The 72089-nt window shown below is 35.0% G+C and overlaps 3 protein-coding genes and 2 non-coding genes across 5 annotated transcripts; 3 read left to right on the top strand and 2 right to left on the bottom strand.

The window, feature by feature from the left end:
• Window positions 1-8782: 8782 nt before the first annotated feature.
• Window positions 8783-11529, bottom strand: LOC141687009 (uncharacterized). Its single transcript, XM_074492142.1, has 2 exons — window positions 11176-11529; window positions 8783-9930 (listed from the first exon to the last, which is right to left on the bottom strand). The coding sequence occupies exons 1-2, from the start codon at window positions 11397-11399 to the stop codon at window positions 9285-9287; spliced, it is 870 nt and encodes a 289-aa protein (XP_074348243.1). The 5' UTR covers window positions 11400-11529; the 3' UTR covers window positions 8783-9284.
• A 2708-nt stretch (window positions 11530-14237) lies between these two features.
• LOC141688409 (small nucleolar RNA R71) lies at window positions 14238-14344 on the bottom strand. The gene has a single exon (XR_012561853.1). It is a non-coding gene; the product is annotated as a small nucleolar RNA R71 (small nucleolar RNA).
• A 30428-nt stretch (window positions 14345-44772) lies between these two features.
• LOC141687724 (small nucleolar RNA R71) lies at window positions 44773-44879 on the top strand. The gene has a single exon (XR_012561210.1). It is a non-coding gene; the product is annotated as a small nucleolar RNA R71 (small nucleolar RNA).
• An 8495-nt stretch (window positions 44880-53374) lies between these two features.
• LOC141685693 (uncharacterized) lies at window positions 53375-54995 on the top strand. Its single transcript, XM_074490783.1, has 2 exons — window positions 53375-54051; window positions 54140-54995. Exons 1-2 carry the CDS (start codon window positions 53375-53377, stop codon window positions 54993-54995), a joined length of 1533 nt encoding a protein of 510 aa, XP_074346884.1.
• A 315-nt stretch (window positions 54996-55310) lies between these two features.
• Window positions 55311-67343, top strand: LOC141685692 (uncharacterized). The gene is made up of 2 exons (XM_074490782.1): window positions 55311-55518; window positions 67087-67343. Exons 1-2 carry the CDS (start codon window positions 55311-55313, stop codon window positions 67341-67343), a joined length of 465 nt encoding a protein of 154 aa, XP_074346883.1.
• The last annotated feature ends 4746 nt before the right edge of the window (window positions 67344-72089 follow it).

Genomic DNA, 72089 nt, shown 5'->3' with positions numbered 1-72089 from the left:
AGCTATCCGACGGATAACTGCTGTTAAGCTTATCCGTCGGGATACAATCACTACCCGATGGATGAGCAATATCCATCGAGAGAGTAGAAATGAATGAGGTGGGAAGAGAAACTATTGTTGACTCTGTGTTGATTGAAGTTATTTGAGGCACAGATGTCACAATAGAATCAGAAAGAATTGGCAAGTGAGCCAACAAATCATCTAAAAGATGATGCTCACTTGCACTAGATTTTGGCTTCCCCAACAGAGTTAAAGAAGGGGAATCAGGAATTGAAGTGTTTATCATGTCCACTTCCAGTGAGTTGGTTGGTGAGTATTGTGTTTCAGTGGCTTCTATCAAGAGAGATTTTGGCTGTGACTCCACATTTATTGGAGCCACATCAATCTGAATTTGAGAAGGTGCAGGGACTGTGTCTTTAGCATCAGTTTGCACTAAGTGTGTGTCCTGTGCATCCCCAGTTGTTTTGGATTTCTTCTTTCTAGTGTAAGTTTGGTGTAGGCTTGTGTCCCTAACCCTCTTGTCCTGTGCTCTTGGATGAGAGCTTTGTTCAATAGCCACATCCTTTTGGGAGGATGCAGCTAGAAATGAGCTTCTGTCCTTTTTAAGCACTGCAGTTTGTTGGGAAACTGCAATGTGGCTAGGCTGGGATTCACTTATCTCTCCAACCTTATTCTTGGGGTTTCTTTGATGTTCACCCCTTCCCTCACCTATCTTACCCTCCTTCACACTCCCCTCTTTGTGTTTGGTAGGATTTTCAACTGGTACCTTTTGGGAGATACCAGAGGGGGTTTTCTTTGATTTGGATTTAAGAATTGCAGTTGTTTTGGCAGCTTTGGTAGGCAACTGTTTGGTCATTGTCACAGTTGCCATAGCTATGCCTGAAGTCAAAGAAATAGAAGGGATTGGAATAGTTGAGAGTGTAGATGAACTTACCTCACTTACCTGAGGTGCCATCATTACAGGAAAATAGAACATTGGCACATCCTTGTGATGGTTGGCTCTGTTCAGATCTGCAATGATTCTTCTCTCTTGAACCCAACAAGCTAATTTGTTGGTTGGGTTCTCAAGTTCAATCTCTTCACAAAGATGGTTAGCCAAAAGCATAAAAAATCTAGCATAGTAAATATTCTTTCCTCTTTTGGCTAAGTCACCTAGTTTATAACCTAACTCATACACAACCAGATCACTTAAGTTGTAATATTTGTCTGTAACTAGCATGTATAGCATGTTAAGCATGGAAATGTTCACAGAATCAAAATTACTGATTTTTCCAGAAAAGACCTTAGTTACTACATCACACAAGTAACTCCATTCCTTCCTAAGACCTAGTCTTCTAATTTCACTTAGTTTTGCAGTAGGAAGTGCATAATGAATGGAATTTAGCATATTGACAATATCAGTGTCAGTGTGTGGTGCAGTAACATTGTCATCAGGAATCTTGAAACATGCTTTTATGACATCACTATTGATACAGAAAACATTACCTTTGATGGTCAGAGTGATGGTTTTGTCAGTAGAGTTGTAGATTGCTGTTGTCCACATCTCCTCAACAACTTCACAATAAATTGTAGGTGATTCCAGCATAGCAAAACTTAACTTGCAGTTCTTCACGAAGTCCATCATCTTATGATAGTCTTCAGATTGCTGAATCCCCTTATTGACCAAGGCAGTGAAGTTGTTCTTCTCATAGATGAACCCAGTTTGTGACATGATCTTTACTACGGGTGCCATTGTTAGGGAAGAAAAGCTTGAAGAGAAAGGGGATTTTTGCTTGAGAGAGAATGAATTAAGACAGTTGAATTTGAGAATGATAAAAGAAAATGATTAGAATGAAATAGGCTTTTATACTTTGCTCAAACTCAACGGATAAAAATAATAAAGAGAAATAAATTACCCAATAGAAACTGCCTAAAATTACCGTTTTAAAATAAACTATAAAAATTCCACCCATCATCCGTCGTGTAATGCTTATAAACTGTAAGTATACTCGATGGATAATGTTCAGGGAATTAACGGTTAAGATTTAGACACTTCGACGGATGAGGATAAAATGTTATCCGTCGAGCTTTAAAATATTCCAGAAAAGTAATTGATCTTTATTTACAATTTGTATATCGACGGATGACTCAACCCGATGGATAATGGTCATCCGTCGAAAGACAAATTTTGACTTAGCCAAAATTTCATCCAAGACTAAAAATCAACTAAATTTCTGGCTTCTTTTCAACTTGCAAGAATAATTCAGATAAATTCAAGAGTAATTAAGCATACCTAACTCACTTACCATCCTAGAAAAGGTGGATTCATCCAGTGGCTTGGTAAAAATATCTGCAAGTTGCTTCTCACTTGGAACAAAATGTAACTCTATAGTACCATTCATTACATGTTCCCTTATGAAATGGTACTTGATGTCTATATGCTTTGTCCTTGAATGTTGCACTGGATTTTCGGTGATGGCAATTGCACTTGTGTTGTCACAGAAAATAGGAATCCTTTCAACTTGCAAACCATAGTCTAGCAATTGATTTTTCATCCATAAAATCTGTGCACAGCAACTGCCAGCGGCAATATATTCAGCTTCAGCTGTAGAAGTAGAAACTGAATTTTGCTTTTTACTGAACCAGGACACAAGCTTGTCTCCTAGAAATTGACAGGTTCCTGTTGTGCTTTTTCTATCAATTCTGCAACCTGCATAATCTGCATCTGAATAACCAGTTAGATCAAAACCAGAATCTCTAGGATACCGAATGCCAAGGTTTGGTGTTCCTTTGAGATATCTGAAAATTCTTTTAATAGCTATCAAATGAGACTCTCTAGGATCAGCCTGAAATCTAGCACACAAACATGTAGCAAACATTATATCTGGCCTACTGGCTGTTAAGTACAGAAGTGAGCCAACCATGCCTCTATAACTTGAAATATCCACAGACTTTTCAGTAGTGTTTAGTTCAAGCTTAGTTGCAGTGGCCATGGGAGTTTTTGCAGATGTGCAATCCATCAGATCAAACTTCTTTAAAAGATCAAAAATATATTTAGTTTGACTAATGAATATTCCATCACTAACTTGCTTAACTTGTAAACCAAGAAAGTAAGTTAGTTCTCCCATCATACTCATTTCATACTTGCTTTGCATCAGTTTGGCAAACTTTTTACAAAGTTTTTCATCTGTAGAGCCAAAAATAATATCATCTACATAAATTTGAACAAGTATGCTAGAGCCATTCACATTTCTGAAAAATAAAGTTTTATCTACAGTACCTCTTGTGAAGTGATTTTCCAAAAGGAACTTTGATAAAGTGTCATACCAGGCTCTAGGTGCTTGCTTCAGTCCATAAAGTGCTTTCAATAGATAGTAGACATACTCTGGGAAATTTGGATCTTCAAAGCCAGGAGGTTGACTTACATACACTTCTTCCTCCAAATCTCCATTCAGAAAGGCACTTTTGATATCCATTTGATAGACCTTGAAATTGGCATGGGCTGCATAGGCTAAGAAGATTCTGATGGCTTCAAATCTTGCAACAGGAGCAAATGTTTCATCAAAATATATCCTTTCTTGTTGACAATAGCCTTTAGCAACCAATCTTGCTTTGTTCCTTACTACTATGCCATTTTCATCCATCTTGTTTCTGAATACCCATTTGGTGTCTATTGGATTCTTTCCTTTAGGCTTGGGTACCAGCTTCCATACTTTATTCCTTTCAAATTGGTTTAGCTCCTCCTGCATAGCTAAAATCCAATCAGGATCTAATAAGGCTTCTTCTACCTTCTTTGGTTCTTCCTTAGACAGGAAGCTGCTGTATAGACATTCTTCTTGAGTTGCTCTCCTGGTTTGAACTCTGGAAGAAACATCACCAATAATCAGTTCAAAGGGGTGATCTTTTGTCCATTTCCTTGGTTGAGGTAGATTAGCCCTAGATGAAGAGACCTCAATGTTGTCTTGATGTGTGATTGAGTTTTGATTGCTAGAAACTCCCCCTGAGTTTGTGGATCTTTGATTTGAAATTGGGGTGCTTTCTATGGGTGATCTGCCTTGACTTCCTGCTCCTTTTGATAACCCGACGGATGGTGAATTTTGAGTACCGATGGATGAGGCAGGTTGTCTTCCGACGGATAATACAGATTGCCTTCTAACGGATGAAGCATTATGTAACTCGACGGATGTTGAGTTTTGTGCTTCATTTGTAGTAAATTTGTCTGCATTATCCTTAGACACTGTTTCTTGATCACTTTCATCATCACTTTCTTCACTGACCATCTCAACATTGTCGAATTTGAGGCTCTCATGGTAATCTCCATCTTTTAGTCCTTCAATCTTTTTATCATCAAACACAACATGTATAGATTCAACAACAATGTTGGTTCTTAGATTGTAGACTCTATATACTTTACCAATAGCATATCCAACAAAAATTCCTTCATCTGCTTTAGCATCAAACTTCCCATTTTGATCAGTTTGATTTCTCAGAATATAGCATTTACAGCCAAAGACATGAAGAAAGTTCAGAGTTGGCTTCTTGTTCTTGAACAATTGATAAGGTGTCTTGCATTTTGCTTGATTAATCAGAGAGATATTCTGAGTGTAGCATGCAGTGTTGACAGCTTCAGCCCAGAAATATGTTGGTAATTTTGATTCTTCAAGCATTGTCCTTGCAGCTTCAATAAGAGATCTATTCTTTCTTTCCACTACTCCATTCTGTTGTGGAGTCCTTGCTGCTGAAAACTCATGCAGGATCCCATTTTCCTCACAGAATGCTCTCATGATATAGTTCTTGAACTCAGTTCCATTGTCACTCCTGATTCTTCTAACTTTGAAATCAGGATGATTGTTAACTTGCCTTATGTGATTGATGATGATTTCACTAGCTTCGTCTTTGGACTTTAGGAAATAGGTCCAAGAGAACTTTGAGAAATCATCTACAATTACTAGGCAAAATCTTTTCTTTGAGATTGACAAAACATTGACTGGTCCAAACAAATCCATGTGAAGCAGTTGCAGAGGTTCTTCAATTGCTGAATCAAGTTTCTTCCTGAATGATGCTTTAATTTGCTTCCCTTTTTGGCAGGCATCACACAGTCCATCCTTTGTAAACTCCACCAGAGGAATGCCTCTAGCTAGCTCTTTCTTTACCAGCTCATTCATGGTCTTGAAGTTCAAATGGGATAGCTTCTTGTGCCATAGCCAACTTTCATCTTGACTTGCTTTACTGAGAAGACAAGTTACAGATTCTGCTTTATTTGAGTTGAAGTCAGCTAGATACACATTTCCTCTTCTCACACCAGTGAGAACCACTTGGTTGTTTTGATTATTAATCACAACACAGGTTTCTTTGTTGAAGGTTACTGAGTTGCCTTTATCACAAAGCTGGCTGATACTCAACAGATTGTGTTTGAGACCATCCACTAAGGCAACCTCTTCAATGATGACATTGTCCTTTGAAATCAAGCCATATCCCACAGTATAACCTTTGCTGTCATCTCCAAAAGTGATACTTGGGCCAGCTCTCTCTTCAAACTCTGTGAGCAGGGTAGAATCACCAGTCATGTGCCTTGAACAACCACTATCCAAGTACCAAAGATTCCTTCTGTTTCCCTGCACACATCAAAATCAAATCAAGTTGATTTTGGTACCCAAGTTTCCTTGGGTCCTGCCTTGTTAGCTTTCTTCTTCTGTTTCTTAGGTTTTAACTCATTTGACTTAGGAATTTCAGATTCTTCCTTAGTCATTTGAGTTGGGCCTTTGAAACCACTAGGTGCTACAGAATTATTATGCATGTTATGGCTAACAGGAAATGGCATGCTTGGTGCAAACATGTTGTTCCAGTAAGGCATGCTAAATGGCATTTGAGGCATATTGTATGCAGCATAATATGGATTAGGTGCAAATGGCATATTAGCAAACTGTGCATTCATGTTCTGTGTAGGCATAGCATTAACAGGCATAGGAGGCATGGCATTCATGTTAGAGAATTGAGGCTGAACAGACATGAGAGTAGGCATGGCAGATTTGCAATTAACAGACAAATGATTTACACTGCCACATTTGACACAGATTTTTCTAGGAGCATTTTGTCAGGTGTGTAGTTGTTATGTTTGTTAATCCCTACTTTACCATTCCTATTGTTTTTCCTTTTAGTTTCTGTTTTTACCTCTATCTTCTCAAGTCTGTCACTCAACTGTTTGACAGTCATGTGACCAACATTAGCCTTCTTCCCTTTCTTGGCTTGACTTGACTCCCCTGAAACAAAGTTCTTGGAAACAGACCCATACTTTTCATTAAGCTTGGTTAATTTGGCTTTACTAATGGGTTTGTTCACAGCCGACGGATGAGGATTTTTATCATTCGACGGATAACACATTTTGTTATCCGACGGATAGTCCTCATCATCCTTCGAGTCTACATCTGTCAGCAATCCATCTACCAAAATAGGTTCTAGTTTCTCCTTATTCTTTTTCCAGGCTTCATCACAAAAGGACTCAATTCCTTGAACCTTGGTGATTTGAGCATGAACATCTCTGGATGTTTTCCATGCTTTAATCACCTCTTGTTCACGATCGAGCTGCTTCTTTAAAATTTCTTCCTTTTTCAAGGACTCAGTTAATTCCTCCTTAGCAATTCTACACTCAATTTTTAGTTTCTCAAACTCAACAAACTGAGACTCAAGCACATTATTCCTCTCACTCAAAAACAAGTTGTTTTCTTTGATTTTAGCATTTTCTTTAGTGAGGGACTTAAGTGTAACACGCAAATGATACAATTCTGTAGAGATGTCATTTATTGCATCATTACACTTAGCTTTAGATAAATGTGCAAGGTTTGTAGTAATTACCTGATTGCTTGAGGAACTTGTCTCTGTTTCATCAGACTTGGCCATAAGGGCTAGATTGACATAGCTGATCTCCTCATCTTCATCCAAACCATCAGCTTCCCGGTCATTCTCTTGTGTAATAAAAGCCCTTTCCTTCTCTTTGAGTAGATCAAAGTATTTTTGCTTATAATCCACGGACTCAAATCTCTTCTTACTAGAATCTGACTTTCTACACTCATTTGCAAAATGCCCTGCCAAGCCACATTTGAAACACTTGAATTTTGACTTATCCACCATGTTTCTATTTGGCTTGGCAGCTCCAAAGTTCTTCTTGAACTTGAGCTTGGAAAATCTTCTTGAAAGGAATGCTAGGTGCTCATCAATGTCCTCCATGTCATCTTGGGTTCAATAATAATTTCTAAGCTTTTTGAATTTTGTTGGTTTGTTGGGGTTACAACTCTATCAGCTCCCGTATTTCCTCATATCCCTATATTCCCGTACGTTCCTGGGGTTATCTCCAACTGTCAATCTTTTCATAACCAAAACTCGTCTATTGAAGGACCATGGGCATCATTCCATAATTCGCTTAACGTCTACCTCGTGATAGAACTGAAAGAGATATAGATTTATCTCCAGCTAGGGGTGAGTAAAACCGAACCGAAACCGAAAAACCGAACCGAACCGTATAATTTCGGTTTGGTTTGAATTTTTTCAAAAATTTCGGTTAATTCGGTTTTTCGGTTTTAACCGAAATAATATTGGTTCGGTTCGGTTAATCTAAAAATTAATTCGGTTTAACCGAAATAACCAAAATTTAAATATATATATATATTTGAATTATATTTTATTTATATATATAATACAATATAGTAAATATAAATAAAAAAACATACGGTATGTATCTTCAATTGGTGAATGTATGCATTTTCAATTTTTTACATATATAATATAATATAATATGTATTCTTTTAACATTTCAAATAATTTTTTGTTTTCATTTTAAATTATTTTGACAAAATTTCAAATATTTCGGTTTTCAGAAACCGAACCGAATTAACCAAAATAATTCGGTTCGGTTTTCGGTTCGGTTTGTGCATAAGTTTGGTTCGGTTCGGTTAGGAAAAAATTATCATTTTGGTTTTCGGTTAATTCGGTTCGGTTCAGTTTCTGACCGAACCGACCAAATGCTCAGCCCTATCTCCAGCTCCTTAATGTACACACCCCTTCCTGGTTTCCATAATGCTGCTAAAGTCTGCTGCAACGCCTGGAAATCTACCCTTCCTTCTGTCAAAAACCTCCCTACAACACATAGATTTGCATCGAAACTAACAACATCCTTTTGCGATTCCAGATGATCCTCCGTTGTTACCACTATACCACCTTGCTCTTCCTCCTTTCAACGATATGTCATTTAAAGCCTGTACAAGAGAGCTTTCTGTATCCATTGTAAGATCTTGAAAAAATATTGAAGAAAATAAAGAGTTAAAACGATTACGACATTAATACCAGCAAACCATGTCAATAGACAAGACAATCATCATTTTTTTATGATACAAATAGAGTGACTGCTTTAGTAGTAAATTACGTTCTTTTATCATATATTTAATATTACCTACAATATAATCCCGTGCACTTTGGCACATCACCCTCCCCTAACGTTGATTTTTCTTATTTCTTTTAGATGTAAATTATTAATCTACCCACAACGACTAAACCAACCACCAAAACTCCCCTACTCCAATTATATATAGGATATAATTTAAATATTGATCGGTCCTATCATTTTATCCATTTCTTCTATTTTTTTTCATAAAATTATAATTTTTCTTAGCCCCATGTCCAAACCAAATGTTAGAATTTAACTGAACGGAATGAGCAAGGAGCAGTTCTTTAGATTCACAACAATCGAGGGGTTAGTGATTTTATTAAGCATTGAGCTTTTGTCAACTGTTATAGAAAAGTAAACAAAGTATCAAGTAAAACATTAATACTGAGTATTGAACCAGAGGTACAAAAATCAGTGAACTTACATGGTGAACTTTCTACTATCCCTCCTACCATTTCTACCCAGACGAATGACTATATACAGGAAGCAAATATTCCTGAAAAACCTCGGAATTTTAGAATTTTACACTGGGCAACATGTACTTCTGGCATAAACACCTCTAACTAGTCTTGGTTTGGAGACGATGCATATGGCGAACAACGATATGCGCTGATCTCAGTTAATTAAATGGAAGACAGCAGCATCAACCACCTGAACTAGTACTGGACCAGAGGTATTGCTTCTGCTCAAATATGCTGCAGCAGCAGCAGCTACTCCATTTCGAAATCTCTATACATTGATTTGGAATGTAGCGGCAATTACTTGACCAACTAGTTAAAATTATTTGCATAAGGCATGAATTACCTCTCCAGATTATGTGGCTCAATCCCTCGTTTATTTAAGAAACCTGTCTACCATATTTACAGAATCACACGTACACTACTCTACCGTCAGGGTTAAAAGCATGAAACCATGGATATTCTTTAATCCGACCATTTTGTCCAAAAATAGCCACATTGAAAAACATCTCCCCCAGAGCATTAAATACAAGAAAATCACCTTCACAAAGCTTATGATCCTTGACAAATTTATTCCACCCGCTCTTGATGACTCGACCGTCTACTTCTACTTCCCATTCATTTTCTCCATTCCTAAGTCTCATCCAACCATTTCCGATACTGTTGTACTGTTGTAAATACATTGCTGGTACATTTAAGCTATCTTTGAACTCGCCTATTAAGACTTTAAAGAAACTGTTGCCTTCCTTTGCATACTGAACTTCTTGCACAACTTGTGTGTTAGGTAGTGTTATCAAGGAGGATAACCAATCCACAACTTCCCTCTTTGTACTCCACTTGAGGGATTGTCGAGGAGATAGATGAGAAGCATATTTTCTAGCAAAGGATCCATAAACATCGTAAGACATTTGGCCTACAATGCTTTGTTTTCCGATGACAGCCAAGGTACATTTTCCGGAACCAATGTTCTTCAAAAAGAATCCGACTTTTCGCTCACGTTTCTTAGCCGAGATAATTCTTTCCTCCCAAGAAGAGAACTGGAAATCTATACAGTTACTGAGGAAAAAAAATTCAAGGATTAATAACAATTAAACTAATATCAGGCATTGTTAGGAAAAAAGAATTAATGTAGGACTAAATACATTGTTGAATATATAATTAAAGCAGGAATTATTTTAAGTAACCCCCGTCAGTTATACTTATCCTAAAACCACCATATTAGTTAACCAGTTGACAATCTGACAAATTTATAATTCTCGTGTGCTTATTATATGCTTTTCACTTGTCACTTTGTCTAAAAATGAACAGCATCATTTAGCCTGCAGATCTATTTTAATTGGTCAGTGTGAATAATTGAGATTATGAATTATTTCAACATCTATCTCAAAATTGTCAATTGTACATAAAACTATTAAAATGTTATGAAAAGACTTAAAAGAAAATGTTTGCGGTTCATATAATTAAATCATTATGACTTTGTTAAGGTGACAACAGCTATGACTCAGAGTAGCAACTTGGTTCAAAATAAATATCTCGAAACGGTCACAAGAGCTGTACGAATATCTGAAAAGCCGGAGATCTTAAAAAACGGTTTCTCAGGACCCTACGGCCGGCCGGCCAGCCCTCCCCGAGATATACTGTAAGAATGAATGACTAGAAGGCCAACTAAAGTGCTTATTACGTGTCCTTTGTCACGTAATAGAAAAACCGAATTATATTAGATTTATTTAGAGCTACAGTTTTCGAATATGTTAGAGGACTAATCCAAGGCTATGGTAATTTACTACTTACAGTTACTAGCTTACCCTGTCATTTAAAAAAAAGATGTAATCATGTCTACTTTGATGCAAATATGTCTATTTTGACGCCCTGTCTAAAGCCATGTTCGGCAAAAATGTAAGCAGAAATTGTCTGGACACAATTATAAAAAATTAATTTTCACTGGAATCATTTTATTATAACATGTTTATGCCCACATCACTTATATCTAAAAACACCAACCTTTTGATCTATATATATAATAAAATAAATATCAGATCTTCAACTGAGAAAGTAAAATTAATAGATTTCTGTTTTCAATTCCAGGTCATTCAAAGAAAATAGTGTCAATTTGGGTTCCCAGAATAAAGTCATAAATAATGAAACCCCATGAAATACTTTCAAGTTGATATAAATTTATAAACCAGTGATCACTTGGTGTAGAAGAAGATAAAATGTGCAGGTGAGTGTTGAATAAAGAAAAATTGGAACAAACTTGAAGTTAAAATAAACAGTAAAAATCAATGAAAAGATTGGTGGTACCTGTTAACACCGTGAGAGCAACATGAAGCAGAATGAACATGAAGAAGAAGAAATTTGACAAGGGAACAAATTGTGAAAGCTATTTCACCTAAAGAAAAACAAGAAGAAGAAGACCAATATCTTTGATTGGCCTGCTTGAAATATCCATATATGGTAGCAAACCCACCTACAAGTACGGTAAAAACCAACCATCCTAGTATTCCCAGATCATATTGAGATTCCATTTTCAATGTGTATATTATGTAAGGAAGAAAATATAGGCTGCGTTTAATGGTTTTTCTTGAAGAGCTTGTAAGTGTTTAAGCCGTTAATGTTTGTTAATGTATTGAACATGAGGGTAAGAGAAGTGGCTTTTTATATAGCTGTATGAAAGCCATCGATATCTGTATAAAAAGGCTCATTAATACGGGAGGATGGATAAGTAAATTTGATTTATTTAATTATTTAAGAGATAGGATTAGTTTTCTTTCTTCCTTTTCTGCTAAGCCCACTTCTTGTTCATTTGTGCGCAAAATTAACAGATGGTGTCTCCTTATTGCCTATCGAAAATGCTAGATATCCTAAATTGGAACCTAAAATATTATTAAATGCTTACATGGTTATGGTTGATAAATTTTTTAAAAATAAGATATGATTTTGGAGGAAAATTATATGAATATCACTATTTCATTTGAGACATTCGAGATCGTATGTTTTATAATTAAAATATTATCAAATATATTATTTTGTGATGTATATTTTACGAATTTTATTAATTCATTAAAATGGTTGAAAATCGTTTAAATGTAATAACTTCAATGTGCATGTTCTGCAAGTTGAACATATATCTTATAAACTAAATATATTATGTATAATAAAATATTTTGTAATGTTCAACATGCAATACATATATGTTATTCAAGATAAAATAACGATCTTTGTAGAGAATGATCGCAAAATAATATATTTTATAATATTTTTATGTTATATTTTACATACAGAATCTCCATATAACTTAACTCTATAATCCTGTATACAATGTGCATATATATGTATATGATAAGTGGATTTTATATCCACTTGGAACGCTTCATTACAAGTTTAAATTGGTGTTTTGGACTCAAATTGTTGGTATTTTGATGTGTTTTTGTGTTATTGCATTTCAGATATCAATTAAATGAAGAAAGGAGCTTTTAAAGGAAATATGATGAAAAGTGATCAGATTTGGAAGCCAAGGCCATTGTCAAGTTGTAGAGAATCTCGTTAGTTTCGCGTGGACAGTTGAATCGCCTAATTCTGACGAGTAGAACTCAAGTTATGGGCAAAATAAGATTCATCAGAATTTTTAAGAAAGGGTGCACGCGGCCGCGTCAGAAGTGCACGCGACCGCCTGCTGACACGCGGCCGCCTCCGACCCGCACGCGGCCGCGTGCTGATGCGCGGCTTACTTCGCTGATTTCGCTGGAAAAGCCTTTTTTGAGTGGAATTTGACGATTTTAAGGGTCCAGGTCCAATATGGGCTTATATATACTTAAAAAAGGGTTTTCATCATCCGGGAAGATTGGGAGACCAAGGAGAAGACCTAGAAGCACAAAACAACTCTGAAAAAGAAGATCTTGTTTTCAACTTGTGATTCTTTGAATTAGTTGTAACTTTGGATGCTCGTTTTCGTTCTTGTTGAACCTAGATCTCGTTTATTCGTACTTTCATTATTATTCAGTTATTAAGACCTTGTTTATACCCTGCTTTCATTGGAACCCATGGTGACGATGAGTTCGATTATGAACTAATCGTTGTCATGGGATTCTAGCGGATTTACTTATGGATTTCAATAATTAATTATTTTGATATCTTGGTGTGTGGTGATTGTATGATATCCTAGTATTGGTTGTGCTTATTCGTCTTATGTGCGTAACTAACATATAAGATGGTTTGTTAATCTCTTTTGAAGCGACAGTGAATCTTGAGATTAAGAACTTTCCATGCTAGCATAGGTTCATGTATTTGTTATGCATGATTCGTAGGTAATTTTAACCATCTTACTTGCCCTATATAATCACGATAGATAACTTGCGCATTAAACCGTTATGTTTTCAATTCTTATAGACATATAAGAACTAAGAATAATTGGTGTCTATTCAACTTCTATCTCTTTTGTGGATGCTTGGTAGTATGGTATTCGTACAAGGAAAGTTGGTGTTTATCAGTTTCGTGTTATCTGATTAGTGTCATCACCATCACATGCTAGGGTTAAAGACATAAACTTTGAATGAAGTATTTAATGAAGTTAGAATCTCATGTTTGTCTTATATAATTTATTCAATATTTTATTCTCGTAGCTAATTGCATGTTAGTTAATATCTTAGTTAATCAAAACCCTTATTTGATAATTGTCTTAGCAGTGAAGGATAATCATACATTGATGCATAGGTGCACATTCTGAATTTAACTTAATAGAGTCTCTGTGGGAATGAACTAGAAGATATTCTATATTACTTGTGATCGCGTATACTTTCGTGTATTTTAGCGCGTGTTTTCGCCCTAACAAGTTTTTGGCGCCGCTGCCGGGGTCTCGGTGTTAATTTTTAGTTTATGTGCTTGTCATCAGTGGTCGTTAAAGTTCACTGACTCGGATTTTTTTTTTACTTTCAAGGTTTACTTGTTGTGTTTCAAGTACTCATTACAATGGGAGATCCAGCAGCACGAACGAGAACCTTGATGGATTTTTCTCAACCCAAAATCAATGACATTCAATCTAGCATTGTCAGGCCAGCTAATCAGCTATCACAGCTAATACCTTTGAGATCAAGCCTGGCATAATTCAATGGGTACAAAATTCAGTCCAGTTTGGGGGTTCTCCAACGGAAGATCCCAATACGCACATTAGGGATTTCATAGAGATCTGCGACACCTTCAGGTTCAATGGTATTTCTGAAGATGCTATTAAGCTGAGACTTTTCCCATTCTCTCTGAGGGACAAGGCTAAGAGCTTGTTACACTCTCTACCAACTGGTTCGATTGCTACTTGGGAAGATCTTGCTCAAAAGTTTCTCACTAAATTCTTCCCTATGGCAAAGACAGCTGCATTCAGAAACGCTATTACTCAATTTGCGCAGCAAATGGGAGAATCTTTGTGTGAAGCTTGGGAGCGCTACAAAGAGATGCTTAGGAAGTGTCCTCATCATGGAATGCCTGATTGGATGATCATCAATTGTTTTTACAATGGGTTGGGAGCACAGTCCAGACCCATGCTCGATGCAGCATCAGGCGGAGCATTATGGGCAAAGAGCTATGAGAAAGCTTATGATCTAATTGAACTGATGGCTGCTAATGAATATCAGTATCCAACCCAGAGATGTCCACAGGGCAAGGTAGCAGGAGTTCTTGAAGTGAATACAGCTACGACTATCACTGCTCAACTAAAGGCGTTGTCTATAAAGATTGATTCTCTGGTTAACTATGGTGTTAAGCAGATAATTAGTGTTTGTGAGCTGTGTGCAGGTCCGCATGTGACAGAGCAATGCGCTATATCTAGTGACTCAGCTCAGTTTGTGAGCAACTTTCAGAGATCGCAACAACCAGTTCCAGACACTTATCATCCTAACAACTGGAATCATCCTAACTTCAGCTGGAGCAACAATCAGAATGTGATGCAACAGCCGTTCCAGCAGTTTGGAAATAAGCTATTCAACCCTCCTGGTTTTCAGTAACAAATTACACCAAAACAACAAACTCCTGGTGCATGTCTATCTTCAAATGAAAAATCTGAATTGGAGAAGTTGCGGCTTATGTGCAAAAACCAGGCTCTTATATGTCAAAGCCAGGTTGTTTCTATCAAGACTCTGGAGAACAAAATAGGGCAAATTGCTAATGCCTTATTGAATCGACCACCAGGAACGCTTTCTAGTGATACAAAAATAAATCCAGGCAAGAGGGAAGTTGAAGAACAGGTGAACGCCATCACCTTAAGGTCTGGAAAGGTCGCAAACCCCCAAATTTAGCAAGACAAAGAGCCTGAAAAATTTCAAGTTTCAGAAAATGCAGTTGTGGATGAAGAAGAAGTGTAGAAGGAAGCAGAGATGGAACCAAGGAAGACTACTGTGGAACACACTCCTCCTGAGGGTAATATAGGGGAGAAACAGATATATCTTCCACCTCATTTTCCTAAGAGGCTGCAGAAGAAGAAGGTGGATAAGCAGTTTGAGAAGTTTTTAGAGGTGTTCAAGAAACTTCATATCAACATACCTTTCGCTGAAGCTCTTGAACAGATGTCTAGCTATGCGAGGTTTATGAAAGGTATTCTCTCTCGGAAAGTGAAGCTCGATGACTTAGAGACCGTTGCTCTAACGGATGAATGCAGTGTTGTGCTGCAACAATAGTTGCTTCTAAAGCTTAAAGATCCCGGAAGCTTCACTATTCCTTGCACCATCAGAAACTTGTCGTTCGACAAGTGTTTATGTGATTTAGGAGCTAGCATCAATCTGATGCCCTTATCTATCTTCAAGAAGCTTGGTATGCCTGATCCAAAACCAAAATACATGTCATTGCAACTAGCTGACCGTTTCATCGCTTATCCACGAGGTATAGTGGAGGATGTCTTGGTCAAGGTGGATAAACTCTTCTTCCCTGCTGACTTTGTAATTCTTGACTTTGAGGAGGATAAGAAGATTCCTGTTATCTTGGGGAGACCATTCTTAGCTATTGGCCGAACTATGATTGATGTACAAAAAGGAGAGCTTACGATGAAGGTTCATGATCAGAAGGTCACTTTTAATGTGTTCAAGGCAATAAAGTTACCCACAGCTAAAGAGGAGTGCTTTAAAGTAGAGTGGGTAGACTCTGTCGCGAATTCGGAATCAGTTATTGAAGATGAAGAAGGAGCAGAGCGCCTGCAGGTTTTGGATGCACTTCCGTGAAAGAGGAAGTTGTATATGCCATTTGATTCTCTTGGGTTAGTAGAGCTGAAAATTTCTCAGGAGCATCTCGAGCCGTCTATTGAAGATGTTTCCACACTTGAGCTTCACCCACTACCAGATCACTTGAGTTATACATTCTTAGGTGCACCACATGATAAGGGCTTGGGATATATCTTTGATGATGTAGAGGGTAGATGAATGGATCCTCCAGTGCCTATAGAGGGTTCTTCTCATGTGCAACAGGTAGTTGATAGGACTGATGTTGGTGATGAGCAGTACAGGCGAGTAACTAGGCGTATGGAGGCCATGCACGACATTCACCATCATTTTGCTGCAGATTTGACACAGGCTTTGAGAACTATTTTCTGAGCCACTGGTGTCGAGGTTGATTGGCCACCTGATCCTCCACCCGAGGAGGGTGATCTTTCCGACGACTAGGTATGCCTGAAATCCTTATTATTACCTTCAACGAGGACATTGAAAATTTTAAGTTTGGGGGTGATAATGTAAGGATTAGTAGTGTGTGTGTCCATATAGATTCATATAGATTCATATTGCATGTTTTGTTGTAGTTCATTCATATTTTTGCATGATTGTTCATTTAGGACATAATTGTTTATTTTTATGTGATTTCATATAATTACATTTGCATGCATATTTAGCATGATCCCTTAAGATGAACTATGATATTTGATAAGTTGATGTTGATTTGAGTGTGGTGATGATGAATATAGGGATGTTTAAGTCCTAATGAATTGATTTGCATGACAGAAACAAATATTTTCACAAAGTCTTATAGGGTTGCTTTGGATCTAGATCATGATCATACTTGTTTGTTATTGAGATTTAATCACTTGGTTATATTTCGAATTTGTGATATTCTCATAATGACGTAAAAATACTGATTTTTTTATCTGGAAAAAAACTTGGATTTCATTGCTAGTTGTTGTAAGGCTAGGTGTCAAATGGCTAGTAGCCGGCTCATATTTTTATGAGTAGTCTAGGATTGTATGAGATGGAGCGAAACACACTCATTCAGAAAATAAAAAAAAAAGAAGAAAAAAAGAAAAAAGAGAAAAAAAAGTATGTGTTTATGCATAATTGATCAAAAGTGAGCTCTTTAATACTCGAGTTACTAAGTTCTAGGGGACTTTGTGCCTAGTGACCTAAGACTTTTATAGTCTGGGATCCGCTAACCTAACGCTCGCTACATGGGTATTATTGCATAAGTCTTTTAGGACCTCATTCATTACACGGTCAAATAAGCATCTTTGTTATGTGTTTAATAATAGTGTGAATTCTTGTATAACTCTAGTAGAAAGGAGGTGTTGTGAGTCATAATGCATTTATTGCTATTCTTTTTATAAACTTTTGATTGTTTCGATGATAGATAAGTTATGGTTATTGATCTAGTATCGAGAGATATCTGTTAAGCATTCCACACACGCACGTTTCTGGTTTGTGAGTTGGTTTGTGGGATTTATTCGATCTCTATTTAAAGTCATTGCATTCTTAGAGGCATTGGCTTATTCATTTGGTTATGGTTATTCTGAGGGGATCGATTGCATTATCATTTAGTTGCATTCACGTAGTTGCATTCATGCATTAGGTTTGTTTTGTAGTTTTGAGTCTGTTTATGCTTGAGGACAAGCATCGATTCAAGTTTGGGGGTGTGATAAGTGGATTTTATATCCACTTGGAAGGCTTCATTACAAGCTTAAATTGGTGTTTTGGACTCAAATTGTTGGTATTTTGATGTGTTTTTGTGTTATTGCATTTCAGGTATCAGTTTAATAAAGAAAAGAGCTTTTAAAGGAAATATGATGAAAAGTGATCAGATTTTGAAGCCAAGGCCGTTGTCAAGTTGTACAGAATCTCGTTAGCTTCACGTGGACAGTTGAATCGCCTAATTCTGACAAGTAGAACTCAAGTTATGGGCAAAATAAGATTCATCAGAATTTTCCAGAAAGGCTACACGCGGCCGCGTCAGAAGTGCACGCGACCGCCTGCTGACACGCGGCCGCCTCCAACCCGCACGCGGCCGCGTGCTGATGCGCGGCTTACTTCGCTGATTTCGCTGAAAAAACCTTTTTTGAGTGAAATTTGACAATTTTAAGGGTCCAGGTCCAATATGGGCTTATATATACTTAAAAAAAAGGGTTTTCATCATCCGGGAAGATTGGGAGACCAAGGAGAAGACCTAGAAGCACAAAACAACTCCGAAAAAGAAGATCTTGTTTTCAACTTGTGATTCTTTGAATTAGTTGTAACTTTGGATGCTCATTTTCGTTCTTGTTGTACCTAGATCTCGTTTATTCGTACTTTAATTATTATTCAGTTTATTAAGACCTTGTTTATATCATGCTTTCATTGGAACCCATGGTGACGATGAGTTTGATTATGAACTAATCGTTGTCTGGGATTCTAGAGGATTTACTTATGGATTTCAATAGTTAATTATTTTGATATCTTGATGTGTGGTGATTGTATGATATCCTAGTATTGGTTGTGCTTATTCGTCTTATGTGCGTAGCTAACATATAAGATAGTTTGTTAATCTCTTTTGAAGCGACAGTGAATCTTGAGATTTAGAACTTGCCATGCTAGCATAGGTTCATGTATTTGTTATGCATGATTCGTAGGTAATTTTAACCATCTTACTTGCCCTATGTAATCACGATAGATAACTTACGCATTAAACCATTATGTTTTCAATTCTTATAGACATATAAGGACTAAGCATAATTGGTGTCTATTCAACTTCTATCTCTTTTGTGGATGCTTGGTAGTATGGTATTCGTACAACGAAAGTTGGCGTTTATCAGTTTCGTGTTATCTGATTAGTGTCATCACCATCACATGCTAGGGTTAAAGACATAAACTTTGAATGAAGTATTTAATGAAGTTAGAATCCCATATTTGTCTTATATAATTTATTTAATCTTTTATTCTCGTAGTTAATTGCATGTTAGTTAATATCTTAGTTAATCAAAACCTTTATTTGATAATTGTCTTAGCAGTGTAGGATAATCATACATTGATGCATAGGTGCACATTCTGAATATAACTTAATAGAGTCTCTGTGGGAACGAACTAGAAGATATTCTATATTACTTGTGATCGCGTATACTTGCGTGTATTTTAGCGCGTATTTTCACCCTAACAGTATACACGAATTAAAATACATTAAATGTCGTGTCGCATCATTCCAAAAAAGTTTTGAAAACTAATTTGGAATATCTAGCACTACTCATCAATTAAATTCATATTCCCTTGTCTTGCAACCGCTTATAAGTTTTGTAAACTCAATTTATAAGTCGAATGTTAGTAACAATCTATTTTTTTTAATTTTTTTTTAATTTTTCGCTTTTTAACTTTATTTTAAAATATATATTTTTACATATATATATATAAATTTATAATTTATGAATTAAGATAATTATATTTAAAAATTATTTAGTTTAGTTCATATAAATAAAAAATTCTGATCTATAAATAAAATTATCCAAATACTTATATAACTTTAAAGTATTCATCTATTTCTCTCACTTATTCATTTTAAGTAAAAAGTAATTTATTTTAAGATTTTTTAAACGAACACGTCATTTCATGTAAAGAAACAAATTTCAAAGTGGAAACATAAATAAGTTAATTAGTTGTTAATATATTTAAAGGTTCAAAACAAATGCTAGAAATTGAAATCCATACTATTATATTAAAAATAAAATAATGAAAGTTTTAATAGTAGTTGGTCTGGTCACATGTAACTATATTTAAAGTAGAAAATAGTCTAATAAATAGATTAATATTCACAATAAAATTATATAAATACAAATAAAAATATAATCTGTCTAATGGTCTGGATTTAAATATTTTAATATATCTTATTCACCCAGACTAAACAAAATTATACGATTGACCCAAACTTAATAGAAAAAAGTAAACTAAATATAACTATTTGGATTTGCTACTTCACGCTAAAATAAAATATTTAAAACAACTGATCCGACCAAAAATATACTATTGAAGCGGGTTAAAACAAAATAAAATTTTAAAAATTATTTTGTTGGTCAATATAATGTTATCAGGTTAAAACAAAATAATATATATTATTCATTCGATCTAAGAATAAATAAAATTCACCATGACTAAAAAACATATAAACAAACTAAATATAGTTCGCCGGATCTCGTGAATGCAACGAGCATGACACTAAAATAAAATAATATATATTATTGAACTTCTCTAAAATCAAAATTAAAAATCAAACTGAAGATAATTTTTATATTATTAATTCGTGCTAAGATAGAATTAAAGTCTGCCTAAATGGTTATTAGATATAATGTAGGCTTAAACGATGAATGGGATAATGTGATTCGCCCTAATAGCTGAAATATTAAAAGTTTGATAGTCGATTTTTTCTTTGTAATGTTTTGGTTTATATAATTACAGGGGTTTTTTAAATTATGTAGTATTCATGCTATTTTATTAAAACAAAAATAGTTATAATTCGTTAATCATGATAATAACGTCGGGTTAAAATAAATTAATATATACTATTTATCTGGGCTAACAAAATTTAAACAACTAATCCGGCACAAAGCAAAACTAAAATCAGAAAATCATTAGATTAACTAAAACTTAATACTATGTACTTTTATATGTGTTAACATGAAAATTTTATCATTGATCCGGATTTAAACAAATTAATCTGAAATATATCTGAATATAATTAGTAGAATTTTGTATGTATAATAAGCGTTGGGCTAATAAAAAGTAATGTATACAATTGAACCAGACTAAAACACGACTATAGTTAAACTAAAATCAAGCATATAATAATCATATAAGATAAAATTTATCTTTTAAATAAAACATATTTATTTTTTGTAAACACCTTCACAAATATCAATAAAACCATGTATTATAATCATTGATATTATTTTTTAAATACCACTGAATTAAAAAATATCACTAAGTTATACATTTGTATGTGTATTTATGAATATTATCAAATCATTTATATTTAAAATTTTAAATAAACAATATTAATATCTTTAAATTTTAACTTCAAACTATATTCAAAGAATTATATATTATTAAAAATAATGTGTGTATATCACGAGTTTTAACCTAGTACATTTCTTATTTTCGTTAGCGGCTCTGACGCGGTGCAAGACGTATGACAACACTACGTCCACCAAAATTAGAGGCTCAAAAATATTATGACATTCTTTTTTTTATATACAAGTATCGTATAGGTATGCTTAAGATATTAAGGCATTTATATCCTCACAAATTTAACATTTCTCCATTTTCGTTCTTAATAATTATGTGTGTAATATATTAGTGATGATGTCAAAGATCACTGGAGATAATAATATCATTAGTGTCTCTGATCAAAGTATGAAGCAAGCCAGATGGACATCTGATCTAAGGAGGAGATTAATGAACTGTTATTTTTTGGTAATCAGTTAAACTTGGGGTCAACCCTAAGTAGGTTGTATTGTTATCTTAATTTGTATTTTGTACTTGTAACACTTAAAGTCTGTAAAAATGCAAATGAGCAGACTAGAGTCTTTTTCCTAAAACAGTATCAAACCTAAGGATTCTATCTGAAAGAAGATCAAGAAGATCATGTCTCAGAAGAATTTTGAAGAAGTTTGGAATTGAATAAATCTGTTTGGAGAAAAATACTCCAAGTCAAGACCTCTATAAGTCACAGATTTAATGTTATAGAGAAGTCATTCGAGAACTCCAGAATGACTTATCGAGAAGTCAGGATAGCTACTAGAGAACTCAGGAAGATATCGACAAGCCAAATTGAAAAACTGAAGATTGGAGATATCGACATGTCATTCCTTCACTAGAGAACTCAGAGTTATCGACAAGTCTACATTCAGTAGAGAACTCTGAGTTATTGATAAGTAAAGTTCCACTAGAGAACTCAGAGATATCGATAAGTCAAAATTCACTAGAGAACTCTGAGATATCGACAAGGTGAATTTGACTAAAGAACTCTGAGATATCGACAAGTCAAGAAGCCACTAGAGAACTAAGAGTTATCGATAAGTCAAAGTGAAGATGTGAAGACTAGAGATCTCGACAAGCCTAAAATCTCTTATAGAGAACTGAAGACCTCTACAACACAAACTAAACATAGAATACTGGAGAGCTCGATAAGTCAATATACTTATCGAGATGTCAAGTGTTTTATAAACCTAAACTGGAGATCTCGAGGTACAATCTCAAAGTACAAAATTGTAGATCAGTTGAATATCCAAGATAAACAATCAACAAATAATCCAACAGCTGGATTGACAAGTCTACAAAAAATAGCTTAAAGAATATGCAAGATCAATGGCAAAGATTAACTGCAGTGGAAGATTAAAGTGAACACGGGATGCTAAAGATATGCTAAGCCATAAATGGAAGATCTGCTTTTCTATAAATAGAATTGACAAGTGACAGTTTAGAAATTCTAATAGCATGTTTTATTATCCACTGTGTAAACCAGCAGGTAACTGAGTTATAAAGTTAACACTGGTCTTTTAGTCAGTTGTAACAATTTAGATCAGATTTCTTGTAACAATCTCAAGTAGAAGCTAAGCTCTTTATCAACAAAGAGCCTAGAAATTTTATAGAAAAATAGTCTTAATTTTAATATAAAATTAAGTGAGTTTTGAAGATTTGTGTTCTTTATTTTTCTGCAAGTTTAAATTCTGCATGAACATATTTCACTACAAGAATCAATTTACTTTGTTCAACCATAAACATTCAAGAAAAGCTCAAAAACAGTAAAACACATTCACCCCCCCTGTGTTATTTATTTCCTAAAAAGTGGTATCAGAGCTAAATCTGAAAGTAAACAGATTTAAGATCTTGAAAGAATGAATATACAGAAAATCAGTAGTATTAAAATTCCTACCTTTGACAAAGCTAACTACACTCTTTGGAAAAAGAAAATGACGATGTTCATCAAGATGGCCAATCCACTCTACATTCAGATCCTCAAGGATGGACCTTTCATTTCTACGTTTAGAATTGAGGAATCCATAGATGGAGACAGGATTATCCCAGCTCTTTATGCTCCAAAAGATCCTGCTGAGTATATTGATCCTGAAAAAGAGAAAGTATCCCTAGATAGTAGCTTGCAATTAATATTGATTGAGTCACTTGACAATGTGATGTATAATAACATTTTCAACTGTGACACTGCCAAGCAAATATGGGAAAAGATTGAGATACTCTATGAAGGAACTGAAGAATTTAGGTGAAACCAAAGAAGGATACTGATTTCATAGTATGAGGGTTTCATGGCTAAGCCAAAGGAAAGCATTACTGATGTGTTTGAAAGATTCAATAAGCTGATAAATGACTTGCAACTTCATGATAAATACTATGAAGCTGAAGAAGTGAATCTAAAGTTCCTGCTTACTCACCCTGATCATTTGGAACAGAAAATCTCAGCAATCAGGGAAGGGAGAGACTTAAGCAGAATAACACTGGAAGTTCTATATGGAATTCTCAAAACATATGAACTAGAGATGATTCAAAGACAATCACCGAGATCTGGTCAAGGACATGTTGTGGATGACTCAAGTGCTTTAATTGTAAATGAAAGTCAAACATCCAATGATGAACCAAGATCTCAATCTCCAGTTGCCTCAGCAAGAGAGCAAAGAACAAATGATTCACAGGAACAAGTTATTCTAGAATTGGAAAAAGATGAGTTATATTCTCTTGAAGAACTGGATGAGCTAGATCAGTCAATGGCTTATTTGGCTAGGAAATTCTCTAATATTAGAGTAAAGAAGCCAAGATACTTGAAGAATAAAGGACAGTCTTTCAACAAAGACAGCAGCTGGAAGGAAAAAGGGAAGTACAATTCTGATAGCAAGAATGGCTACAAAACTGGATCTGTTGACAAATTTAAGATAAGGTGCTTCAATTGTGATGAACTGTGCCACTTTGCTACAGAATGCAGGAAACCCAAGAAGGTAACAAAAGATAAAGCTTATCTTGAACTTGAAGCAAGTATGAAGCTCTTCTGAAGAAACAGCAAAGCAAAACTTATATTGTAGAAGGTAAAAGTTGGGATGACTATGAAATTGATGAAGATGAAGAACTTGGAAACTATGCACTCATGGCTTTGGAGCAAGGAGAATCATTCTCATCTAAATGACAGGTACCAACTCTTACCACCACTGATTTAAATATGAATCAATATAAGGAAACTGTTGAGAAGATGATCACATAAATGTTTCACATCCACAAAAGCATGGTTGCTGCTAATGAAGAAGTTAGCAGATTAACTAAGTTGAATGGGAAGCTTGAGAATGAAAAACAAGGAACTAAATTATTGACAATGGAGCTTGAAGCTTTGAAACAAGAAAATGGTTATTTGAAGAACAAGCTCAAGTGTGCAAATGAGATTGAGGCTGTGCTAAGGGAAAAACTGGAGAAAAATGAAGTAAAGTTGAAGTCTTTCAATAATGTATCTGAATTGGTTGGTCAGTACCATGAGAAAATCAAACCATGTGCAAATATTACTATTGGTCTTGATTATGATTCTTTGAACAACAAAAAGAAGAGCATAAGGGACAAAGAGAAAGTAACAGAGAATGAAAATGTTCCAGCAATGCTGAAAAAGATTGGGTCAACTATGTTCAAGGCTTGTGAAGTAGACTTCAGTGAAGAAGAATTGATTATCAAGCAAGAAATTGTAGATGAGGATAATGGAAAGAAAAATGCAAACTCAACTCAATCTTCTAGGCTAAAAAAATCTCATGGACAATCAAAGCACCAAGAATCCCGTCAAAGGAACAAAGATTAAAGATGCAGGATAGAAGAAGAAAAATAGAAATGGGAAAATAGGGATAAACAAAATCAATGATCTAGCTTATGTTGCAGATGCTCCTGGAAAGAAGTGTAAAAAATGTGGCTCTGCAAATCATCTAACTCACCTTTGTAAAAAGGCTGTTAGTAAGCCAACTGAAGGAGCTTGTAAATACAATGAAGCAGATTTAAATGAACCCTGCTCATTCTGTGATAAGTTTGACTGCATCCCTTGCAACTTGAAAGTGATGAAGATTTGACACAAACTGAGAGTAGACCTTAAAGAAATAAAAATTGGGTCTATATCAGAAAAGAACAATGCACAAGAATCATTGAACTCTATTTTATCTGAAACAACACAATCTACTTCTGCTAAATCAGTAAACAAGAAGAAAGTACCCAACACTGCTTGGGTCACTAAACATACCTGAATCTTATTGTGTGCAGGGCAAAGTGAAGAAAGTCATATGGATCATTGACAGTGGATGCTTCAGACATATGACAGGTGATAAGGCCCTGCTATCACAGTTTGAGGAGAAAGATGGCCCATTGGTGACCTTTGGAGACAACAACAAAGGATTCATAATGGGATATGATAAGAGTGTTTCTGAAAATATTGTCATTGATGATGTAGCACTAGTAGCTGGTCTTGAAGTGAATCTTCTCAGTGTTAGCTAATTTGCAGACAAAGGATTTGAAGTTTTATTCAACAAAGAATAATACACTTTTATCAGCAAGAAAACTGGTAAAGTTGCTCTGAAAGGAGCAAGGAAAGGAAGCTTGTTTGTTGTAGACTTGGACTCAACAAATAAGGATGGTATTTGCTGCTTCTAAACCAAGACATCAGAAGAACAAAGCAAGCTATGACATAAGAAGCTGTCTCACTTGAATTTCAAGGCAATTAACAACTTAGTCAAAAAGGAGTTAGTGAGACACATGCCCAAATTGGAATTTGCTCAAGTTGAAGTTTGTGTAGCCTGTTAGAAAGGAAAGATGAAAAGATCTATTCACAAGTCAAAAATTGTGAATTCTATAAGTGCACCCTTGTAACTTATTCACATGGACTTATTTGGGCCAGTGAATATCTTATCAATTTCAAGGAACAGATATGTACTTGATGGTCGATGATTTCTCAAGACATACTTGGGTAGAATTCATGTGCTCTAAAGATGAAACTCCACACATCACAATTGAGCACATCAAGAAGATAGAAAAGCAGGCTGAAGATTATAATTATGTGAAAAGACTAAGAAGTGACAATGTAACAAAATTCAGAAATGTTACATTAAGTGAATTCTGTAAAGGCAAAGGCATTGTTCAAGAATTCTCAGCTGTCAGGACACCTCAACAAAATGGAGTAGTTGAGAGAAAGAATAGAATACTGGTTGAAGTTGCCAGAACAATGCTATAAGATGTCAAGTTGCCAACAAGATTCTGGGAAGAGGATGTTAACACTGCTTGTTATACTCAGAACATATATCTCATTAGCAAGGCACATGACTAGTCACCTTACTCACTCATGTCTAAGAGGAAGCCAACTGTAAAGCATCTTCATGTGTTTGGAAGCAATTGTTATATTTTGAAAGACAGCTCTGAATTTTGAAGCAATTTTTCTAGGATATTTACTGGAAAGAACAGCCTACAAAGTCTATGTGACTGATCAAAAGAAGATTATGGAGAGCACATATGTGATCTTTGATGATGACAAATGTCCAGGCTTGAAATGCCTTGATAATAATGAAGCTGAAGCCCTGGCATTTGAAAACCTCAACATTGATAGTGACTCTGATGGAGAAGTTGAAGTTGATGTACATCAGACATTAAAAGAAGAGACTACTCAACAGGAAAATCATGAAAATGGAAACTCATCTCAAACACCTGAATTTGAGAGCACAAACTCAGGGGGGGAAAGAGAAGAAGGATCCAGCAGTCATACCAACAATGAAGAAAATAATGAAAGCACCAGTCAACAAACTCATACAAGGAAGTGGGATATGAGTCACACTAGAGATGCAATTATTAGTGATCCTACTGCTGGTGTGAGAATCAGGAGTGCAACTGCTAATGAGTGCCTACATGCATGTTTTCTATCTCAAATAAAACCTAAAAAAATTGATGAAGCTCTTCTGGATCCTGACTGGATATCTGCCATGCAGGAAGAACTGAATCAGTGTGAAAGAAGCAAAGTCTAGAAATTAGTTCCTGCACCAAAGGATAGAAGCATCATTGGAACAAAATGGGTGTTCAGGAACAAGATGGATGAAAATGGTATAGTTACTAGAAACAAAGCAAGGTTAGTTGCAAAAGGCTACTCACAAGAATGAGGAATTGATTATGATGAAACTTTTGCTCCAGTTGCAAGACTTGTAGCTATAAGAATTTTCCTAGAATTTGCTGCATATTCAAACTTCAAAGTGTATCAAATGGATGTAAAAAGTGCATTTCTGAATGGTGAGCTAGAAGAAGAAGTTTATGTGCAACAGGCACCTGGATTTGAAGATCCAAAATTTCCAAATTTTGTGTACAAATTACTCAAGGCTCTATATAGATTAAAACAGGCACCTAGATCTTGGTATGACACACTGTCAGATTTCCTACTGAAGCATGGTTTTAATAGGGGAACCATAGGCAAGACTCTCTTTTACAAGAAACATGGTGAAGATATGATCATAGTTCAGATTTATGTGGATGATATCATCTTTAGTTCTACTAATGAGAAGCTTTGCCAAAGATTCTCCAAGCTTATGCAAAGTGAATATGAAATGAGTATGATGGGGGAACTGAGTTACTTCCTTGGACTTCAAGTCAATCAAAGAAGTGATGGTATCTTCATCAGCCAAAATAAATATGTCAAGGATCTATTGAAAAAGTTTGGAATGGTTGATTGTTCACCTGCATCTACACCTATGTCTACTACTACTAATTTGGATGAAGATAAGAATGACAAGAGTGTAGCTATCTCAAGCTATAGAGGGATGATTGGATCATTACTTTATTTAACAGCAAGTAGACCAGACATCATGTTTGCAACATGTTTATGTACAAGATTTCAAGCCAATCCAAAAGAATCACATTTGATGGTTGTAAAGAGGATTTTCAGATACTTGAAGGGAACTCCAAACTTGGGATTATGGTATCCTAAGGGAACTTGTTTTGCAGATGTTGGTTACACAGATGCAGATTTTGTTGGATGCAGGGTTGACAAAAAAAGTACCAGTGGAAGCTGTCAATTTTTTGGACAAAGACTTGTATCCTGGTATAGCAAGAAACAACAATCAGTATCAACTTCTACAGCTGAAGCTGAATACATAGCCGCAGGAAGTTGTTGTGCTCAAGTGCTTTGGATTAGAAATCAGCTAATGGATTATGGCCTAGTGTTACACAAGATTCCTATTATATGTGACAATACTAGTGCTATATCTATAGTAGCTAATCCAGTTAATCATTCCAGGACAAAGCACATTGATGTTAGGTACCATTTTATTAGAGAATATGCTACAAATGGTACCATTGAGCTCATTTTTGTACCAACAGAAAAACAATTGGCTGACATTTTTACTAAACCTTTGGATGAAGCAACTTTCACTAGACTCGTAGGTGAAATTGGAATGCTTAACTCTTCATCCTAAGGCAAGAACTTAGCTAATGTTTTGTAGCAGATTAATCTCCAGTAAATCAATAGTAATTTGATTTTATTGGAATTTAACTGAAATATGAATTATAAATATTTCAGAAATTTTTACATATTTTTATTTAAATTTCAAATTCAACTTGGAATTTTTCATATTCTATGTAAACTGCTAAGTTGTTAATTTACATTCTTAATATGTAAAATTAACACAAGGCAGGATTACATAAACCATAAGTATTTAGAGAACTGAGTTCTCGATAAGTATAAATTGACTTCTCGACAAGTCATTTTAGGACTTCTCGAGTGAGTTCTTGATAAGTCAATTTACTGACTTCTCGAGTGACTTCTCGAAAGGCTTAAAAATGATTTATCGATAAGTCCTTGTAGAGTTCTCTAGTAATGTTTATTCACAGAGTTCTCTACAAGTACAGTTTTTGACTTATCAATAACTCAGAACTGAGATAATTTAAATTAATAAATTATTTTGGTAAAATACTTTTGAAAATTTATTCTAATTTTATTTTGAATTTATTCAAATAAAAGTTAGAATTAGTTCAGTCCACTTCTTGGACAAACTGGGTATTTATTTGACATCTCAATAAGTCAAGGTTGAGTTCTCCAAAAGAGTAATTTACAATGACTTCTCGATAGACTAACTCAAAATTTCTATTTTTGAGTTCTCGACAAGTCATTTACTTTTACTATAAATACCCAGACTTCTCGAATACATATTTTAACTTGGAATTTCTCAAAATTCTAAGCAAATTGAATATTTATTAATTCATATTCTAAATATATGAAGTTCATAAATAACAGTTCAAAAGAAGCAAAAAGTATGAAAAACTGAAATAATTTAATTCATAAATTATGTTCAGTAAAATACTTTTGACATACTTTGTCTATATTTACTCAGACTTATTGACACATTTACTTGCTTATTTTTTTGTGGAATATGTTAGTCTAATGTAAGTAGACTAATGCATTATATGTGATGTTTTGAGAATGCTGATAATATTTAAATTTATTTAACTATATGCTAATTATGTGTTTTGAATAATTCCTTATCAGTATTTATTTTGATGAGTTAGCTAGTGTAATATTTTGCTGATAGGAGGGGTCACTTTTTGTGTAGGGAGTACTTGTTTATTTGCATGGGAAATAGTTATCCTAGAAAGTAAACTAAGATTCTTGAGTACTTGCATGGGGAATAGTAACTAGTCATTTCTAATTGTCCAGTTTCACGTAAAATATGCTTGTGTGATTATTACACTTATTAACCGGGCAATTCAAGAGTCTCTTGGTTTCTCTCTTTTTCTCCCTCTATAAAATCAAACCTTTCACTCTTTATTATTCTTTACTACTTTCTTTCTCATCAAACACCCTAATCTCAAAACTCACTTCTTGTTCACCTCTCTCTCTCTCTCTCTCTCTCTCTCTCTCTCTCTCTCTCTCTCTCTCTCCAATGGATGCCCCAGTCTTTTACAAGCTTTTCAATGGAGTTTATCAACCCGTTCATCACTTGGCTGACAACCAAGTTTACTTTGACCCTATTGGACTTCGTGTCCGTATCAAGGGGGTTGTTTGCAGCCCCTTTGATGTTCCACTTGATGTCTTTGACGAACTCTCGTGGGACGATCAGATAAACTTCCTTTTCTTTGAGGGAGAAGCGTCTCTGGAGCAGGAGAGACGTGTCATGGTGGATGAGTATCAACACCTTGCTGCTCTGGATTTGCAGGAGAGGATCATCTCTCTTGCACACTCCATGTCCAAAGCTTACCAGCGCCGGGCAAGGAGGATAGAGGCCAAGAAGAAGAAGCCAAAACTAGAGTAGTTAGGATTAGGATTTACTTTGTGTAATCTATATCTTAATGTACTCTGTTTTTTATTATTAATGAAAATTCTCTTCTTCTCTATCATTTTGTTTTTGTTGTTTGTTGATTATGTCATGATTGCATTGTGTTTACAACTCCATTGATTATTATCCTTCCTATCATAGTGCTTGCAACTATATATCTCAATACATATGTCTGATTAAATCTCCAATAAGATAAATATGTTCAATGCATTACAGGTCCAACACAATCTATTCAGATAATAACAGGAAATACAGATAATCAATCAACAGGTATTTGTGCGAAACTGTAGCTAAAACATTTAAAAACCAAACTGCAGTTCACCCAGGCACATCAACACAAACACGAACTCAAACACAATCCCTCTCAGGTGACTCTCAAAAGAAACCTATTTTACAAAAGGACAGAATCCTCAAAATGTTCTTCAGTTATTTTGTTGTTTGAGAAAAGAAACCACCACAAACATGGAAAATTCATCAGTTTTTCCATGAATATCACTAATGCACCTTCATGTGCAAAACAGTCTTCACAGACTGAAAGGTTTGAGGATAGTACTCATGTGGGAGAGCTATCTAAATCCTCTCCAATTTAATTAGAGGTTCCTAAAAAAAGAACAACTCCCCTCATAACTCTAGCAAAAGGTGCCTTAACAGTCAAAGATAGAAGTACAATTGCCTGTGATAATGTCATGAGAAAGGCAAGTATAGCACATATAAGTGCCAGTATGTTGCAAGACACACAAGGGTTTGAGGCTAGTGCACATGGCAGTAACCCAGTCAAATCCACTCCAAATCAATTGGAGGTTCCCACTGTAAGTGGAGGATAACACACTGTCAAAACCACAGAGCAGCCTGTGAGCTAAACTGTGACCCTGGTCATAGGTGTTTCTGATGATTGATTCACCTCACAATCTCAAACTGGTATTCACGCTTCTGATGAAATGAGTATAATTAGACCTATATGGATTACCCCTAATCATATGATCACAGATAACTCTTCTCAGCCACCTCTTAATTCTGTAAGTCAAATAACAAATTGAGCCTTTCATGTGAGAATGAGAGAAAAGATTGAGAGAAAAACAGAAAATACGAGAGACAGGATCCTTCCTGGAAAAAGGAGAGGTAGATGAATGTCTGGATTTAGTAATCCTTGTAAGGAAACTATGACTCTCAAAAGTCATGAGACTAGTGCAGTGAGAAGTAGTGAGACTACATATTCAAAAGAACAGAGAGTTTAGGACTTTTATTATTGACAGACTTCTTCTACAGATCTAAGTGAAACTCCTCTTCTACTTGATAAACTCCTCACCACAGATCTAACTGAAGCTTGAAGCTGCAGACAGTTTTCTAAATGGACAATGACAGCATCTTGAACAATGTACATCTAGCTGGATCTTTCTACCTGGAGATAATGTCAAAAAAGGGGAGAATATGTCTAAATTCCAAAATAGCTGATGGATGTTGCCAGATAATAAAATTCTATTCTTCATAGGGGGGAGAAGAATAAATCTAAATGCAAATCACAAAACAAGACCAGATGGGGAGATTGAATTCTGACCAGATGGGGAGATTGAATTCTGACCAGATGGGGAGATTGAATTTTGCATTTAGATAGAGTTTTGACATCATCAATCAGAACTTGTGCATAATTCCATAATGAACAAGTTGGGGGAGATTGTAATATATAAGTGATGATGTCAAAGATCACTGGAGATAACAATATCATTAGTGTCTCTGATCAAAGTATGAAGCAAAGCCATATGGACATCTGATCTAAGGAGGAGATTAATGAACTATTATTTTTTGGTAATTAGTTAAACTTGGGGTCAACCCTAAGTAAGTTGTATTGTTATCTTAATTTGTATTTTGTACTTGTAACACTTAAAGTCTGTAAAAATGCAAAGGAGCAGACTGGAGTCTTTTTCCTAAAACAGTATCAAGCCTAAGGATTCTATTTAGAAGAAGATCAAGAAGATCATGCGTCAGAAGAATTTTGAAGAAGCTTGGAGTTGAATAAATCTGTTTGGAGAAAAATACTCTAAGTCAAGATCTCTACAAGTCACAGATTTAATGTTATAGAGAAATCATTCGAGAACTCCAGAATGGCTTATCGAGAAGTCAGGATAGCTATTAGAGAACTCATGAAGATATCGACAAGACAAATTGAAAAACTAAAGATTGGAGATATCGACAAGTCATTCCTTCACTAGAGAACTCAGATTTATCGACAAGTCTACATTCAGTAGAGAACTCTGAGTTGTCGATAAGTCAAGTTCCACTAGAGAACTCAGGGATATCGATAAGTCAAAATTCACTAGAGAATTCTGAGATATCGACAAGGTGAATTTGACTAAAGAACACTGAGATATCGACAAGTCAAGAAGCCACTAGAGAACTAAAAGTTATCAATAAGTCAAAGTGAAGATGTGAAGACTAGGGATCTCGACAAGCCTAAAATCTCTTATAGATAACCGAAGACCTCTACAAGCCAAACTAAACATAGAATACTGGAGAGCTCGATAAGTCAATATACTTATCGAGATGTCAAGTGTTTTATAAACCTAAACTGGAGATCTGGAGGTACAATCTCAAAGTACAAAATTGCAGATCAGTTAAATATCCAAGATAAACAATCAACAAATAATCCAACAGCTAGATTGACAAGTCTACAACAGTAGCTTGAAGAATGTGCAAGATCAATGGCAAAGATTAACTACAGAGGAAGATTAAAGTGAACACGGTATGCTAAAGATATCCTAAGCCAGAAATGGAAGATCAACTTTTCTATAAATAGAAATGACAAGTGACAGTTTAGAAAAGCTAATAGCATGTTTTATTATCCACTGTGTAAACCAGCAGTTAACTAAGTTATAAAGTTAACACTGGTCTTTTAGTCAGTTTTAACAATTTAGATCAGATTTCTTGTAACACTCTCAAGTAGAAGTTAAGCTCTTTATCAACAAAGAGCCTAGAAATTTTGTAGCAAAACAGTCTTAATTTTGATATAAAATTAAGTGAGTTTTGAAGATTTGTGTTCTTTATTTTTCTGCAAGTTAAAATTCTGCATGAACACATTTCACTACAAGAATCAATTTACTTTTTTCAACCATAAAAATTCAAGAAAAGCTCAAAAATAGTAAAACACATTTAAACCCCCCTCTGTGTGTTATTCATTTCCTAACAATGTGATATATATCATATACTCACACCATTCCACAAGTTGTTAACATCGTCAGGGGAGTTTGTTGAGCAAATTAATTCATATGATAATTCTATCCCTACAGTAATATATATATATATATAATATTTAATTCCCCTCGTCATTCATTTATTAAAAACTATTAATCACTGTATAATTAATATGTGCGTACATACATACATACATACATACAATAAATATATACATATATATAAATTAAGACAGGGATATACACACACACATACATACTCGTATATTCTTATTTGTCATTAATCTAATCTCGTCTTCCAAAATAATGAAATGGCAAAATAATATATAAAATTCTATGAAATAAAATAAAAAATAAAATAAACTATTTATACATATATGTATAATTTATACTTCACTATTAATCATTCTATGACATATATCTTGTACTTCCACCGTCGCATATGTTGTTAACATCGTTGTCAGCCACGGAGATTAAAAAAATGAATTATGTTAAAAAAATTAAGAAAGTGGGGGGTAAATTTTGGAGTCATTGTAAAGATAATATGATATTTTAGTAAATGTTAACAAACTGGTGGAACATCCTAAAATAGAAAGTTATAAGATCTTTAAGAAAATGGGTCGGATCATCGCCGAGGAAGAAGACATACGAGCTCCGGAGAACGCGTTTCCGGAGCCTAGGACGCCCCTATAGAGCTTACCCAATATGGGAGTCGTTTACGATGACTATTGACGATGAGAAGTTATGACGATGATTGATGAAGTCTTATATGAAGGTTTAAGACGACCATCACAACAGGGTATTATAACAACCATATTAAGGAAGTGTGCGATGACCGCTATGACGACAATCGTTATAGTAGAAGACGATGACAAATAACAAGTATTGATAATGAGTATATAAGGGTTGATCTCAAACAAATGGAGAAATATTGAAATAACTAAGGGACAAGGAACGATCCGGGCCCCGGAAAAATATCCCCGGTCTCCCATAGGGCGCACCCCATGCTATATGGCCGCACGGGGTGGCCGTTCCACAATGCAAGTGAGATGAAAAGGAAGAATTAGTAAGGAGGTTGCTCCCACAACTAAACTGGGAAGTAATTGAAGCATAAGAATTACAAAATAAAAGAAGAGAAGCCCCGGAGGAGCTCTCCATATTTAGGGCACCCCCTAGGTATGAAAGAGGACTCCGGAGTACTCCAACCCTTCCTAGGGCGCACATGAAGAAGGAAAAGGGCCCTCCGGAAGCCCGACATCTCAGAAAAATGTAACGAAGGTGTCTTTTTGTAGTTTTGCGGGTTGTCCTCGTAGTGGAACGGTCGTAAACATTTAATGCATGCTTTGGGAGTCATGTCTCTGTATTCGTCGAGTTGTCCTCGCCGAGAGACTTTAGGGTTATCTCGCACTTTACACTTATACGCTTGGGATTACTTGGCATGTAGTCTGGTGAGTTATCCTCATCGGGGGTGGCAAGTGTAATACCCCAACTACATAATGTTTAAATAGAATATATTATTTCAAGTAAATATTAATTGGGAAATAATAATTTAAGACTCAAGAGGATTATGTTGGATGAATACTTATTTTAATGAATTCCTAATATACTTTAAGGAGGAGGATTCTATGAATGGATTAGGAAATGCAAGAAAAAAACTTAGAAGCCTTGGGACCTTAGAGAAAATTTATATTTGAGTACAAATGTTTGGTGGATGATTACATATGGTATAAAGATTTAATAAATTTATGAGATTAATTTTGAGAATTTTAGAGGTGACACGTAAATCAGATAAATAGCGTAACGTTTCAAGTGGAGTGAAAGATTTTTGAATTGGAGTATATATTGTGAATCATTATAAGAAAGAGTTTTGATCATATAATTCTGGGGTTTTAAGCTGTAAAATATATTTAAGAATTTAAATAGAGTAGTGGATCAAAAGTACTATCAAGAAAGCCCATAAGATTTATGGAAAATTTTGGTTGATTTTTAGTTGAGCAAGCCCAAAGTCAAGCCTTTATAATCAAGACCAATGTCTATAAATCATGAGAAATATCTATCAGGATGCCTAGATATTTCTTATGTTATTTGTGGATAATTATGGGGGGAAGAAAAAAAGAGAAATAAAGAGAGATACATATGTAAGATAAAAGAAGATAAGGAGGAGGGAAAAACCCCCAAAGCTTCTCAAATAAGCTATTGTTAAATTGAAAACACGCGCTAATATTCACGCAAGTATACGCGTTCGCATGTAATATAGAATACTTTCTAGTTCGTTCCCACAGAGACTCAGACTAATTATGTTCAATTAAACTCACTCACCAATGTATGATTACTTCTCAATGTTAAGACAATAACACTTAGATTTGATTAACTAATTATGAACTATCTACTAGAATTAAACACTTAATTAACACTTAGAATTAACAATATTAAAACACTCATGAGATCACAACTTCATTACTACTTCCTTCAGTAGTCATTGTTATTACCCTTAGCATGCAACTGCGATGATATTAATCGAATAACACGAAACTGATAAAAGCCAACTTTCATTGTACTAATACCATTCTACCAAACATCCACAATTAAGATAGAAGTTGAATAGGCATCAATTATGTTGAGTCCCTATATGTCTACAGAAATTGACAACATAATGATTTAAGAACAAGTTATTCCTTTTGATTACACAGGGCAAATAAAATGGTTAGAGTTACCCACTAATCATGCAGACTCGTACATGAACCTATGCTAGCATGGCAAGTTCTAAATCTCGAGATCCACCGTCGCTTCACAAGAGATTAACACCCTATCTTATATGTTCGTGACGCATATAAGACGAATACGCACAACCAATGTTAGATATCATACAATCATCACACACTAAGGTATTAAACAACTAACTAAAGAAGTACATAGTAAATCCGTTACGACCCCATGATCACGATTAGCCCATATTAGCACTCATCGTCATCATGGGTTCATATGAAAACATGATAAATAAACACAAAAGAATAATAACTAAACTAATTATATTAAACCAGAGTACGTCACAAGAGTAAATAGGTTCAAAGCAAAGAAAACTAGCATCCAACGTTACAACGAAATAAAGAATCACAAGAAAATATGCTTCCTCTTCGTTGCAATGTGCTAAAACGGTCTTCTTCCTTATCTCCTTCGCTCCTTGATTAATACAACGATCCAACACACGTGAAACGTCTCTGAAATCTACTTATATAGGAGTCCCATAAAACCCAGATTACTCAGAAGTTGGAAGCCAAACAGAATTAGAAGTCTAAAATATTAAATCTTAAATTACGACCATGCGCGGCCGCTCAGCATAGCTGAGCGGGCGCTCAGACCCCTTCTGGAAAAATGGTCTGTTTGCTCCGTTTCTTCGCTATAATCTGCTCCTCTCTTCCCACTTGCAATGCTAGACACATGCCAAGGCCTATTATTGATGAATTCTCCCCCAAAATGCAACTAATACCCTGAAATGCACAAACACTAGAAAAATGCATCAAATACACAAAATACTTGATTTCAAGACACCAATTTAAGCTATTATAAGACGTTCTAAGTGGTATAAAATGCCACTTATCACACCCCCAAACTTAAATCGATGTTTGTCCTCAAGCGTCACAGACTCAAAAATAAACTAAAAACATGCATGAATGCAATCTATATGAAATGCAGCGATCCCCCTTACTACGACCAAACCAACCAACTCACGACATCTCAATAAATGCAATTAGGCGAATAAAGATCAATCGAATCATACAAACTAACATACAGCCAGAAACATGGTGTGTGCAGATGCTTAACAGATATGCTTCGCAACTAGATTAATTATCATGACTCAACTATCATCCAGGGAATCGCATGATTATACAAAGAATAAAAATTCTAGGCACAAAGTGACTTATAACACTTCGAGAATCCTGGAGCTTATTACGGAATCATGCTTTTTATTTATAACAATAAATGCTTATTTGACCGTGCAATGAGTGAGGTCCACAAAAGACTTATACAATGGTATTCATGTAGCGAACGTTAGGTTAGCGGATCCCAGACTATAAAAGCCTTAGGTCACTAGGCACAAGTCCCCTTAAGAACTTAATAACTCGAATACCAAAGAGCCCACTCGTGTTCAATTATGCATTAACTCTTTATTATTTTTTTTCTCTTTTTTTCCTCTATATATATATTTTTTTCAAAAATTTCTGAGCAAGTGCGTTTCGCTCCATCCTGCTCAACCCTAGACTACTCGCATACACATACGAGCTGGCTACTAGCCATTTGACGCCTAGCCACAATTAGCAACGAATTCCATTTTTTACTCCATATTTTTTCTTTTCATGCCTTTTATCACTAAGAACCTATTATAAAATTCTAAGCATAATAAATAGATTAACCTCAAAAACCGTCGAACCATAACAACAATCTAGTCATTAAGAATTCTCTAAGACTTAGTGAAATTACAAGTGTTTCTAGCATGCATATCAACCTACACGATTCAACATTACTTTAATGTTATCACTACACTCGCATCAACATCACAAATCAGTCGGCAAATCAGCGCAAAAGGGATCATGGCAAATGCATGAGCTACATGATATGATAAAAAAATAAAGCTATAAATAATAAAAAAAAACTCTATATGGCAAAAATTATGCATTTATATGAACTAACTATCATGAATATGCAACTATATGACACACACATAAAATATTCCTTAACTACCACCCCCAAACTTAAAATCTTCACTGTCCCTAGTGAAGGTAGTAGAAAGGAACACAGGGTATACCTACTCGGAGAGATCATCATCATCATTACCCTCAGTGGGTGGTGTATCAGGAGGCGTATATGCAGAGTCCTCACCAAAAACTGGCCGCTGGATTTCAGCTCCAAGGCCTCGAAAAGCGGTCCCTAGCGCAAGGGTGAGCTCCTGAGCAAACCTGCTCTGCGTCTCGTACATAGCATCAATCCTCCGTGATAGCCTCCTATACTGGGCATCAGCCATCCCAGCACCCTCCTGAGCTCTAGAAGAACCAGCCTCATCATACCTTGGCCTCGCCATAGTAGCACCTCGTGCTGGACGCCCTCCTGGAAGACGATAACCCAGCCCATGCTCCTCGGGCTCACCACCGGTCCACTCCTGCATCGCATTCAGAGTCCCGGAATCAATAGGAGCGGCCGGCAACTGCAACTGCTCATGAGACGACCACTGAACTCCCACCGCTCGGCAAAGCTTAGTAACAGTGGTGCATAAGGGATGTTCATGTACTTAGCTCCCCTCAAAAACTTCAGAATTCCTTGGTAGATGAACTCACCAAGGTCCACATAGTATTCCTCATTCAAAATTCCCCACAACAACTGTGCTCTCTCAACTGTGACCTCATGTGCATGCGAAGAAGGCAGAATATTAGCACAAATAAACGCATTTCATGCACGGGCATACCTGTTCATCGCGATCGCCGGAAAGTGACGATAATCATTAGTTCCAGTCTTGAAAGTCCATACTGTGCCCGACCTACAGAGATTAGCACAAATCAAATCCAAGTCAAAATCCTCAGCAGTCTTCTCGTGCCAGCTCTCCTCCGTGGGCTTCCTCTGTCTCTGCCCAATCACACGGCGAATCGCCGCTGGGTGATAATCAACCGTCATCCCCCGGACCACAGAATACCCATTCTTCTCATCCTTCGCATTCGCATAGAACTCGCGAACCACGCTCATCGGCACTGCTTCAGGCGACTCACAAAAAACTATCCACCCCTTCTCAGCAATCATAAGCAACAACTCACCATCTCTCCCCGATGGTAAAAAGCCCCTCTCCTTTAGAATCGGCTTCCCCAAAAGCCTAGTGTACTCCTCCTCAGCAGCCCTATCATTCAAACAAGACCTCGCAGCAGTACCCCTCGAAGAATCAGCAGTAGGGACAGTGCTGCTGCTATCAATAGTCCTTGCTCTCTTGGGTGCCATCGAATATGAATAAAAGTGCTTGAGATTTATGTTTTTGTGTTTGGGAGAGAGTTGAAGTGTAGAAAGAGTATGGGAGATATATGGGATAGGTGTATGTATATATAGGGTATGGATTAGGGTAGAATTTGATTAGGAGTGGGTTTAAGGGTTAAAATCATGGGATAATGGGGAAATAGGTCGTGGGTTTATGTGCTGTATTTTGTTTTTTATTTTTATGATTTTTTTGGATTTTTATGGAACTAAATTTTTTTTTCTCCCAGCCGACCCCTGAGCGGTCGCTCAGGAAAGCTGAGCGGGCGCTCAGCAAGCTGAGCGGGCGCTCAGGAGGCTACTGGGAAAAAAAAAATTGGCCCAGTTTTTCTGATTTTTTTGTGGTTTTGGATAGGTTATTAACTTCTAAGGGTTCCTGTAACAACAAATCATGGGTTGCCTCCCACGAAGTGCTTCTTTTTCGTCATTAGCTTGACATTGCGTACCTTCCTCAAGTTGACAATAAAACGGCACTAACCACTTCTCAGTTTGCCGTGTCCCTATAGTAGTGCTTCAAACGCTGACCATTAACCTTGAATGTTTGGTCCGGATCATTCTCAAAAATCTCCACCGCTTCATGTGGAAACACAGTTTTGACAATAAAAGGTCCAGACCACCTTGATTTCAATTTCCCAGGAAAAAGTCAGAGACGAGAGTTGAATAATAGAACTTGTTACCCCAGCATGAATAACTTAGGATGTAGCTTCCTATCGTGCCACCTTTTCACCTTTTCCTTGTACATTTTGTTGTTCTCGTACGCTTGGAGTCGAAATTCATCAAGTTCATTAAGCTGAAGCATTTGCTTCTTTCCAGCTGCATCTAGATCCAGGTTCAACTTTTTCAACGCCCAATAGGCCTTATGCTCAAGCTCCGCAGGTAAATGACATCCCTTACCATACACCAGTTGAAACAGGGACATACCAAGTGGAGTTTTGTATGCTGTTCTGTAAGCCCAAACAGCTTCATCGAGCTTTAAAGACCAATCCTTCCTTGATGGACAAACAACCTTCTCTAGAATGCGCTTGATCTCTCTGTTAGATACTTCCGCTTGACCATTTGTTTGCGGATGATAGGCAGTAGCAACTCGATGATTCATGTTATAACACTGCATCATAGAAGTGAACTTACGGTTGCAGAAATGCGACCCTTCATCACTTATGATTACTCTAGGCGTTCCAAACCTTGTGAAAATCTGCTTATGAAGAAAATTCAACACTGCCTTTGCATCATTTGTCGGTAGAGCTTTGACTTCTACCCATTTTGAGACATAATCGACTACCAGCAAGATGTACTGATTGTTGCAGGACGAGACAAAAGGCCCCATGAAATTGATTCCCCAAACATCAAAGACCTCGACTTCAAGCATCACATTTAACGACATCTCATCCTTTCTCGTCAAATTTCCCACTCTTTGGCAACGATCACACCTTAAAACAAATTGATGAGCATCCTTAAACAAGGTAGGCCAGAAAAAACCTGCTTGCAGAATACGAGCTGTCGTCTTCTCACCACCATAGTGTCCTCCATAAACTGTGGAGTGGCGGTCTCATAATATCCCCTCCGTCTCACATAATGGGATACATCTCCTGATGATCTGGTCAGCTCCCTGTCTAAATAAATACGGTTCATCCCACATATACCACTTCACCTCATGCAGAAACTTCTTCTTTTGAGTTGTGGTCAAATTAGGAGGTATTATACTGCTGACAAGTTAATTCACAATATCTACAAACCATGGATCTTCCTCCTGAACTGCGAACAACTGCTCATCCGGAAAAGATTCGTTGATCAATGTCTTATCATGTGAAGTAGACTCGGGATTCTCCAATCTAGAGAGATGATCAGCTACTTGATTCTCAGTACCTTTTCGATCCTGATCTCTAACTCAAATTCCTGTAGTAAGAGCACCCAACGAATGAGTCTCGGCTTCGAATCCTTCTTGGAAACCAAATAGCGAATGGCCGCATGATCAGTGAATACTGTCACTTTAGTCCCAAGCAGATAGATCGAAATTTTTTGAAACCAAAGACTATAGCCGAGAGCTCCTTCTCAGTAGTGGTGTAGTTCATTTGGGCCCCATTTAAGGTCTTGCTAGCATAGTAGACCACATGAAAGAGATTATTCTTGCGCTGCCCAAGAACTGCGCCTACCGCATAATCACTCGCATCACACATCATCTCAGAAGGCTCTGTCCAATCCGGTGTTGTAATAACTGGTGCAGTGATCAAACTCTTCTTAAGAGTCTCGAATGCCGTCAAACATTCATCATCAAATTTTAAAGACACATCCTTCTCAAGCAAGTTGCACAGCGGCTTAGATATCTTCGAAAAGTCCTTGATGAAATGCCGATAAAAACCCGCATGACTAAGAAAACTACGAATTCCTTTCACAGAAATAGGTGGTGGAAGATTTTCAATGACTCCCACCTTGGCTTTGTCCACCTCAAGACCCTTGCTAGAGACCTTATGCCCAAGAATAATGCCTTCACGCACCATAAAATGACATTTTTCCCAATTGAGCACCAAATTAGTTTCCACACACCTTTTGAGCACGGCACGAAGATTATTCAAACATTCATCATATGAATGTCCCAAGACGGAGAAGTCGTCCATGAACACCTTGACATTATTGCCAATCATGTCAGAGAATATAGCCATCATACATCTCTGAAAAGTGGCCGGTGCACCACATAACCCAAACGAAACTCTGCGAAAAGCAAACGTGCCAAATGGACAAGTGAAGGTAGTCTTTTCTTGATCCTCTGGTGCAATACAAATCTGATTATACCCCGAGTAGCCATCCAGAAGACAATAATACTCATGACCAGCCAACCTGTCAAGCATCTGATCAATAAACGGAAGAGGGAAGTGATCCTTCCTCTTGGCCTTGTTCAACTTTCGGTAGTCCATGCATACTCTCCATCCTGTGACTGTTCGAGTGGGGATGAGCTCGTTCTTCTCATTTGCTACCACAATAATACCTCCTTTCTTAGGCACACATTGCACGGGGCTCACCCAAGAATTGTCAGAAATAGGATAAATGATTCGTGCATCCAGCCACTTCAGAATTTCTTTCTTCACCACCTCTTTCATGATAGGATTAAGTCTGCGCTGTTTCTCAACAGTTGGCTTACTACCCTCCTCGAGCAGAATCTTATGCATGTAATATGAAGGGTTGATCCCCTTGATGTCTGCTATGGTCCATCCAATAGCTGATTTGAATTCTCTTAAAATCCTTAAGAGTTTGTCCTCCTCACTACCTGAAAGGTCAGATGCAATAATAACAGGTAATGTAGATGCATCACCTAAAAAATCATACCTCAAGTGTGCAGCCAATGGCTTAATCTCCAAGGTGGGTGCTTCCTCAATTGAAGGTTTGAGCTTTCCTTCAGCATTTTTGAGGTCAGAAGTACCCAGAGATTCAAACGGCATGTCCAGCTTTCGCCTCCAGGGAGAAGCATTAAGATATTGTAATTGCTCATTGCCATCCTCATCATCACTGTCAAAATCCCCCACTAAGGCCTTTTCTAATGCATCAGACATTAGCATATGATCGAGTTCTGAAGTAACCGCAGAATCAATCAAATCCACTTTTAAGCACTCCTCATCTTCTGTAGGAAATTTCATTGCTTTGAATACATTGAAGGTCACATCCTGATCCTGCACCCTCATTGTAAGTTCACCTTTCTGCACATCTATCAAGGTACGACCAGTAGCCAAGAAAGGTCTTCCCAAGATTATGGGAATCTTCTTATCTTCCTCGAAATCCAGAATAACAAAGTCTGCAGGAAAGAAGAGTTTATCCACTTTGACTAGCACATCCTCCACTATGCCTCTTGGGTAAGTAATAGAACGATCAGCCAATTGTAGAGACATGTAGGTGGGCTTTGGATCAGGAAAATCCAACTTTTTAAAGATCGACAACGCCATCAGATTGATGCTTACTCCTAAATCGCAAAGGCATTTGTCAAAAGACAACTTGCCAATGGTGCAAGAAATGGTGAAGCTACCTGGATCTTTAAGCTTTGGAGGTAACTTTTGCTGCAGCACAGCACTGCATTCTTCCGTTAGAGCAACGGTCTCAAGGTCATCCAGTTTCACCTTCCTTGAAAGAATACTCTTCATAAACTTCGCATAACTAGGCATTTGCTCCAGAGCCTCAGCGAAAGGTATATTAATGTGAAGTTTCTTGAACACCTCCAGAAACTTACCGAACTGCTTATCCAGCTTTTGTTGTTGCAATCTCTTAGGGAAAGGTGGTGGAGGATAGAGCTGTTTCTCCCCTGTATTACCCTCAGGCAGAGTGTGTTCAACATTAGTTTTCCTTGGTTCCGCCGCTTTCTCCTTTTGCTTGACTTCTTCATCTCTAACTTCAGCTTCTCCTACTTTTGCCTTTTCAGCATCAGCAACTTTCCCAGACCTTAAGGTAATAGCCTTGACTTGCTCTTTAACTTCCTTCCTGCCTGGCACTTCTATGTCACTGGGAAGTGTGCCAGGTTGGCGATTGAGCACTGTATTGGCTATTTGACCGATTTGATTTTCCAAGGTCTTGATCGACACCGCCTGACTCTTGCATAACAGCTTAAGTTCCTCAAAATCAGCACTATTGGGTGCAGCTACACCTCCCTGTTGAGGATATGATTGCCTTTGAGCATACTGTTGTGGTTGCTGGAATCCAGGTGGATTGAACTGTTTACTCACACCTTGCTGATATGGTGGCTGAATAGCATTCTGATTATTACCCCAGCTGAAATTTGGATGATTTCTGTTGTTAGGATGATAAGTAGCTGGCACAGGCTGCTGTTGTCGTTGATAATTGTTCACATACTGAACAGATTTGTTAACAAGAGAATACTGATCCGTAGCATGAGAACCTGCACAAAGCTCACAGACCATAGCTATTTGATTGACTCCATAGGTAGCTAGAGAATCGACCTTCATAGACAACGCTTGGAGCTGTGCTGTAATAGCGGTGGCTGCATCGACTTCCAGAATACCTGCTACCTTCCCAGGCATCATCCTTTGAGTTGGGTTTTGATGCTCATTTGTAGCCATAGTCTCAATAAGATTATAAGCCTCAGTATAGCTTTTGGCCCACAAGGCGCCTCCAGCTGCTGCATCGAGCATGGGCTGAGATTGGGCCCCTAAACCATTATAGAAACCAGTGATCACCATCCAATCGGGCATTCCATGATGTGAACATTTTCTCAACATTTCCTTGTAGCGTTCCCAAGCTTCGCACATAGATTCTGTAGGTTGCTGCGCAAACTGAGTAAGAGCACTCCTCATAGTAGCAGTCTTGGCCATTAGATAAAACTTCACCAGAAACTTTTGCGCAAGATCTTGCCAAGTAGTGATGGACCCAGCTGGTTCAGATTGTAACCAGTCCTTAGCTTTATTCCTCACTGAGAATGGGAAAAGCCTCAGCTTTATAGCCTCATCAGTCATACCATTATATTTGAAAGTACTGCAGATCTCGACAAATTCCTTATGTGCATGTTGGGGTCTTTAGTCGCAACTCCTCCGAAAGAAACAGAGTTCTGCACCATCTGAATAGTGCCCGGCTTGATTTCAAAGGTATTAGCTTGGATAGCCGGATGAAGAATGCTTGACTGAATATCATCAATTTTAGGCCGAGAAAAGTCCATAAGAGCTGGATCTGCCGGAACAATACGATCACCCATGATTATTGGCTCTTTCTGCTCACTTCCTGAATCCGAATCTTCAAAGTCTATCTTCTCTGGAATATCAAGAACTTCATTTGTCTCCTCAGCTGTATCTAAAGTCCTCTTGCGAGTACGACAACGAGTTTGCATAAATGCTCGCTAAAGTACCCGAAACACAACCGGAAACAATAAGTAACACGTCTTAATCACTGAGTCCTAACGACCAATGATGGTAAGTACATAAACTAAACAAATACGCCGAGTCCCCGGCAGCGGCGCCAAAAACTTGTTAAGGCGAAAACACGCGCTAATATTCACACAAGTATACGCGTTCGCAAGTAATATAGAATACTTTCTAGTTCGTTCCCACAGAGACTCAGACTAATTATGTTCAATTAAACTCACTCACCAATGTATGATTACTTCTCAATGTTAAGACAATAACACTTAGATTTGATTAACTAATTATGAACTATCTACTAGAATTAAACACTTAATTAACACTTAGAATTAACAATATTAAAACACTCATGAGATCACAACTTTATTACGACTTCCTTCAGTAGTCATTGTTATTACCCTTAGTATGCAACAACGATGATATTAATCGAATAAAACGAAACTGATAAAAGTCAACTTTTATTGTACTAATACCATTCTACCAAACATCCACAATTAAGATAGAAGTTGAATAGGCATCAATTATGTTGAGTCCCTATATGTCTACAGAAATTGACAACATAATGATTTAAGAACAAGTTATTCCTTTTTAATACACAGGGCGAATAAAACGGTTAGAGTTACCCACTAATCATACAGACTCGTACATGAACCTATGCTAGCATGGCAAGTTCTAAATCTCGAGATCCACCGTCGCTTCACAAGAGATTAACACCTTATCTTATATGTTCCTTATCTCCTTCGCTCCTTGATTAATACAACGATCCAACACACGTGAAACGTCTCTGAAATCTACTTATATAGGAGTCCCATAAAACCCAGATTACTCAGAAGTTGGAAGCCAAATAGAATTAGAAGTCTAAAATATTAAATCTGAAATTACGACCCTGCGCGGCCGCTCAGCATAGCTGAGCGGGCGCTCAGCTTCCTGCGCGGCCGCTCAGCATAGCTGAGCGGGCGCTCAGACCCCTTCTGGAAAAATGGTCTGTTTGCTCCGTTTCTTCGCTGTAATCTGCTTCTCTCTTCCCACTTGCAATGCTAGACACATGCCAAGGCCTATTATTGATGAATTCTCCCCTAAAATGCAACTAATACCCTGAAATGCACAAAAACTAGAAAAACGCATCAAATACACAAAATACTTGATTTCAAGACACCAATTTAAGCTATTATAAGACGTTCTAAGTGGTATAAAATGCCACTTATCAGCTATCCAAGCACAACCTTATTACATCACTTCCTCTCTCTCTCTCTCATTAAGCTATGAACACAAGAAGAAGAAATAAACGAAGAAGAAAGATAAAAGAAGAAACTCTTGCCATAGCTTTAAAAACCACACAAATTATGCGCAGCTTTTGAACAGGTAAATCGAAGACTTTAATGAATGAATATAAGTTGTTCTATATGGTCTCTAGTATATACATACAAAATATGACATTATTTGAACATATGAGTTGGGAGTAATTGATGTTTTAGTAGAGGAGTGCAGAACATAAATTTTAGGGGTTCTATTCGTATTAAAATAAATCGTTTGGTTATGTAATTACTTAGTTCCGATTCAATATTTTTATGGTAGATTGATATGATATCCATGTGGGTGTTGTAGAAATTTGGTATTAAAATAGTTATTTTTCTATTTAAGAAAAATGTTTTAGTGAAGGCAGCGCAACGCAGAATTTTCTGTGTTATGTTGCAAATTTGAGCAATTGGTTTGCTAGGTTAATAGATTAATTTTGCGATCAAATTTTTATGAGTGATTTGAATGATATTAAGGATGATATATGGATAATATCTTGCTAATAACATTATTTTCTGATTTATTAAAAATGCATAAGTGCAGTGTGCGCAATGACATTTTTAATAGATGGTTTGATTATCGGTTTTGAACTAGTTGAGAGTTTAGTTTCAGATAGACCTAAGAACTCAAAAATATTGTTGATTAGAATTTAGAGCTTAGTTAATTAATTCAAAGATGTGATGTTAAATATTTGTGTGTATCATAATTGTTTAGGTGGTAAACGCGGAGGATACGCGAGTAATAACAATTGGTTGTTGGCGGCATTTGTAAGTATATATTGTACTATTTCACTGTTGATGCTTTGATCTTTAAATGATACTTGATTTGATTTAATTGATGATTCATTGACGAAAAATGAGTATTCTTGCACTGATACTTGATGAACTGATGATGATGCTTCCTTGTCGGAAGTAAGCTAAACTAATTGTTTAGCTGGCTGGGATCCCAACTTGATGAACTTGATGAATTGATGAATTAATGAACTTATCGTGCTTGAATACTCTGTTTTAATCTTGTGAGAACTATTTTTCTGAACTCTTGATGGTTCTGATATCATGTGATGATGCATACATGACTCTTGATGAATTATTTGTTTTTCTCAAAAAATTGATATTTCTGATGAACCGAAGAACTTTGTTTTATTAAATAAGTCTCGGTTAAATTGTACAATATATGCTTACTGAGATGTGTAGCTCACCCCTATATTTTACTAAATCTTACAGGAGATTTCTAGAATATGATGGACTCGAGAATAAGTATATTGGGTGAAGATATATTGAACGATGTAGAGTTGATAGCACAATATTGGTCGAGGTTTGTATCAGGGTTTGTAATATATTGAGATGTCGGATTTGCAAAAATGAAAGAAACTGCAGATATTTTTATTTATATTAATTCAATTTTTGTGAGTATAATTTTGAGAAAAGGTTTGGATTTGACGGGCCCCGGGCTCGGGCCCAAGTTGGAACCTTCGGGACTGGGGGCGTCACAACAAGGATGCGCTTTGGCATTTGTAGTAAGTCATGGTTATACCTGCAGTTACGATCGACGGAAGTAGCGGTAGCGGATGGGGATATCTACCGACCGGGGAGTTTCCTTGTCAATGAAGTCCTGAAGTCATAACTGAGCCTTGGGCTTTTGTGACTAGACGACATCGTCGGGCACTCCTAAAGCAAATCAGTGTTCGAGTTATAATAGGAAGTTGGTTCGACAACTCCAATTGGGCCGCGGAATGATAAGCCAAGTCCATCTAGGTTTCTTTTTCTCCAAGAACAATGTCCGGCTTGATCTTATATAAAAGGAGGTTCGTAAGCACATTATGGGGGGACGTGTTTGAGAGTTCTGAGAAAGCAAATATAAACCCTAGCAATCTCAAACGTTTCTTAAGCACAAATCAACGCACTCTGGTGATTTCCTTGATCATCGACCACCGCTGCAGATCTTGATTTCGACCGCGAACCTCAAATCTTTGTTTACCAAATTCCCCCGTTAACATAAATTATTGGCTCTAAATGATTTAATATGTCATCATATCCAACAATACTCTTTAAATTGACTCTTTAATCTTTTTTATTATAAAAATATCTTGAATTCACAAGGAAAACAAAAGTACGTGGAAAGAGAAAAATAGCGTTGTTAAGAATAGATAATAAAATAATACTCCCTCCATCCCATTTTACTTGTCACATTTCCTTTTATTGACCAATTTTTGACCAAAAATTAAACATTACTCTTATATTATTTCAAAAAACTAAAAATTATATATTAAAGTAGATCAAATCTACTTTCCGATGATGTAATTTTTTTATTTTGTTCAATTATAAAATATTAATAAAATTTGGTCAAATTTTAGTCAATTTGATCGGGTCAAAGTCAAATGTGACAATTAAAATGGGATAGATGAAGTAGTTAAGAGTGAAATTTGGCTCTTAAAATTATGGAAAGAGGTTAGACTCTTAGGGGGCGTTTGGTTTAGGGTAATTAACAAAGAGAAAGCGAATCAGTTAGACTAATTCCCTTTGCTGATGTTTGTTTAATAAAAAATGTCAATCCCTTTCCCTCTTTTAAGTTTTAGGTTTACCCCAAATCCCTCCATGCTCATTCCCCACCTTCCCCAGGTATTTGCTTTCCCTTTCCAACTTTATTTTTTTCACTTTATTTATATTTTAGATTTTGCAACCCAAAAAATAGATAAATACGTAAATTATTTTTCAAAAATAACAGATAATTTTTATTTAGTTTTTATAAATTAAAAACAATTTTGATATATAATTTATATGTTAATTTTTTTAAAAAAAATAAAGATGTTATAAATTAATTTTTTAATTTATTTTAATGTAAATAAATTATATTGTTATAAATACAAAATAAATTAAATCCTTTTACATTATATGATATTAGAAAAATCAAATATCAATATATCAAGTAATTTTTCATTCCGTTTCCGCATCTGAACCAAACAAGTAAACCAATTTAGGATCATTCATTTTCTTTCTCTCCCTTTCCATTTCTATATTCCATTCCCTTTCCTGACACCAACCAAACACCCCCTTAAAGTTAAAAGTGAATTATGAGAGTCTATTGGAGCATTATTTTATTTTTTTCACATTAATTTTTAAATTAAAAAATAGAATAGAGAGTGTGTTGTAGATTATGGTAGTTTATAGCAAGTCCAACATCTCTCTTATATAACTCTTAAGTTCAATTATATGGATTTTAACAAAAAATGGCACTCCAACAGTATCTTAGTATTTCCTTATATCACTAAGACACGAGCTTCATTTTTTATATTTAAGGAACTTATAGTGCTCCCTTATAACATTTTTAACAATAAAAAATTCATTCCTCTTTCTTCTTTTTACATTTCTCTATCTATTTTCCACTTTTTGTCCATATTTTTTCAAATGTATTAATATAATAATAATAAGGAAGAAAAATAAAGATCATTGTTGAAGTTGAAATTCAAAATCATGTCTTAAAACACTAAAAATTAATATTTATTAATATTCATAAGGAACTCGAACTTGCTCTTATTGTACATTATCTGCACATATACTAACGGTCGAACACTGCTTAGCCCCACATCCTCTCATTAATTAACTATATGACACCGACCTTTAATTACATAAAGGTAGTAACCCAAAGTCAATGAAAAGTTGATAGAAAATTACGTGGAAAAGTCTAAACTGAAGATCGAGGGAGGGAACTGTTGAATCAGTTCTAAATTCTTGAAAATGCAATAAATAGACCCAATTCGAAGATTTTTTTTAGAAAATCTGAAAATTACACATTTAAATAGTTTAGATTAGATCTTTACAATAATTATGTTTTTCATAAAGTTTCAGTTCTATAATACATATAAATTTTGATCAATTTGATCTAAAGAGTGAAATGAGGATAAGAGGTTTAATTTTGAACATTATATAAAAATTAAATTGAAATAAATTTGAAAGAGAATCATATACATAAGGATGACCTCAAGAGTACTACATGAAGTTATAACTTTTCTTATATAAATATAACAAGATAAATTTATAGGGTAAATTTATAATTTTAGAATGAGTTACTAGTATTTACAAAAATGTCATTAAATTTTTATCGAAGAAATTTATAACCTGAGGGGGAGTTACCTGAGGTCATCCTGAGGCCTATTTTTCTTAATTTGAAATATGTTAGACTAGAGATGTCAAACGGATATAACTATATTTGTACACGTATTCGCAATTGTCGGATTCAGATACAGATAATATCCGCTTTATTTCTAATATGAATAATATCCGCTTTTTCTCGAATAAGAATGCGGATATTTTGGACGGATGTCGAATTTTTTGATGCCCCTACCGTATAGACAATGATTTTAGAACAATTTTTTTATGAATAAAGCTCAAATTATATTTTTATATATGTAAAGTATTTGTACAATTATATAAAATTTGTAAAAATATATTATTATTTTTTTTTGTTGCTAAATTAGAAATGTATTATTTTATTCATATACATACACTACAAGTTAATAGAATAAATTTCTAATTATATATAATTATATATTATATAATTTAAATATCATATATGTACTTAATTTTGAATTTGAATATCACAGATTCATATACGGATACAGATAATATCCGCTTTATTTCGGATACGGATAATATCCGCTTTTTTCGGATATGAATGTGAATTTTTTGAACGGATATCGGAGTTTTCGAATTCTTTTGACAGCCCTATATTAGACTATCGTATATGTTAAGGAAAATACCCGTACTAAGTAAAAGCATGAATTTATATTTGTTAGTTTAAAATTTTGACAATTTATCAAACATATATTTCTAACGTGAGCACACAATTGAAAAATCGTATAAATAAATTAAATACTTTTCAATGTATTGAGTAGAATTTAATATTATTCATGTCCATCCCATTTGTTTACAATTTCATTTTTCTGATATCACTCCAAATTGTTTATATTTCAAAATTTTTTAAAAATTTTAAAAATTTTATAATATAAAAAATAATTAAATTCACTACTTCTCTCCACAATAATCACTTTATACATATAATATCAATCAGTGTCATTATTTTATTTACTTTTTTAACTTTAATGTTATATTTTATCATTATTCTTAAACTCTATATCATTATTCTTGAAAGCTGTGATTTTTTTTATATTAATAATAGTACCAGAACAGGACAAAAAGTTGCCGGCCTGATTGGTAATATCAAAAAACCTGCCGCCTGAAAAGATTATTTTATAAGTTCAAATTACAACTAGTTTATCTGAATGAGCTGCCTCCTCACTAATCTGTTCCGATCCGACATTTTATCAAAATGTCACAATTTTGCTGATAATTTGTATTTCCCCGAGTATATCAGACCTTATTTTAAAAAACCTTTGTACAAACTTATCTTCTGAATTCACTTATCCAGGAATTTTAAAATATAGGTTCATCACCAATTATAAACAAAGCTAATCTAAAACGAAGTTGCAGATTAAAAAAAAAGAGTATATTGCAGTTGTAATCCACATATTTGAACAAAAAACACTTAAGTACTCGTGTTTAAGTTGGCGTGGTTTTGCCCCCCAAACATCGTAATTAATTTTAGTTTATAAATTTTCGTCAGTTTTTCTCCGTTAAGGTTAAAAAGTATAAGGGCGTTTTGGTAAATACGTTATATAATTTTCAATTTTACAAAAAAACATATGTAATAATTCGACTTAATATTCTAAATAATAATTATTTTATTTATAAAAAAATATACTTACATATTGATTAAATAAAGGATGATTTAATTTATAAAAAAATAAATATTTTTATGAAAATGAAATTACGATTAGATTTTTTTGTTAAGTTCACTCTTAATAATTCGAAAAAGGAAAAATATTGTAGGTGAATTTTATGAGATTACAATTATCATATTTATTTCTTTTAAGTTAAGATAGATTAAATATTAAAATTTGAATACAAAAGTATTTTGGGCAATTAAATTAAATTGGTTTACATTTTTTTTATAAAAATCAAAAGTTATATTATACAATTATAAAAATGCCCCGTACTAAAATTCAAATTTAGCAATAAGAGCATGAATTTGACAGAAGTGTTACAAAATGAAACTGATTCTTAAGTTTAGGGGAAGAAATGACACCAACTTAAATATGGGCACTTATCTGCTTTTTGGCCAAACTATGAATTACAAAGCACTCAGGGGAGGAATGGGGGACCGAAGGGAGTCCCAGTCCCCGCCAACTGCGTAATAACCCCAAAATTTTAATATAAAATTTTAAAATTACTATCAAAAATTTTTTTGGTCCCCTAGATTTAAAAAAAAAATTGAAATTGAGAATTGATTATACAAAATTTTATTGATTTTGTTAATTATTTCATTTAAAATAATATTGATTAGATGAAATCATGGAATTTGTTCATTAATCTTAATAATTAATAAATAAACATATAAGATAAAGATAGTACGATTTGAAACAAAAAAAAAGATGCTTAAAACTAAAGTCTAAAAACAGAACATACTTGTTCAGTTGTTCTGCTCCGGTCCCAAAACCCCCAATACACACTATACATACAAGTTACAAAATTACAATCCCTAATATCATCTCTCTTTATCTACTCTATCTTTGCATATAATCCGTAAATATGAGTAAGAGAAAAGAGACTACATCCTATTTTCAACCCAAGAAGAAGAAAACAACTACTTGTGAAGATGAAGAACCTTCTGCCGCCTCAATTGAAGTCACTGGAGATGGAGTTGAGCCTCTGATTTTTGGTGGAATAAACAGAAACTCCGAGCAAAATCCTCAAAATCCAGAGATTGTTAATGCATGTATTGATTCTGATAACACTGATGAAATTATTGATTTCAATTCGTTAATACGTGATCCTGGTTTGCGGAAACAAATTGAGACTTATCATCCAAATAAAAAAGATTTAATTAGGAGAGCATACATTGATCTTGGCCCATATCAACCTGTGCAAGTTTATCCCTTCTCTGGTCCAGAAAATCATCCCCGTCGATTTCAAAAGAGTTGGTTTGATAAATTTCCTTGGTTAGAGTACTCCCCAGAAAAAGATGCAGCATATTGTTTTTATTGTTTTCTTTTTGCTAAAAATCCATTAGGAAGGTGTGGCTCGAATACTTTTACTGTCAAGGGGTTTAACAGTTGGAGGAAAGTAAATAATGGAAAAGATTGTGCTTTTAGATGTCATGTTGGGAAAGGAGATGGTTCTAATTCAACTCATAATTTTGCGGCTAAATGTTATTATAATCTTAAAAATCAGCCTTGTCACTTGGAGAAGATAGTGGAGAAAACAAAGTGCAGAAGAGATCAAACGAAATCGAATGCGTCTTAAAACATCGATAGATGCAATCAAATGGTTGACATTCCAAGCTTGTGCATTCAGAGGACATGATGAAAGCTGCAACTCGAAGAATCAGGGTAATTTTCTTGAGATGTTAAAACTTTTGGCTTCTTACAATCCTCAAGTAGAAGAAATAATTTTAGATAAAGCCCCCAAAAATGCCAAATACACTTCACCAAAAATTCAAAAAGAATTTTTACATGTTTTTCCTAGGAAAGTACAAGATTTAATTTGTCATGAAATTGATGATGCAAAATATTATTTGATTGTGGATAAATCTAGAGATATTTCTAAAAGGGAGCAAATGGCTATTGTGGTTAGGTTCGTTGATAAAAACGGCTTTGTGAGGGAGCGTTTCTTGGATTTAGTCCATGTTAAAGATACAACTTCTTTAACTTTAAAGACTGAAATATGTGCTATCTTGTCTCATCATAATCTTAATGTCCAGAACATAAGAGGTCAAGGATATGATGGTGCCAGTAATATTCGTGGTGAGTGGAATGGGCTGCAAGCCTTGTTTCTTAAAGATTGTCCTTATGCATATTACATTCATTGTATAGCACATCAATTACAATTAGCACTTGTGGCTGCAACAAGAGAAGTACCTCAGATTCACACTTTCTTTCAAAATATGGTCTTTATTATCAATGCGGTTACTAGTTCTTCTAAGCGGCATGATGAGTTGCAAGCTAATCAAATTGCTGAAATTGAACATTTAAAGGAAATAGAAGAGATTCAAACAGGTAAAGGTCTCAATCAAATTGGAACATTACAACGTCCCAGAGATACTAGATGGAGTTCACATTTCACTGCTATATGTAGTTTGATAAGAATGTATGGTGCTACTCGCTCGGTTTTAATTGACGTTGCTGCTCAAGGGACAACTTTTTCTCAATGAGGTGATGCTTTAAGTGCTATTAAAATGTTAATGTCTTATGAATTTGTGTTTACTTTACATGTGGTTAAGGAGATAATGGCTATTACTGATCTACTTTGTCGAGCATTACAACAAAAGTCTCAAGATATTTTAAATGCCAAGCATCTGGTTTCTACTTCAAAGATGTTGATTCAAAAATTGAGAAATGATGGTTGGGAGAGTCTCTTAGAAAATGTGAGATCATTTTGTGAACGACATACTAACTTGATTCCAGATATGAATGCTCCCTACTTTGATGTGCTTAAATCTCTTCGTCGACAAGGAAAACAAAAGTAAATGGTGACAATGGAACATCATTACCGAGTAGAAATCTTTACAGCTGCCATAGATCAACAATTACATGAGCTAAACAATATATTCAGTGAACAAATGACGGAGCTTCTCATTTTAAGTGCATCACTAAATCTTAGGGATGGTTACAGGTCTTTCAACATAGAGAACATTTGCAAGTTAGCTGAAAAGTTTTATCCAGAAGATTTGTTAGGTCACACACACACACTATAGAGGGGGTGAATACAGTGTATAGTACACTTAAATCGAACTTTAAGAAATTAAGTAACAGAAAACAAACTTTATTGAAACAATAAACTCTGTTACAGTATGGAACTGTTACCTCTCAGTGATAAACAAATATCACGAGAGCTACTAGAGTTACAATGAATAATCTTTTCTAATAATGATAACACTTATAGTGTAAACCCTATGTCTGTGTTTATATACTACACAGTTACAAGATAATCGCTAATTGATATGGAATATAATTCTGCTTCCTAAAATATATCAATCAGATATCTTTTCTTCCAAGTATTCCATTCTTCACGGAATTCCTTCTTCATGCATATCTCTTTTTATGTTTATCTCGGTCTTCTTTCCTTTAATCAGCTACTGTCCTTATCTGATTGTCCTTCAGCACTTAAGTTCTGATATCTATCTTCTGATGATTATCTCCTGATAATATAAGTACTGATATCCTTAAGTCCTGACTTCCAGTATAAGTACTGATCAACAGTTAAGTACTGATTTATCCTGTTCACGTAAGATCTGAAAGCTAAACATAAAACATATTAGCCATGACATTATCAAATATATCTAACAATCTCCCCCAACTTGTAAATTAACAAAATATACAAGTTTAACAGATATTTGATGATGTCAAAAACATTAAGTACAAATGCATGAGAAATAGACTAGATAACTACAACTTACAGTCCTTAAAGTTTTTACCAATTTCAACTTCTGATAACAACTTCAATCTGTATAAATATCAGAATTTAAGTAGTTGTAGATCTTCGACTTGGCTTCTTCATTTTCTGATCTCTCTGATGTCAGGAGTTGTTCTGAGATATTTCTTCAACAAACATTTCTCAGCATATCTTAGTTCATCAATCATTCTCCTTTTAACACCTTTAAGCTCTGCAGTATCTTCAGCAGTTTGAAAGATTGCAGCTCTGAGATCATTAATCTTTGCTTTTCTCAACTCCTGATCTAGTCTTATAACATAAGCTTTGTCAGACTCAAGATTGAATTCAAGTCCCTTAATACCAAGATACGTTCTGATCTGTGCAGTATTAGGCTTCATATCAACAATATCACCATTGTGATCTCTGTACTTTAGAACATATATGCTGTCAGACTTAACAGAATAAAGCCTTTTTTGTCTCTGAATCTGTTCTTTTAAGTAGTTTGCAGCAGTCTCTGTTATTCTGTCATCCACTTGAAGTAAGAAAAGTACATGCTCCAATTCTTCAAAATACTTCAAAGGAATGGCATTTTGTCTTATATGATAAACCCTACCATTTGTCATGAAATACAACATGATGTATTCTTTCAAGTAGGTATGGTAAACCATCTGTACAGATTCCAGTTGATTCAATCTCTCAGGAGTTGCTCCAATACCTGGTTCACTCAAGGAAGTTGGATCATTGGTAGTGTTGTGTACTCTTCTTTCATCAGCACTTCCCAATCCAGTTTTATCTCTAGCTTCCTTTCCAGTAACTACTCTTGCTTCAAAACCACTTGCAGTAGTCTTCAAAGATTGAGTCTGTTTTGCTTTAGTGAATCCTGGTAGGAGTGTCTTTGATCTATTTTCTGATATCAAGTTAATTTGAGCTCTATCAGAGGTTACTTGCTTCTTCTGAATATCAGAACTTACAATTTCTTGACTCTGAACAACTTGAGCCATGTCAGAGGTTGTTTTAAGAACTTTTCTTGAAGTCAGAGCAAGATCATCTTTTCCATCAGTAATTTTTTCTTCCTCAGGAGGTACATGAGCCTTGATAGGTTCACCAACCTTTTCTTTACCCTTGGATCTTGGATCTATCTGTGGTTGTGATCTAGCCAATGTTGCTTCAGTATGTGTCCTTTCTTTGATCACAATGCCTTTAAGTTTTGGAAGTAACTTTTTACCAGAAGCTTCAGATTTAGATGTGACTTTCTCTGATTTAAGTCTGGCTTCTTCTTCCTTTAAACTTTCCAAGTCCATCCCTGGATTTTCTTGAAGAAATAACTGTCTTGACATTTCCTCATCAAGATCTAGAAGTTCATCAGAACTTATCATTTTACCAGCAGCAGAATTTATTCTTTTCCCAGTATCAGAACTTGTTCTGTGACTAGCTTGTCTTGATGTAAACCTTCTACCTTGACTATGACCACTACCCATTCCAGAGTTTCCTTGGTCATCTTTTCCATCATCCTTTCCTTTCAGTGTCTTGTTGGTTTTGCATTTGGACTTAATTACCTTCTCCCCCTTTTTGGCATCAGCAGGTAATAAAAGAGAGATAAGTAGTTCCACTGAGGTCTGGATTTCAGTAAGTTGCGATTGCTGAGAAGCTTGATTTGTCAGAATTTGATCAATCTGAGCTTGTTGTTTCTCTTGAGTTTTCTCAATATAAGCAATCCTGTCAATGGTAGGTTGAAAGAACTTTTTCTTATCAAATTTCCAAACTTGTTCCTGTTTGATAAAGTTCTCCTGAATCTTGTGTAGCTCTGCATGAGTATTGGAATGAAGACCTTGTAGATGTTTAGTACTAAATGCAGTGACTCTAAGCTGGGTTTTAAAATCATCAGAATTTAACATTTCATCAGCTTTAGTCAAGTGCTCAGCAAGATGTAAAGCATTTGGAACACATGAAACTGAGTTCCATTCCTTAGTCCACTCCTGACCTGCAGGAGTTTCACTCCAAGGCACTGGTGCATCCCTGATAACAAACTCCTTTACCAGTTCAGACTTAGGAAGAGTCGGTGGAGGAATATGTCCTGAAGGACCTGCTTCATCAGCATCTATAGTTGTAGCAGCTTCACCAGTATCTCCAACATTTGCAGCATCAGAACTTAAAGAATCATTATCTTCTGATAAGACAACAGTGTGAGTAGCAATGGAGGCTTCAGCATCCTCTAATTGCTGATCTGATACTAAGTTCTGATCAACAGCCATATCCTAATGCTCACCTAAAATCTGATCATCAGCATCTTGATGCAGAGAAGGTGTTGTTGATAACTCTGGAGTTTGAACAGCATCAGTAATAGGTGTTGTGGAAGGATTATTTATTGTTAGAGCTTCTAAGAAAAGTATTATAGGCACAACCAGGTTCTGAATATCAATTTCAGCACTTGTGCCTGGATCAACAAGAGACACAGATGGTGAGTTAGCCTTGTCAGATACAGCTTCCTGAGATGGAGTTGATGGAGAAGAAGTGACTGGAGCAAATTCCTTGTCTTGTGAGATCAGAGATTCCTGATCCCCTTCCTTAGCTGCTTCCTCCTCATCATCTGAAACTGGCCTTTGTGCCCTCTGTTTCTTGTACTTCCTTGTTGATTTGGATTCCTTGGGAGTTTCAGGAACTATCATACGTCTAAGCCTCTTGAGAAGCCTAGAACCCCCAATTTCAGAATCCTTCTGAGAAATTGCTTTCTCAGCTTCAACCACCACAGGTTCTGAAGAAGGAATCTGTTCCTCAGAATCTGATTCATCTCTCAAAGTAATTCTCCTCCTCCTCTTTTGAGGTGTTTGAGGAACAGTCTTTGTTCTCTTTGGCTTAGAGGATGTAGGCTTCACAGGAGGTGGTTGGACATCAGAGTAAACAGATCTATAAGTATCAGGAGCAGCATTTACCAGGATCTGTTTCACAGACTTAGGAATCTGTAATGGTCTAACCACTTTCTTCTTAGTATCAGCATTTACCAGGCCATTAAAATATCGTTTTGCAACCTTAAAAGGTGGGGTTTGAGTGCTGACTAAATGAGGCTCATCAGTACAGTAAGTGTAAATAAGTTGACAGAATCTAGCAAAATAAACAACATCTCGATCCTCTGTCATCCTATCCCCAATAAAACCAATTATTCCAGTTGCAAAATCAAAATGAGTTTGATGGATAATAGCATACCCTATGTGCTGACTCAGAATTGGGATAGCATCAAAATTTGAACATTTGTTCTCAAAAGCTTTGGTGATGCAATCAAAGAAGAAACTCCATTCTCTTCTGATATTAGCCCGTTTCAACTGTCCAAGAACTTAACAGTCATCAGAACATAATTTCTTAACTCGAAAAAGGAATGCCCATCTTAGTAAATACTCATACAAGTTCTGAGTTATGGACGTCAGAACTTAATCATCAGGACGTGTAACTTAGAACTTGTCCTCAGAATTTGTGCAATAATGACACAATGACTGTTTATCTAAAATAATATAGACCACCACAGAAATTTTCATCATTCAGATGGAGTGATTAGTGTGTGCATTAAGCTAAAAATAGACAAAGAGTAAAGTCTGATTTACTTCAGTACATCTTAGAAATAAGGCATAACTAAAATTTGCTAAAGATCTGTCATTGTCCTGAAACCTACTGATGAATGAGTTCATGCTAGAGTCCATCTCAACTGTTTTGTGCTAATTTTATGCATCTTTTGCAATTCTGTTTTACAGTGGCTTCTCAGTGTAAGTGAGTCACGACTGTTTATCAGAATTTATGCTATTTTCAGAGTATTTCTCCAGTAATCATAGAGTGTGAAAAGTCACCAAGAAAATATTTTGCTTTTTTGATGCATATTTACTTAATACCAGCAATGCACTTGGGTCGTCCCTTCCATATTTTTACTCTAGATCTCAAAGGAGTACCTGATTTTAATCTTTGATCTTTTTGCTTTTTCTTTTGATAAGAGAAGTTTATCAGCACTTAGTACATTCAGCAGTTTTACTAGTATCAGAACTTAACAGATGAGTAGCATTATTCTAATTTGTGACTTAGTAATAAGATATACAAAGTAAACTTAACTAAGCTCAGTTATCAGAATTTGCTAGTGTCATAAGATTTCCACTGAAATAATTACTTCTTCCATGGAATCATTTGTTTATTGAAGACTACTAGGTCAGTATCTAGCACAGTTATCCTCATAGGAATGAATAGGTACTAGAACAAACATATCACTTATCATAGTTTAGAAACATGTATCAGACAACAGTCAGTACTTAAAGACATTTATCAATTAAGCACAGAATATACAATGAGATTAATTCTGTAAATACTGAGCATAAAGTCTGATTCATAGAACAAGTCTAAGCAGATTTAGAGAAAGAACCTGAAACCATTCCAAGTTCATTTACCAATCTTGTAAAAGTAGCTTCACATAATGGTTTTGTGAAGATATCTGCCAATTGTTGATCTGTGGGAACAAAATGCAATTCCACTGTACCTTCATCCAAATGTTCCCTGATGAAGTGGTACCTGATGCTGATGTGCTTTGTCATTGAGTGTTGAACTGGATTACCTGTCATAGCAATAGCACTTTGATTATCACAGTAAATAGGGATTTTGAAATATGTTAACCCATAATCCAGTAACTGATTCTTCATCCAAAGAATCTGTGCACAACAGCTTCCTGCAGCAATATACTCTGCTTCTGCAGTTGATGTGGAAATTGACTTTTGTTTCTTGCTGTACCAAGAAACCAATCTGCCTCCAAGAAATTGGCAGCTTCCACTTGTGTTTTTCCTGTCAATTTTGCAACCTGCAAAATCTGCATCTGAGTAACCTATTAGTTTAAAATCTGATTCTCTAGGATACCATAATCCCAGAGCAGCTGTTCCTTTAAGATACTTAAAGATTCTTTTTACAGCTGTTAAGTGAGGTTCTCTTGGATCTGCTTAAAATCTTGCACAAAGACAGGTAGCATACATGATATCAGGTCTACTAGCAGTTAGATAGAGTAGAGAGCCAATCATACCTCTGTAGTCAGTAATATCTACTGATTTACCGATATCCTTATCCAGTTTTGTTGCAGTGGCCATTGGAGTGTTAGCACTTGAACAATCTTGCATTCCAAATTTCTTTAGCAAGTTTCTGGTGTATTTGGTTTGACAAATAAAAGTGCCTTCCTCATTCTGCTTGACTTGAAGGCCCAGAAAATAGCTAAGTTCCCCCATCATACTCATCTGATATCTTGACTGCATTAGTTTGGCAAACTTCTTGCAAAGTTTGTCATTTGTAGATCCAAAAATGATATCATCAATATAAATCTGGACCAGAAGTAATTCCTTTCCATGGTTGAGGTAGAACAGTGTTTTGTCTATTGTCCCTCTGTGGAATCCACTTTCCAGAAGAAACTGAGCTAAAGTCTCATACCATGCTCTAGGAGCTTGCTTAAGTCCATAAAGTGCTTTGTCAAGTCTGTAGACATAGTCTGGATGTTTGGTATCTACAAAACCTGGAGGTTGTTCAACATATACCTCTTCCTCCAATTCTCCATTGAGAAAAGCACTTTTCACATCCATTTGAAAGACAGTAAACTTTTTGTGAGCAGCATAAGACAAAAATATCCTTATGGCTTCTAACCTAGCAACTGGTGCAAATGTTTCATCATAATCAATTCCCTCCTGTTGAGAATATCCTTTTACAACCAGCCTTGCCTTATTCCTTGTAATTATGCCATCACTGTCAGTTTTGTTTCTGAATACCCACTTTGTACCAACAACAGATCTATTCTTTGGTCTTGGTTCTAGGGTCCAAACTTTGTTTCTTTCAAATTCATTCAACTCTTCCTGCATTGCTTGCACCCAATCAGCATCTTGAAGAGCTTCTTCCACTTTCTTTGGCTCAGTCTGAGAGAGAAAAGAATTGTAAAAACACTCATTTGAAGTACCTGTTCTAGTTCTGACACCTGCATCAGGATTTCCAATTATCAAATCAGGTGTATGTGATTTTGTCCACTTCCTTGTAGATGGAAGGTTTTCTCTAGAACTGGATGCTCCCCCATGATCCATGCTATCTTCATTTTCATTTTCTGATGCTCCCCCTGAAACTATGCTCTCTGAGTTGGATTCTTCAGTATTTAGATTTTCAGCACTATCAGAACTTGGCTTATCAGAACTTGACAAGTCAGAACTTGAAGAGCCAGATGCATGTTCGGATGTTTCTTGAGATGTGGTAGGATCTTGAGTATGCTCCCCCTGCATATGTGCATCTTCCTTTAACGTAGTCACCACAGTTTCAATAACATCAGAGTTTAATCCATCAGAGTTTGCAGTATCAGGACTTAGACTGTCAGGATTTTCAGTATCAGAATATAAGTCTTCATTTTCAAATCTCAGCTGATCATGGTCAATGAAATCTTTAAGACCAGTGATCTTCTTGTCATCAAAAGAGACATTGATAGATTCCATGACCACTTTTGTTCTCAAATTATAGACTCTGAAGGCTTTTGTGGAAAGTGGATATCCAACAAAGATTCCTTCATCAGCTTTTAGATCAAACTTTGATAGCTGTTCAGGATGAGTCTTGAGAACAAAACACTTGCATCCAAATACATGAAAATATTTCAGATTTGGCTTCTTTTTCTTCACCATCTCATATAGTGTTTTTCCATGCTTGTTAATGAGTGTTGCATTTTGAGTAAAACAAGCAGTCTGCACAGCTTCAGCCCAGAAATAGGTTGGAAGCTTTGCTTTTTCAAGCATTGTACGTGCAGCTTCAATGAGAGTTCTATTCTTCCTTTCAACAACTCCATTTTGCTGTGGAGTTCCAGGAGCAGAAAATTCCTGCTTTATTCCATGGCTTTTGCAGAACTCTTTCATTATCAAATTCTTGAACTCAGTGCCATTATCACTCCTTAAAATTTTCACAGAATCTTTGACCATTTTATCCAGCTGTTTGACATGATCAATCAAGATAGATGCAGTTTCACTTTTTGTGTGCAAGAAATACACCCATGTGTATCTGGTGAACTCATCCACTATGACCAACGCATACTTCTTCTTTGCAATATACATGAAATTTACTGGACCAAATAGATCAACATGTATAAGATGATAAGGCTCAAGAATTGATGAATCAGTCTTGCTCTTGAATGAAGATTTTCTTTGTTTGGCTTTCTGACATGAATCACAAAGACCATCAGGAGCAAATACTGTGTTTGGCAATCCTCTCACAAGATCTTTCTTGACCAGTTCATTTATATTGTTGAAATTTAAATGAGAGAGTTTCTTATGCCAATTCCAGCTTTCTTCAATTAATGCTCTACTTATCAGACAGATTGCAGAACCATCAGTACTTGTTGAAAGCTTAGCTTCATAAATGTTACCACGTCTGTATCCTTTCAGAACAACTTTGCCTTTAGATTTACTCACAATTTCACAGTGTTCTTCAAAGAAATCAACATGATAACCTCTGTCACAGATTTGACTTATACTCAGTAGGTTGTGTTTAAGTCCTGAGACCAGAGCTACTTGTTTAATTATGACATTTCCAAGATTGATATTGCCATATCCCAATGTTTTTCCAATGTTTCCATCTCCATAAGAAACACTTGGGCCAGCTTTCTCCACAAAGTCTGATAGCAGGGCCTTATTTCCAGTCATATGTCCTGAACATCCACTGTCCAGAACTAGAATATTTTTCCTGTTGCCCTGCAATCACAAAGACCACTAATTATTAGTTTTAAGGACCCAGACTTGCTTGAATCCTTTGGCCTTATTAAGTTTGTTAACATTTACAGCGGATTTAGCATCAGAGTTTATATTAACATTTTTCTTATCAGAATTTACACTATCAGACTTTGAATCAGAATTTACACTAGAAGGAACAATGGAAACTTTCTTCAAAGAAGGTTTTATTTGATAATAATCATAGTACAAACTATGATATTCCTTACAAGTATAAATGGAATGCCATAAACTACCACAATGAAAACAAGGATTTTGTGGTTTATATCTAACAGACTGACTCTTAACTCCTGATTTTGAAGGTAAGGAGTTAATATTCTTATTCTTCCTGCAAAAAGAAGCCAGATGGTTAGAACTTCCACAGTTATGACATGTTTTCCTAGGAGCATCAGGAACAGGTTTATAATCATTGCTTTTATTCACACCTTCCTTTCCATTCCTATTTTTCCTAGGTGATTTTACCTTGTTTGCATTCTTGACATCTTTCAGCTTATGCTTAAGCTGCTTCTTTGTCATTAAGCCTATGTTCACTTCAGCTATCTTTTTCTGTTTTAGTTTGTCAGAAGTTAATTCCTCTTTATCTTCTAATTTCTCATTTTTAGACTTTACAGTTACAAACTTAATAGGTTTAAACTTTGGCTTTTGCTTAATAACAGGCTTAATTTCTTCAGTTCCTTTATCATTCTTATCTTCTCCATAACCTAAGCCCTCTTTCCAGTTTCCACTACTTAGCAAATTTTGAGTTATTTTGCCAGAGTTAGTCCAAGTCCTGATAATCTCTCTTTCCTTTTCTAACTCAGTTTTTAGAGATTCATTTAATTTTAGCACTTCATTCCTAACATAAAAAGCATCATCTCTATCCTTCTGAGTTTGATGGAACATGACTAACTCTTTTTCTAAGAAATCATTCCTTTTCTTAAATGCAAGATTTTCAGAAGTTAATCTTTCACATGTTAAAGTTTGGTCTCTATAGCTAACAAACATGGTTTTAAGATATCTTCTCAACTCATTAATATCATCAGTATGAAAAGCATAAGTAGTCTGAGGTACCTTTGTTTCAGCAGCTTCAGAACTGCTCTCAGCACTTTCTTTATCAGCATTTGCCATCAATGCATAGTTCTCCTCACTTTCAGAGTCTGAGGTGTCTGTCCAGCTTTTCTGCTTTGTGACAAGAGCCTTGCCTCTGTCACCCTTTACCTTCTTGCGGTCAGGAGATATGTGGCCTTTCTCACCACAGTTATAGCATTTAACATTGGTATAATCTCCTCTGTCAGACTTTCCTCCTCTGCCTTCAGATCTTCTAAAATTCTTCTTATCAGAACTTATGCTTTTCCCGGAAAACTTCTTTCCCTTCCTGAACTTCCTGTATGCAATCTTTGTGATTCCTTTCACCATAAGAGCACACAGCTTCATCATCTCCTCATCAGCATCAGTCTCAGGCAAGCTTTCAGAATCTGAGTCATCATCACTCTCAGCACTTGATGACTCAGTATCAGACTTTATGAAAAGAGCTTTACCCTTGTCTTTCTTTGAGGAAGCTGCTTTGGGGAATTCTTCTTCAGCCTTAAGAGCAACTGTCCTTGACTTTCCTCCTTTCCTCTTGCTTCTTTGTTCCATCTCCAGCTCATGAGTCTTGAGCATTCCATAGATTTCGTCAAGAGTTGTTTCATCAAGATTGTAGTTGTCTCTTATTGTCGTTGCCTTCAAATCCCAGCATTCAGGAAGAGCTAACATGAACTTAAGGTTTGAATCTTCAAGATCATACTCTTTATCAACCAATGATAAATCATTCAAAAGTTTGACAAATCTATCATATAAATCATTCAATGACTCATTAGTCTTTGAGTCAAAGTGTTCATACTCTTGAGTGAGTATTGTCTTCCTGTTCTTCTTAATTGTTTCAGTTCCCTGACACCTTGTTTCCAGAGCATCCCATATCTCCTTAGCAGTCTTGCAGTTGATTACCCTGTTTGACATTACATTATCAATGGCACTATGCAGTAAGTGTCGTACCTTAGCATCCTTAGCAATTGATGTTATGTCCTCAGCAGTATAATCACTCTTCTCCTTTGGTACGGTCTTTGCTGCTTCACCTGCAACTGCAACAACGAGTTTGGTTGGTTTGTGAGGACCTTCCTTGATTCTATCCAGGTATTCTGGATCTGTTGCTTCCAGGAACATGGTCATCCTTACCTTCCATATGGGATATTCAGATGGTCTCAGTATGGGGACTCTGATGGTCTCATACCGACTCTGAATTTGTGTCTTTGGTGGTTCCTCAGTTGTGGTAGGCTTAGTTGGAGTTTCTGTGTCCGACATGATTGTGTTTGGATCTTTAACTGTATGTAAGTTAACAGATAGGCTCTGATACCAATTGTTAGGTCACACACACACTGTAGAGGGGGTGAATACAGTGTATAGTACACTTAAATCGAACTTTAAGAAATTAAGTAACAGAAAACAAACTTTATTGAAACAATAAACTCTGTTACAGTATGGAACTGTTACCTCTCAGTGATGAACAAATATCACGAGAGCTGCTAGAGTTACAATGAATAATCTTTTCTAATAATGATAACACTTATAGTGTAAACCCTATGTCTGTGTTTATATACTACACAGTTACAAGATAATCGCTAATTGATATGGAATATAATTCTGCTTCCTAAAATATATCAATCAGATATCTTTTCTTCCAAGTATTCCATTCTTCACGGAATTCCTTCTTCATGCATATCTCTTCTTATATTTATCTCGATCTTCTTTCCTTTAATCAGCTACTGTCCTTATCTGATTATCCTTCAGCACTCAAGTTCTGATATCTATCTTCTGATGATTATCTCCTGATAATATAAGTACTGATATCCTTAAGTCCTGACTTCCAGTATAAGTACTGATCAACAGTTAAGTACTGATTTATCCTGTTCACGTAAGATCTGAAAGCTAAACATAAAACATATTAGCCATGACATTATCAAATATATCTAACAAGATTTTTTGGGAGATGAAAAATCCATCTACAGTGTGAACTACAAAATAATGGGTTAGATGTTCCGGTTCATCCAGATTTGAAGAATCTGTCTACTCTTGGTGATTTATGTCATGGATTGGTAACCACAGGGAAAGCTGACATGTATCCATTAGTTGATAGACTATTAAGGCTTGTCTTGACTCTTACAGCATCTACTGCAACATCTGAACGAGTTTTTTCTGCTATGAAAATTGTGAAAACAAGTCTTCGCAATCGAATGGAAGATGAATTTCTTAGGGATTATTTGATAGTGTATATTGAAAAGGAGATTGCGGTGACCATTTCTGCCGAGGAGATCATTGATTCTTTTTATTTGATCAAAGAAAGGCGTGCACATCTCAAATAAATCGGTATATTTTCTACTTTTATTTATTTTGGTCCCCCATGTTAGATTTCTGGTTCCGCCCCTGAAAGCACTCTCTCTATTTTTTAATATATGATGAATTTATTTTTTGCTAAATTATATATGATGTTTGACTCCCTGACACATATGATTATGAAGTTTGATCATATAGTTAAAAAGTTTTTTTCGAAAAGTCTTTTTTTGTAAATAAAAGTTTTGATCTCATATTTTTACTTAAAAGAATTATTAAAGATAATAATTCTAATTATATGAACAATTTTCCTAAATATGTATGTCAAAAAGTCAACTATCATATTTTAAAAAACAAAGAAACTACCGCAATGTAATCACATAAAAAAGGGTATCACTCCCCCAAAAATTTACAGATGGGTGTCGGCGGACAAAATGGTGGTGGTGCCCCCCGTGACGCTTTTGGTCCCCTGTTGTTTAAGCATGCAGATGCGACTAGGCTTTTGTACATTTAAATTTAAATTTATATATTTACATAATTCGAGGATTTTAATTAGTAATTTAAAACAAACTAATTTCACTTCTCTTCATTTTTTTTTGCTATGACTTAAAGATGAAAAAAATCAGTTGATTTAGGTTAAAACCAAGTGGGTACAAACTTTTATAATACTTTATTAGTATGATAAAATTATGAGCTATTTGAGAATAAGTGAAGACTTAATTTGAAATTTGTAAAAAAAGAAGGCAACAAGTTATTAGTAATATAAACTGGACTTTGATACGAATACAAATTCGACATGAGAAAAGTGGAATTGGTTGGACTTGACTTGCAGGTGCTCGTGAAAGGGGGGGTTTTGGAAAACAACTGCTGAGATGCCGGCAATCACAAAACAAGTCAGGACATCATGGAGTCCCAATAATTCAATTATTAATTTGTTGTAACGTTGTGAAATTCAGAAGTTATATTTTCATTCAGACAAAATTTATTCAAATAAAGGTGCGTACATGTTAATATATTCATTCAGAAACAAAACTATAAACAAAAGTGTGCAGGGGTTAATTTTTTATGCATCTTTAACACGTACTAAAGTTTGAAATTTTGTTTTTAAATGTCAAAAGTCCTTTCTTTAACATTTTTGGGAAATTGAAAAACATCATTTTACATTACATGAAGCAAAACAAAATGTGAAATTAACTACTCAAATCTTTATCAAGCTGGCAAGGAAATTTGAAATAATATATGCAAAGTGTTTTAGATCTAAAGTGTATTTTTATTTTATTTTAAAGGTGTTCGGTGTTTGGTGTTTTTTTATATTGGTTTTTAAAATTGTGTTTCCAAATTAAAATGTTTATTGTTGTTATTAATATAGTTGATATGACGAAATAAATGCTTTTTTTAAAACGATTATTGGCCACATAAGACCCTATTTATATAAAGCAAAGCAAAGTAATATGATATTTACAACTGATTAAAATAGTAGAAATTAACTGGAGCTAGATTAATTATTTGGTATCTCCCGTGGAGGTGAAAATGATGATAATTTTATTATATGATATGTTATATGTTATATGCTTGTATATAACTAATAACTAGCATATTAACACGTGCAAGACATGCACCGTTTTCTAGCAATAAATTCCGATGCAGTGATATATGAGAAATTACAAGTATTTTATCTTAAATGTCTTCGACGAACTTATAATTTAAAATGACTAAATATACTCAGATCGGCTCACATAATCAAATAACAAATATATTACAAAAATGGGCTAAATTTTAAATTCAAAGTAAGAAGAAGTATTTCAAGTTTTTTTTTTATAAAAAAATTGATTATAATTTTAAAATAAACTGAAGTACATCGACCTTTTATAGTTGTGACACACAAATATGCATGCTTCTATTTTCAGTACAATTAAATATAGGAATTTTTACAATTTAATTTATTTAAAAAAGGGTTTACAACATACTTTTAAACTCAAAATGATTATTAAATATGGTAATAAGTAATTTATACTTAATGATTATTTAGATTCTTAAGTGACGATTTATTGTGTTACAATCATTCTTTTTTTTCAAGTTTGATGATTCTGATGATAACAAATATTTTGATTACAAGTGATGTATAAGTCAAATATGTTGTTGTTGTTCATATATTATAATTTATGTAATTTCAATATATATAAGTGTAATGTGATGAAAACTTATTTCAAATGATATTCAAATGATGTAGAAGATGTATGAGCATAATCACAATTTTTTCGTATTGAAGTGCCAGTATAATGTTGTCAATTTTTTTGCGATAGTGTTTAGTCAACAAATATATGCATATCTATTATTTGTACATGAGTTATGTACTTTATAATATATTATTGTGTATGGTGGAATTGACGTCAAGCTACATGTTGTTTTCTATTACAAACACTAAGGTAATTTTATTTTAATCGTTGTCATTTTCTCGCGAATGATTTTTATCTTTTTTCATAAACAGGTTCAGTAATTATTTATATTAGTTTCCCGTCCAAATTTTTCTAAATTCGATAAAATTTTCAAAAATATTGGTACTTAAATTTTGAAAACTTTAATGTTATTATAAAAGAATTAATGCTATAATTTATGCGATTGATATAATTATTTTCATTTTTAACATAAAATAGATCGAATTAAATCACATATTTTAGTGTGTATAGATTTCATTCATATATTATAATTTCAAATATGAAAATAATTCTATAATAACGTGAAGTAATTTTATACCAAATTAGACAATTATAAAAAGTTTTGTGTTTCATTCAAAAACTTTTAAAGCATATGTAATTTTAATTATACAAAATAATATACAATTTATTTATTTATTGTAATTAGGGCACTATCTAAAATTGTTAAAATCAATACATTTTTTCAAATTACATTAACGGCTATTCTTTTTTAAATTGTAAAAAAATTAACATTTTTCTATGATTTTGAATAAAATATAAATTAGAAATTAAAATTTAGCTCTTTAAGAATTCACCTTTGTTAAAAAATTTACATACATATAGTTTTAACTTTGATATTATTATATACTTGGTTTTAACAAAGTAGATAATTGGGAAAAAAAGTCGGGTCAGTACAATGCTCGTAACTTTACCGGATCGTGGGATAATGTGAATCAAATATTAAGTAATTTTCATAAATCAAGTCAAGTCCACGAAAAATTATAATAAATGCAATTTTCATATACATTATTTGTTTACTTGGTATTATAAAATTCTTGAACACATTAATTATTGTGTATGTAAAATGTTACAAACACCTTATTTAATGATTTAACGTTCTCATTAATCCAATGAACAAACTTTCTAAACCCGCTAATTAAAAAATGCACTTCAACTTGATTGAGCTCTGATACATTTGTGAAAAACGGTCAAATATTATGCTTTATTAAAATCGAGTAGATTTTGATGCTAAGCTTATTCTTAATCAAAAATCGACTAAAATTATGAATTGTGGGTACACTTAACACTACTCCATTTATCCCGTAATTATTGACTTATTTAATTTTTTTGGTCAATTTGGTCAAATGACTAAATTTAATATTCTATTTTTTTAAAATTTATATTACATATACTTTCTAATAATATATTTTTATTGAATGAACACATATTATAAAATACTCCAGTTTGTTCAATTAACCATTTTACAGACTCAAGTAATATAATACAGAATAAAAATTTAATTACCAATACAACTGAATCTTAGGGCTGTCAGTTTGACTTAGTCTTGTTCTTGTATAGGCATGTCTTGCACAACATGGGACGAAGGGAGTAACTAAATACATGTCATGTCTTAATCTATTTCAATTTTTCGTATAATAGCTATATTTATATGTTAAATATTGACCAAATTATTATCTTAATTACAATTTTAATATTTTGAAATATATAGCTAACTAAATTAATATATATGAAAGAAAAAATGTGACTAAAGATGATAATTCATAAAGTGCAATAAGGAACTAAAATTTCACTCTTTAGCGACACATACATATTAAGCACTTGATGAAAAACATTAAAGATATATTGGCATAATAGTTCGTAATGTAAGTACTAATAAGTAGACTGTGGTTCGATTACAAGTAATAATATATTTTTTGATATTTGAAGATACAGGGGCAAATCTGTCATTTCACATGAATAAAATATATCACTGATTTTATACACATGTTAGGTTATTATATATACAAGGATAAACGGGAAATGTAATAAACTAATAATTAATAAACGGGAATTATAATGTTAGAACAATATTGTAAAAGATAAAACATGCAATTAATCAGAACTAATCGATAAGGTAACATTATAAAATCAGTGAAATAATTAATTAAAACACTTACAAAATTTATTTAAACAAACGATTTTTCTATGGTGTGCTCATGTGCACACATAAACACTAAACTTTATAAGTTTGACTCATTTTAATCGACTTATAATTCCTAATTATAATTTTTAGTCCCAAAGTATCGTAGGAGTGGGGGGGGGGGTTGAATACGATACCTACAATCTTTTTCAATTCGTTTCAAGTTCTTCGTTATAAGTACGGAATCAAAATAGACACAAAACAATTCGAGGAATATATTGTTTTATTAATATAAACCTTGAGGTTACTACAATCTAATGAATGAATTGATTAGCTACAATAAATTCAACAACACAACTTTGTATTTACAGCTTAATAAACGAAGTCTTTAATGGAACTCCTATAAAACACTTTCTATTAACTGAGAAAGATAACCAAATGAA

Source organism: Apium graveolens, chromosome 9 (assembly GCF_009905375.1).
Source record: "Apium graveolens cultivar Ventura chromosome 9, ASM990537v1, whole genome shotgun sequence".
NCBI classification, from domain to species: Eukaryota; Viridiplantae; Streptophyta; class Magnoliopsida; order Apiales; family Apiaceae; genus Apium; species Apium graveolens.
Note: the sequence above shows the minus strand (reverse complement) of the source record. Positions and strands in the feature narration are given on the sequence as shown.

Excerpts from the sequence above, each read along its gene's own strand:
- LOC141687009 (XM_074492142.1), bottom strand. The coding sequence starts at position 11,399 with ATGGAATCTCAATATGATCTGGGAATACTAGGATGGTTGGTTTTTACC. Across the intron at positions 9,931-11,175 it reads TGCTCTCACGGTGTTAACAG|TAACTGTATAGATTTCCAGT; the intron begins GTACCACCAATC and ends TTTTTTCCTCAG.
- LOC141685693 (XM_074490783.1), top strand. The coding sequence starts at position 53,375 with ATGAGTAAGAGAAAAGAGACTACATCCTATTTTCAACCCAAGAAGAAG. Across the intron at positions 54,052-54,139 it reads AAGATAGTGGAGAAAACAAA|AGGACATGATGAAAGCTGCA; the intron begins GTGCAGAAGAGA and ends TTGTGCATTCAG.
- LOC141685692 (XM_074490782.1), top strand. The coding sequence starts at position 55,311 with ATGGTGACAATGGAACATCATTACCGAGTAGAAATCTTTACAGCTGCC. Across the intron at positions 55,519-67,086 it reads TTATCCAGAAGATTTGTTAG|GGAAAGCTGACATGTATCCA; the intron begins GTCACACACACA and ends TGGTAACCACAG.